Source organism: Rousettus aegyptiacus, unplaced genomic scaffold (assembly GCF_014176215.1).
Source record: "Rousettus aegyptiacus isolate mRouAeg1 unplaced genomic scaffold, mRouAeg1.p scaffold_m13_p_3, whole genome shotgun sequence".
Classification (NCBI taxonomy): domain Eukaryota; kingdom Metazoa; phylum Chordata; class Mammalia; order Chiroptera; family Pteropodidae; genus Rousettus; species Rousettus aegyptiacus.
The window spans coordinates 26,783,103-26,855,191 of record NW_023416306.1 but is presented as its reverse complement, the minus strand read 5'-3'; the positions used below and the strand labels follow the sequence as shown (position 1 = coordinate 26,855,191).

Sequence of the window (72,089 nt, the reverse complement as noted above, 5' to 3'; positions counted from 1 at the left end):
ATAAATTAGGGTTTTTTGTTTGTTTTGTTTTTTGGGTTTTGGGGGGGTGTTTTGGGTATTGAGTTAAGTTCCTTATATGTTGTGGATATTAACCCCTTAACAGATATGTGATTTGCAAATATTTTTTCCTATTCTGTAGGTTGCCTTTTCATTTTGTTGATTGTTTCCTATGCTGTGCAGATGCTTTTCAGTTTGATGTTGTCACTCTTATTTATATTTGCTCTTGTTGCCTGAGTTTCAGGTTTCCTAACCAAAAAAATCATTACCAAGACCAATGTGTCAAGACTTGTTCTGATCATATAGTTTCTATTAAAATCTTAGCATGCCAGAATCAGAAGGGATCTTAGAGATCACAGCCAACCCTCTCATACTACAGAGAAGGAAATCAAGGCCCAGAAAGGGGAAGGGAGTGATTCACAAGACCCAATGAGTTAGAGGCAGAGTGTAGTCTAATGCTGAGGTCTTCTGAATCATTGCATGAGGATCTTTCCATGAAGTCACTCGAGGATGCTTAATAAGGTAAATAATGGAATGTCTGTTACAAATTTCCTTCTGAATGTCCTTGGAAGCAGATGATGGGAAATTTCAACCTACTGCTGCAAGTGAAATTGCTAAATGAATTTTATTCTTGCATGCCAAAAATATCTCTGCAAAGATGTGACTTCGTCCTGCTTTAAACATGGGCTACTTGAATTCGGCCATCAAGGACATGCTCTCATCTCCCAATGACCTTTTCTGTCTCTGAATTCCTGTGGTCTGAAGGTTGTCTTGAATCAACTGCTTGACTGTGTTTTTGTCATCTTGTACCTCTGGGTGTCCCCATTTGACTGTTAGGCTGAGCTGCTCAACACTGGCCCCCGTCAACCTGTTTCCCACTTTCACCATAAGGCTGTGTGGCTTAATTGCCCCTCCAGACACACCTGTCTCAGTGCCCTGCAACCTGATCCATCTGGAATACAGCAGTGGTTCCCTTGCCCTTTGGTTCCCAATTAGTTTAGACTGCCTGGCTAGAGATGAGAGGGTGGGAGGAGAATGAAGGTGAGGTACTCATTGGCCAGGTTCCCTGTCTATGGGATCTCCAAGGTCTGGCTGCATCCCTTCATCGAAAATCTCTACTCCCATAGAGCAGCTCCCTTCCTAGAACTCTCTCTCCAAGTATTAGTAGCTCCTTTTCCCTGCACCTGTTCAGGTCTGGGCTGGTAACAGCACGAGCCCTTTGGGGTTATGCATTCTCTCTTGTGGTTTCTCCATACACTGCTGTCCCTTTAAAAATAATCCTTTTATTAAACTCTCTTCGAATTACCTCAGTTGCGTATGCCATCTGATTGATGAACCACCTGATTCCAACCGGGGGTCTCCCCTCATCCTTAGGACATATTCTATACCAAGAGAGACAATATTCAGAGCCTACGTTCAGAGGTCAGTTTATGAGAAGGATCCTTGACCCTGGGCTCCTAAGCCTTAATAGCAAATTCTCACCTTATTACTGAGAATACATCTTCAATACCTTAAGGTGGAACTCCTCACATGGAGATGGCAAGGAACTGGGAGTCACGACCTTGAACAAGGAGCCTGCAGTGCTGGGCTGGCTGTCTGGGCTGGAGTCAGGTATCTCTTAGAGCAGAGGGGCAAGAATGGGCTGGTAACCCTGAAAGAGAGCCCGCTCTGGCAGCATCAGAAGCCAGAGTGCTCCTGTGCTTTCTCAGGCTGACGAGAACCTGGGGAAGGGATTTGTGTCCATGCTTAGGCCAGGGCACTAGGCAGGAGCAGCCCTTGCCGGGGCTCAGTGTGACGATGGCAGCAGGAGTCTGCTAATTGGGCTGAAAGAGCCACGAGGGAAAATGAAGCACATTACTCTCCTCACATACTAACCGTCCCACCCTCACAATATCGCACTAACTTGAAGCCCTAGTCCCACAGTCCAGCCATCCCATGGGCCCCTGAAGCTCCGAGCCCCTGTTCTGACAATCACAAGCCATTCAGCGGTAGCCAGTGTCGCCTTTATTCCTATCCCTCCTTGTGCTAGACACAAAATATGTTAGACTGGGAATAATTTACAGTCACTTACAACCTGCTTCCTTCAGACTGCCACTTGAACACAAAGCTGTGTGGGGTAGCAGTTTCACGGAAGAAATAGACAGTTGCAAAGATACCCAAAGTGATAATATTATCTCACATTTTTTACAGTTGTTTCACAGTTTGTCAGACATTTTCTCATGCATTACATATCAATCGATTCTCACAATAAGCCTATTATATATGTGTGTGTCTGTCTTTCTTCCATCTTCCATCTTCTATCTATCTATCATCTATCTATCTATCTATCTATCTATCTATCTATCTATCTATCATCTATCATTGTCATCTAAAATGTATCCGAGAGCTTCAGACTTCAAGAAATAAAACAACTTACCTAAGGTCATATAACTAGACAGAATGAATTCTTCTTTATATTTATTATGATCTCATTGTGCAATATATTAGTCGTGATTATTTCTGTCTTCCACTTGAGTCTGTGAGCTCATTAAGCATAGAGTCCATGGCTTATTATATTTTTGTCATACATTCTAATATGTGTGTATATGTGTTCATACACTGCATCCTTAATGTATAATGAATAATAAAACAGCCATGTGTCCACCACTTAGGGAAAAAAATGTTACCATAACTGTTGAAGCCCCCGTGACTCTTCCCTGTATCTTTCTCTCAATCCCCTAACTGCTACTCTGAATTTTGTCTTTATCACATGAATATATCCTTAAAAATACATTATTTATTTGTGCATGTGATTTAACTGGTCACATGGCCTATTTATCCTCACTCCCCACCAACACACATACACCTTTCCCAGACATAGAATCTGTCCTACACACAGTAGGTACTTGGGCTAGCCTGGCCCTAGCACGACCTAAAAGCATCTGTCTGCTCACTACAGTCTGCAAGGGGTTGAAGAAGTCTGATCAGAGGCTGCAGTTGTGGTATGGATAACAAAACCACAGAACAAAACATCTCAGGACACTCAGGAGTGTGTAATGCATGCCCACACTGCCACTCCAGGGGAGTTCTTTGTAGCCACGAATCCCACCTATTCAGGGGGCAAGTCCTAGTGGACTGCTTCCTACTTGAAGCTGGAGTCTCCCACGTTGGACTTCTAAATCTCTTCTCTCGAGGCCTTTCTTCTGAGTCACAAGTGGCAAGCACCACCCCTATATACTTAACGACCCTGTACCCTTCATTAACCCAATTTCCACTTCCTTCCACTCTTGCCTCTTAAATTTCTAGAGAATTTATGATGCATTTTAACAACCATTTAAACAATGCCAGTAGTTTCTGCAAACCTTATGAGTGACATTTTTTCAAACTCTGGGCCATGAGCCACTAGTGAGTTGTGAAGTCGATCTAGAGTATTCAGACTAGGATTTTGGGTCAAGAAGCCAGGAATACAAAACATCAGAGTGTGTTCCCAGTAGCAAGGGGTAAATAAAATGTTGCCATTATTTTGTGAAAGCTTTGTCCCAGCTGCCTCTGTGTGTGTGTGTGTGTGTGTGTGTGTGTGTGTGTGTGTTGGGTAACAATGTAAAATGCATTTCCTACTATGGACCATGTTTGCAAGAACTTTGTAGGGGACATTAGTTGCTTACTTACCTACAATCTATTCTCTCCATCCCCTACAATGGGGTAGATTTGTGGTTTGGGTGGGCTCTAGGATTATCCATGACTGACCTCAACCAATTATCATAATTTTAACCTGTAAATGGTTCAAGAATGGACAGTAATCCTAGGCCTAGACCAATTGGGACATGTCACTCCTTGGCCACATTGGGGGGGACATATGACCCCATTAATCCAGGAATCCGTCTCTTAGCGAATCCAAGCAAATCCTCTGATGGGACTGGAAACCTTACAAATGGATGCTTTGAAGAGCTCTGCTCTGGTCTGAGAAACAAAAATGCTATTCACTGTCCACCCCACCCACCACTCCGGACCAGAATTTGCTGGGGAAGGAGAAGGAAAGACCAAAAAAACAAACAAATAAGGAACAGGATAATTTCCAAGTTACATCATCAATAACCTACTTATAAAAGGCATGGTTCTGCTGCTCTAAAGAGAGCTTTGTGGGTGACCGCAGGTCCCTCTCAAACTCTAGGTTCTCAAGGAGTAGTTTACATATTGGAAGAACCTAGGCACTTAGGAGGCTGAATTCCTGGGGAAAAAGGGAGATTTGGGGGTCATCAGCATGTCCATAGCAGGAGAAGCCAGGGGAGTGTTTGAGGTTGTCCGGAAGAGATATGAACTGAGTCAAAGTGAGACGATCTGGGACAGGCCCTGGGGATGGACAGGCGAAAGGGTGGAAAGAGAGGAGACTGCCGCCACTGCACTTGTGCTGTCACATCGCTGTGAACACACAACAGGGGTGGTTGGCCCTCCTGCCCCCTTGGTGCCCTGCCAAGACCTGGTGCACATTCGCCCACCAGATTCCCAGGACTTTTGGGATAGAGATCTGGGTAGTGAGAGCAGTGGAGGGAGAAAGCTAGCTGGATGTACATTAGAATGGACGAGGTGCCTCTCAGAAGAAAGGAAGAGGACGTGTGGTACCGCCCACTTTCTGAGAGATTTGAATGTAATCCTTCTGGCATCATTAAAATCTTCCTTTTCAATAAAAACTTACGTGACTTCTTTTGTTGTTTTGTTTTGTTTTGATGGGGAGGTCAGATTCTTGTCTGTTTTGATGAAACATTATGATGAGGGGGCTAGGAGATGGTCCAGCTATATTGGGGTTACGATACTACAAGAGGTAATTAATTGTATGGAGCCATCCCCGTCACTAAACTGTGAGCTCCTAGAAGGGAAAGGAGCAGGGCTGAGAGGCAGTGACCCGTGATTGAGGGAAGAAAGAAGAACAGTTTAGTGAAAAGATCTCATGCTGTATGTAGTCTTGTCCCTCTAGGGCACCTGCCCTTCCCCATTTGACCCTGCCCCTGGGGGCAAGGAGAGAGAAAGCCATGTACCCAGGAACCCCGACTATACATCAGCATTTCTTTGGAACTGAGGGGAAGCAACCCGCCTCAGAAATAATATGAAGCCATACATAAATGGAATTCTCAAATGCAGTGTGGAGCAAAACCTTCCAGAAGCCAAGACACAGATTCTATAAGCTTGGTGAACTTTTGGCATTTTCTTCTTTAATTTCCCTTAGCTTCAGAGTTACATTCTTTCGGAAAGTACCTAATTGTTTCAACTATCTTACTGAATATGAAAAAGGGAGTTTGGGTTACATTCTGGGGCCTAAAAAAGGAGTTTCAAATGGTCCCCTGGGGGGCTGTGTATGTTGACTCAGAAGGCAGGGTTGCAGATGCAGGCATGGTCTGTTCCCACCTGAGCAGTGCTCACCCAAGGCTCAGGCTCTCTGAAATCTCTCGTAAAAACGTGTCCTGGGCTTTTGAGTCACGTGAGATACTCCCCAGAACCTGGTCCTGTGGTCTTGTGCCTGCTCAGCTCAGCAATAGAGTCATGAAGGCACCACAGTTCTTCCAGAAATACTCTTTTACCTGCTCTTTTTCCCAGAACTCCAAAGATGACTGGGGCTCTGAGCCTCTCTGCTCTTTCCTGGAAACACCATGTGCCCCAGTTCTGATGGGCTCATATGTGGGAAACAGGACTTGCCCTGAGTATTATTAGTTCAGAGACCCTCCCTCTGGCTCATGTTCAGTCCAGTAAGTTTGGTCCAGTTGATCATTGGTGCTGACTGAGGACACAGGGAGCCTTGACCCTCTTGGTGGTCAAAGTTCAGAGAGTGTGTGGAGTGGTCAGGAGGGCCTTGATCCTAGGTGAAGGAGGTTGGTTTTGAGCTGGAGTCCTGAGATTTAGGATGCTGAGTGGCTGAGGCCTGGAGGCCAGTTGGTGGGAGGAGGATGGAACTCCTTCCCCTTGGGAGCACTCACTGTTCAACCATTGGGGCCACATGGGTCTGGGGGGAAGGGAGTTGCCAAACACAGCCCCTTATCCATCCTGCCCTCTACCACAGGAGAAGGTAGGTGATCAAGGTTTAGCCAATCACAGTGCCCCCCGCCCCAGCCCCTGGCCTCTGTGATTGGTACAAGGCAGCGGTTCTCCACATAAGGCAGTACTGCACACTCCCTGTGTTGGAAACTGGGGTGCAGTTTCATTGTTATTGTTATGATGATTGGGAAACACTTCTGGCATTTAGTGGCCAGGGGTCCCAAACATCAGCAATGCTCTAGACAATGCCCCATGACATAGAATCATCCTATGTAAAAAGCCAGTAGCTTCTCTATTGAGAAACCCTGACCAAAAGGATGGGCATCTGACCCCAGCTGGGCCAATTGGAGGCTAACCCCGGGATTTTGTTGAAGAACGTCTGGCAGGAGAATTCCTTGGCCATCCCTACTATTCCCTAATGCAAGGAGATGTCTGAAGGAGAAAACTAGGACTACACAGAGAAAAGCCTGAGCAGTGAGGGAAGGAGAGACACATAAGAGAGCTCACCCTTGACCTTTTCTCTTATGACAACCAATCTTTTTTTTTTTTTTTTTTTTTTTTTTGCTTAAGCTCTTTTGAGCTGGATTCCTTTCTCTTGTAACCCAAAGAATCCCAACTACCCTGAGGCTTCAGGAGGCAATGCCTCTCTTCCCTAGCCACTGACATAGGAGATCAGATTTTAGAAAGTAGATTTTACTCTCTCTCTTATCTTTCCAAACAGCATTCCATATTTGCTACAAATCAGGAAACAGGTTCAAAGAACGGCCACAGAGCAAATCAGTGACAGAGACCAGACTAGAAGTCAGGTCTCCTCTCTTGGAGCTCAGAAAGAACAGCCTATTCTTATTTAGTAAGATAAATGTAAGTACTGGGGTGAGGGGTGCAATTATGCTCTTGATATGATTTTTGGCATTTAGGGGAATTCTGAGATACACTAAGAGGAAGTTCAGGTCCTCTGGGAACTTTCAAGCTGGTCGGGCCCACCATGCCTGCTTAGATCCTGTTGGCTTGGCTTAAAAAGTAGGATATTCAGATGAAACTGGGAACACAGACGCCCAAGCTAAAGGGCAGATAACTTCAAGCCTTGGCAGGCTCTTCCTTCTTCTTCCTAGTTTTTCCAGTTTAGCTCAAGAAATGGCTCTCTAGGACCTGCTGTTTCTTCCACAAAAGACCATCAGGAGACAGTCGGCATCTCTCTGAGACCCAGAGGATTTTTAGAGGCTTCTTGTATCCAGGACATTATAATTAGATGAAAATGGGAATCCTTTGCCTTTCCCTATAGGTAGAAAGTGTATGAAAGGCTGGTGCCTGCCAGACATAGATGAGCAGAGGCTGCGCAGGGGCTGGGGTAGGGGCTGCTTGCTTTAAGTGCTATCCTTGATTTTGAGCTATTGGGAGGCCTGGTCCTCTGGAGCGGCCACTATCCCCAAATCCCCACACCTTCCCATTCTCCACCTCCATGCCTGTTACATAGACAAAAGTCATTGTCCGTTTTTTTCTTGCAGTAGAATACAGTCTTAATTTTTATGGGTGTCAAAGGGAACTCAAAAGCTTTTGGCAATTTAGTAGGAGAGAAATTCAGCTTCTGGTGTTATCTTCTCTTCTCCAACTGTGAGAATATGCTCACAGGCTGTCTCTCCTCTCTCTTTCAAGCTGATTTTTCCAAATGCTTGGTTTGCTTTAGGAAAAATTTTAAAGTGTTTTTGAATATTTTGTTTTGTTTTGTTTTTACTTGAACTTTTGTTATGAATGTCCAACTTTCAACATACTAGGGACACAAGATTTATCCTCTTGTTTCTGCTTTAGAGAAATTTCTTCAGGTTTCTTAATTTGTGATCAATATTGTAAATGTCCCATGGATACTGGACAATCTTGGTAGTTATCCTTGCTTGTTTTTTGACTGCTTGATCTGCCCAATAGAGTTGTATTACACTCTCCCCAATGCCGCTGCTGTGTTTCTGTTGAATTCTCTCATCAAATGTATATGCTGTTGTTTTGGATGTACAGTTTTAAATGTGCATGTGAATTTGTGTGTGTGTGTGTGTGTGTGTGTGTGCGCGTGCATGCATGCACAAGCATGCAAAATTAAACTTGTGCAGGTCTCCTACAAAGAAGCCACATGGGCATACATTCTGTGTCTTTTGGCCTTTTTCTTCCTTTGTACTTTTCCAGAATGTGCGATTAAAGGGAAATTTGAGCCAAGGGGATGGGGTAGTGGCAACCTATTGAAAACCTTCAATTTGTCTTGACCACAAGAGACTCTTCCTGGATGACCAATGTTTCAAAAAACTACACACTCCCCTAGATACACTTGATAGGGCCGACCAACAGGGAACAGAGGTATAGGACCATAATGAGGCAATGAGACTGACTAGTTAGGCCACAATCAAAGAAAGAGTGACAGATGATGACATGCAGGCAGTCAGCTCCGGAGATTCTAACAAGGAACAAAATGTTTCGACAAAGGGAAGGCAGTAAAGGGTATTTCAAAAGCAGAGACAGCCACATTAGGAAATCGGTCTGCACGGATCAAACACCTATTCCCTGGACTCAGTATGGGACAGAGATTCTAGGCTTGGAAGGGAGAATAATAAAAAGGGTGCTGGGCCAGATAAAGAAATTGTTGTCATTACAGGGACTAGTGCCATAGCCTAGATATGGGAACAAAGCAGAAACCTAGTTGTCAACCCACTGGAGGGTGAGTCCTAGAGAGCAAGGCTGGCAAGGCCTAAAGTCAACTGTCTGAGGGCAGGACTGGCACAAACAGAGCTATAGTCTGTAGCTGTGGAGCTACTCCGGGTGAGAGTAGCCAGCTCAAGCTTGCTGGTCCTGAGCCCTAAATCACAGGGGCCAGGAAGTGAGCATTACCTTTCAGTTCTGGATGATGTGAGCAAGATGGTAAAGGCCACTGGGTGTGTCTTGTTGGGAAACAGGGAAAGGAGAAGGGAGAGCTTAATGCATTTCTATCTGTCTTTGCAATCAAGTGGTCAAAATTAAGCAAAGATAACTACCAAGATTAAACACACACACACACACACACACACACACACACACACACAAATTTGCACACACGAAAAAGAGGCCATTTCTGTTTTCCAGCAGGTGTGGGACATACATAAAATTAATAAAAAATTAATACATGAAGTCTCCAAAGCAGAGAAAGTATTTACCCACAGGATAAATTCTTTATCCATAGTGTGTTTCACATTAGACATTCATAAAAAAATAAATAAATAAAAGTCTAAGCAAAAACAAAACAATACAAAACACAAAACAAAACATTTTCTTAAAGCAACCCAAGCATTTGGGGAAACCAGCTTGACAGAGGCAAGTTGGGATAGACAGACTGTGAGCATATTTTTAATGTTTGAGAAGCAAAAGAGACAATGCCAGAAGTTGAATTTCTCTTGTACTGTATTGGCAAAATAGCTTTTGTTTGAATCCCTTTTGATACCTATAACAGTTATAATTGTATTATGCTGTAACAGGTAATTTGATACTGATTTTTAAAATGTCTGTGTAATAGAAGAGGTTAGGTAGTAGGACTTTCATCCCTGATAATTATTGGATTAATCCTCCCGGGGAGGGGGGGGGGGGAGGGAGCCTAAAAATCCTAGTGAAATATATGTTCCTAAATGCATTTATAAACTGGCAAAGAAGTAAGAGAAGTTTGAAGCCCAAATTCATGTTACTTGTGTGTTGCAAACAATAAAAAAAATAAACAGAAAAAGAAAAACTCAAGCCAATAATCTAAGTTAGAGTAATCTGAGACTGGTGGCGGTACAGGTTGCAAGAACAATGGCAAATCCTCAGTAGAGAATTCTACCTTTATCTCAAACCTTAAAGAATTTCCATAAATAAAATATCAAAAAAAAATTTCATAGCTTCCAATATAAAGTAACTATACTTACACAGAAGCACTGTCCATGAGAAACGACAGATAGCAGGAATGGAGCCATAGGAATTCAGACGCTGAAATTTTTCTATTTTTCTATACAAACACAACTATAAAATAACTATGATTGTTATCTCATTTATTAAAAAAATTAATAAATACATGTTGGAAACAAGGAAACATAAAGGAAAACTAAGCAGGTGTAGAAAAAGTCCAAACAAAACGTCCACAAATGAAAAATAAAATAATTTAAATTAAAACATAGTGGAAACAACAAACAATTAGAAAATAAAATTTAAAAATCAATTCCATTTACAATAATATAAAAATTTGCCCAGAATAAATTTAACAAATGTTATGAAAGACTTCTACCAATGAAAACTAAAAAGCATTGCTGAGAGAAATTAAAGACCTGAATAGATGAAGAAATATACCATGTTCATGGATTAGAATAATCAATATTATAAAGTTTTTCCCAAAATTAACTTATAAAGTCAATGTAATTCCAATAAAAATTCTAGCAGATATTCTTGTAGACATTGACAAACTACCAGTAAAATTTACTTGAAACTGTTAAGGTTTTAGAATAGGCAAAACAACCTTAAAGAAGAACAAAGTTAGAAATAAACTAACGAATATATAGAAATACTAGAAATAACTTACAAATATACAGTCAATGATTTTTGACAAGGGTACCAATGTAGTTTAATGAAGAAAGGAAAGTTAAACACATCATGCTGGATCAACTGAATGTCGGTGTGAAAAAAATCAAAACTCGATTCATATCTTACAACAGTTAATTCAAGATGGCTTTAAGAATTAAACGTAAAAGTTAAAACTATAGAGCAATTAGAAGAACATGTAGAAGAATATCTTTGTGATTGAGGGTAGGCAAATATTTTCTCTACAGAACACAAAAGAGAACAAACTGTTTTTTTAAAAAAGTAAAGCTACTGCTCTTTAAAAAGAACATTACTAAAACAACAGTTGGAACAAAGTATTTACCATATACACATCTGAGAAGGACTCATATCCAGATTATACAGATAACTCCTATAAATGATTAATAAAAGACAAGAACAAAAGACGTGGACACTCCCAAAAGATGATATGGAAGTGAGTGACAAACACAGATGCTCAACATTTTTTCTGAGTTGAGGAGATAAAGATCAGTGTTCCGGGGACCTGCAGCTGCTAGAATTTGCAAGGCAGAGTTCTGGAGAGGAAGGCGCTATGCAGTTTTAGAAATCTGCATAAGGGTCCCATAGAATACAAATCTATGCACATGTAGAGTGAAATCTCACAAGACTGACGTAGTCTTCGGAGGAAAGAAAACTTACTGAGAAACTATCAAATAAATAATACTCAGAACTCTGAATAGGCCAGGAATCTTTTGAGTTCTCTACAGCCAAAGTAGAGAGAACTTGATGAATGCATACAGCATTTAATAGAGATGCCAGAAAAGTCACACCTTACAAGTGAAGCAAAATTAGAATAATGGCTACTTTGGACTTGTCCTAAAGAAGTTTAAAAATAAGTCTCAAAAGGATCTAACTAATCTGAAATATGTAACTCACTGCCAGAAAAAAGTGTAAGACTCTTTAAAAGAATACAACAAATCAAGGATTCCATAGTCTAAAATTTACAATGTCTAGAATCCAAAAAAAAAAAAAAAAAAGTACTAGGCATAAGAAGAAGCAGGAAAATGTGAGTCCAAAATATCAGTAAATGGAAACAGACCCAGAAATGACTAAGATGATGGAATTATCTGACAAGTACATTGAAATGGCTATTATAAATATGCTTCATGTATTAGGGATGTAAAGAAAAATGTGGACATAATGAGAACAGAGATAGAAAAGTTTTAAAGAACCAAATGAAACTTCCAGAGATAAAAAAAAAAAAAAAAAAAAAAAACTAAACAAATAAAAGCAGCCAGATATGGAGCAACAGTTACCCTCATTCATTTCTGGTGGGAATGCAAATGATACGGCCACTTTGGAAGATAGTTTGGTAGTTTTTTACAAAACTAAACATATTCTTATCAGATGATCCAGCAAATGTGCTCCTTGGTACTTACGCAAATGAGTTGAAAACTTATGTCCATACAAAAACCTGCACATGAATATTTATAGCAGTTTTATTCATAATTGCCAAAACTTGAAAGAAACCAAGATGTCCTTTAGTCAGTGAATGGGTAGATAAACCATAGTAAATCTATACAATGGAATATTACTCAATGTTAAAAAGAAGCAAACTATCAAGTAATAAAAAGACATAAACTATCAAGTAATAAAAAGACATAGAGGAAACTTAAATACATATTTCTAAGTGAAAGAAGCCAATCTTAGAATATGATTCTGACTATATGACATCTGGCAAAATCAAAACTATGGAGACAGTAAAAAACCAGTGGTTGTCAAGGATTAGGGAATGGGAGAGATAAGTAGGCTGAGCACAGAGATTTTTAAGGCAGTGATACTACTCTGTATAATACCATAGTGGTAGATATCTGTAATTATACATTTATAATTACATACTTTGTCAAAAGTCATAGAATGTACAACACCAAGAGTGAATTCTAAAGTAATCTATGGACTTTGGATGACAATGATGTGCCAATATAGGTTCACCAAGTGTAACAAATGTATTATTCTGGTGGGGTATTGATATAAGAGAAGCTGTGTGTGGCTGGAGCAGGGAGCATGTAGGAAATCTCTGTACTTTCTGCTCAATTTTTAATTATTATATATAATTTTTATTTATATATAAATATTTTATTTCTAAAAAAAATAAAGTCTATTAAAAAAGCAGAGAGAAAAGACTGATTACCTACAAGGGAAAAATAGACTAATATCTGATTTCACATAAACAACAATGGAAGCTAGAGACAGTGGAATGACATCTTCAATATTTGAGAGAAAACAACTATTGATCCAGAATTCAATCCAGTGAAAATGCTGTCCCAAAATAAGGATTAAACATAAAAATTCAGATTGTTTTCCACTAGTTGACTCTCATTAAAGGGATTTGAAAGGATATATACTTTACAGGCAGAATAAAATCGATTTGAGATGGAAAAATCTAGAGGTAAAAAGAAGTGAAGATTAGAAAAAGTGGTAAAAATTGTTTGCAAAAATGGCCGCACTTACTAACTCTCTTGGTCTACATGCCTCTTTGCAATGTGATTTTGTCAAGAGATGCAGTTTATTTCCACACTCTTTGAATTTGGCCTTGGCCCAATTTATGCCCAAACCAATGGGATGTGGCAGAAATGATGTTGTGTCAGTTGTAAACTTCCATTTATTATCTTGGCCCCCTAAACCGTCATGTTAACAAGCTCAGGCTAGCCTACTGGAGGATGAACAACCACAGAGAGTAGCCTCTCTGGACCATTATAGATATGTTCAGCTCCCAGCTGACCTACCACCTGACTGCAGACTCATATGTGAACTCAGCTGAGATCAGCTTAAATTTCCTTAGACCAGAAAAACTGCCCAGTCTACCTACAATCTCATGAGAAATAATACATGGATATTATTCTAAGCCACTAAGGTTTCAGGTGATTTATTATTCAGTTAGGAGCGCCAAGAGCTAGCAATGGATAATAATGATATAAATCAATAATATCTTGTGGGTTAAAAAATAAGATAGAAGTAAAATATAAAGCAATAGATAGCATATGACTAGAACTTAATTTTCTAAAGTTAAAATTTTTTTCTTTTTCTCATATAAAAACTCTAGGTATAAGCATTTTAGAGCTACTACAGCTGCTCAAGGAATTTATCAAGGACCCAGATTTCCTCCATTTTTCTCTCTATTCTACTTATGGCTATCATCTTATGTTCACAAGATGACTGTTGCATCTCCAAGTACTACAATCGTGTTCCAGGCAGCAAAAAGGGAAGATGATGAGTTCATCTCTTCTTTTGGGGGAAAACAGCATCTTTCCCACAAGCTCTACTTCATTGATTTCCACTGATATTTCACTAGGTAGAACTCTGTGGCCATATCTAGGTGCCAAGAGCCTGGGGAATTGAGGTTTTTAGCCAGGTTAACTGGTTTCCCTAAGGAAATGAGAATTCTGTTATAAAGTGAATGTAGGAATTTATGTAGGTTAGGTAACTAGCAGTCTCTGTTCTCTGTTTGGGGGGAAACATTGTATTTAAGAGAATAATCCAAATGAAAAGGAAACAATGTACTTGGCATAAAGATTGAGAGGTAACATTGTATGGGAAGCAAGGCACCAGCAAGAGAGTTTTCTCGTCCTGGCTCTGCAGCTGACAGACTGAAGACTGATCCTGTTTTTTCCCTTTAAATCAAGACGTTGGAGCCAACACCTGTAAGCCTGTTTGAGAGCCTGTAGAGACTGTGATAGGAATGGACGTTCATGATCCTTCATGTGCAATAGCTCATTTGGACCTTACAACAAATATATGAGTCAATGTCATTATTTCACTTCACATCCTGGTATGTGAAATCTCAGAGAGATCAAGTAGTGTGCACAGATCCTAGATCTTGTGAATGGCAGAGCCAGAATTCCAACTCAGGTGTACAGGCTTCCAAAGGCAGAAGCTTCTTTCCATTGACCACGCTTTCTCGAAAGGCGAAACTAGTATATGTATTTTTACTTATTGAATATTAAGGTCACACTTTCTAAACCATGACTATCAAAGTATGGCCTGGTAACACCTGCAGAAGGATCACTAGCAGTGTTTATTACACATGCAGACCCCTGAACTTCCTCAGATGGACTGAAGCAGACTCTCCAGGGCTGAGACCCAGGAATCTGCATTTTTAAAAGCTCTTCTGATAATTCGAAGACATTTCGAAGTTTGAAAATCATGCTTTTAAACTGATAATTTATCGTTCCATTCTAATGCAGCTTATTTATAGATCGTGGCTTATGGAAACTTCCTTCTAATATTAGGAAAATAAAATTTAGAAATAGTGTGTTTCTCTTTCTTGTTCCTCAGTTTCTTAATGAACATGCTCAATTCCATGGAAAATTTTAAGAAACTGGCAGTGGAAGATATTCTAATACTGATTAATTAAGGCTCTGTAAGACAAAGGTACAGATTATCATGAACGCGAATGTTGATTGGAATCATACAAAACCAGAAGGGAATGAGCAAAGGAAAACACATTAAATAAATATTTACTATGTTCCAGACAGTGTTCCAGACACATTATGCACATTAGGTCATTTAAGTGGCCCAAGACATGTGATTCAATCCCTTTTATTTATAAATGGGGTAAGTACTATTATAATTTCCTTTTAAGAGATGAAGAACCATCTATGGCCATACCACCATGAACAAGCCCGATCCCATCTGATCTTGGAAGCTAAGTAGGGTCAGGCCTGTTTAGTACTTGGATGGGAGACCACCTAGGAAGACCAGGTGCTGTAGGCATTAAAAAAATTAAAAAATAAATAAATAAAGGGATTGTAAGCTGGACAAGGTCCCTGCAACCTGTGAGGTCAACAAAGGGTTGCCTTACCTAAAAAAAAAAAAAAAGATGAAGAACCTAATGATGAGAGAAGAAAGGTCGTTTGTCTGAGGTAAATCACTTAGTCATTCATTCATAAATTCACTGATACAGAAAATCTCTTATGTAAAACTTTGAGAATAGAGCAGCAAAAAAGCAATCTAGAGACTTTCAGGTGTCACAGATGCTGACATACCCATCAAGTCTCCATTGAAGAAATTGGAAATAAGAGAGCAGATTGGGACTGGAGCCTGCCAGAGCAGTTGCTCCAGGTTTGGTCTATCAGCTACAGGAAACAAGAGGAGAGCTTGTTTCTGGTGCTCTCCATAAGCTCCAGAGAGCAGGCAGTCCTTGGTTTTAGCAATAGATGCATCCCTGGTTAGCTGGTTCAGTGTACACCAGGCCCTTACCTGTCTAAAGGAAAGGAGCAGGTGCGAGGTCTGGAGGGAGGGTTTAGAAGTAGAACTTAAAAGGGGAGAACCCCCAAATCTTATATTCTCTCACTAACCTTGTAAGATAGATATTATTTCTATTTTAAAGACAAAGAAAGAAATAGAGGCTCAGAGAGGTTAACTGACTTGCTCAAGTAAGTGTCCCAGCCAGGAGGTGAATCGCACAGGTCTCAGATCCCAGCTCCAACACCCCATCCGGCGCCTCTATAGCTAAGGGGGCAAGTCTTTACAGGCAAGTAAAAGTAATTTACGAACCGATACAAGATGCTGGTTCTGATTCTTCCTACCAAGGTTTAATTTCAAGTTAGAATCGCACAGAAAATGAAATTTTCTCCTTAAAACGGCTTGTGGAAAAATATTCTCGGTTCTACGTAACAGTCTCCTAGGACGTGTTTGTGTCTGAAGAGAGGGCTCGTCTGACAGGAAGAATTACAAATCTGGAGCTCATTTTGGCGTCCCAGAGGGAAGGTGGGTGGAGCGTCTCACAGTAAATTAGAAATTCAGAACGAAAACGTAACCGAGTTTATTTGGGTTTCTGGTGACACCTCAGAATTATTGTTCAGGCGTGTCAGAGGTAGCTCAAAGTAATGACTGCTGTCCCTCCGCCCAGGGAGTGCGGCATGCTAAGAAAGAGAATCCTCCTATTTAGGGGGTAGAGGTGGGGGCCTTCGCTTTTCCACCTGGATCAGGACAGGAAGAGGTGAGAGAGAAGGAGTGTGGTTTGGAGTCCCGTTCTGGATCTGCTCTGAGTTCTGGAGGGAGGCTGGAGGCTATTTAGGGATGTGTCTGAGCTCAGGATATGAAGTCTGAGGCTGGGATTTGAGGCCAGGATTTGGGAACTTTCCAGGCCTGGAATTTGGGGGCGGGGAGGGGGGTACCTAGGTTGGAGGTAGATGCTGACAGTGGGAGGAAACAGAAGACTTGTGTATAAACAGCACCGAGGAAGGATCATGGGGGAGGGGGGGCGAAGATGTTGAAAGTTGAGAAGCGGATCTGGCGAGGGGAAGTTGAAGCCTGACAATACTGCGGATGTGGGTGAATTTGTTGGGGACTGATGGTGCATGGCTGTGACTGAGGGTTGGAGTGGGGTTGAGGCCAGCATCAGATCTTCGGTGCCTAGAGGAGGCTAGAAGAAAAGAGCGTCGAGCGCCCAGAGCCTTTTCTGAATGCAGCTCACACCCAGACACACCCCCTCATTCAGCCTTGGCCCTCTGGTTCTGGAGGCTCGGCAGGGCCGGGTTTAGTTTGGATCCTGCCCCCACTCGGTCTCCAGCGAGCGCGGCGCGACTCTGGCTCCTGCAGGGGTCTGGCGGCACCGCCCCCGGGGCGTCTGAAGGCGGGGCCAGAGGCTGGGCGCCCGCGGCTCCGGATTGGCTGCCCAGCGGGCCCGCGGGCGGGGCTCCGGGCTGGGCCCCGTTCAGCCGCTCGCAGACGGCCGGGAGGCGGGGCCGGCGGGAGCCCGGCAGCCAATGGACGCGCGGCCCCGAGCAGTTACAAAGGGCCGGAGCGAGGCCGCCGCCGCGGCGGCGGAGGTGGGGCGAGGCGAGGCTTGCAGAGGCGAGGCGGCGGCCGGGCCGGGCCGGGCCACAGGCGGGGGGGCGGCGGGACCATGGAGGCGGCGGCCGCTGCTTCGCGCCCCCGGCTGTTCCTCCTCGTGCTAGCGGCGGCGGCGGCGATGCTGGTCCCGGGGGCGACGGGTGAGCGGGGGCGCGGCGGGGCTGGTGGGCGGCTGCGGTGCGCGCGGGCCGAGCCCGGCCGCTGGCTCACTCCTTCTCTTTCTCAAACATGGCGCGGGGCCGGGGGCGCAGGTGGCGGCTCCCGGGCCGGGCTTTCCTGGCCTGGCCGCCGCCACGCGAGCCGCGGGCGGGGAGGGGAGGCGGGGCAGGGGCGTGTGTCCGAGCGTGGCTGGACGCGCCGGGTAGCCGATGGCCGTCTCGAGCTTCGGCTCCCCGGGGCCAGGGGCGTCGGGTGAAGCCGTCCGAGGTCGGGGGCTGCCCCCGGGGAGCGAGTGAGCACGGGCCGCGGGGTGTGAGGGTGGCTGGCACTGGCCGCCTCGCCCCGCGCCGGGCTGTAATTGGCATTGTCTCCGGCACCCCACCCCAAGTGGGTTGGTGCGCGAGACTCTCCGGGCCCCGGGCGGGGTTGAGATCCGGGGAAGCTTCCCGCGCCGGGTGTGAGCTCTGAGCCTCCAGGGCTTCCCCGAGTGACGGGAGGGGGAGAAGTGTGGTTAAGACCCCGGGGTCAGCAGGGTCGACCCCGCGGAGAAGGGCTGCTTTTCTAGCCAGCAGTGACTTTGGAAGAGGAGCTGCGAAGCTTTGTGTGAGAAGCAGGAGGTACGAAGATGAGCGGAATGTTTCTTTCGTGCGTCTGGGAAGAGTTGAAATGAATCCAGTAACCAGAAGGCTACAGATTGTTTTTGTAGTAAAAACTTGAACTTTTGCTCACTCTGCGGGGTTTGGAATGTTTGAATGGGAATAGCTGTGTAAATTGATCAAACGCTTTTATTTCCTCGAAGGAACATCGCTAGTGATGTTCCTTTTCTTGAGAAACTGTAGTTTGAATCAGTTGTCTGTGTAGCTGGTTTTCAGGGGAGAATGTTTGCTCGGTTTTCCAAAATATTAAATCAGGATGGGGTACGTGGTCATCACCTACCCCCGTAGAAGGAGGAGTGAACAAAATTGTTAGCATCCAAACTAAATAAAACACCAGAAACTAAACGGTAGAGCCTTAGTGTTAGCAACTTAAATACAGTGAAAAAAATTTCTCCTTCTGAAAAACACCAGTCGTTTTCAAAAACAAAAGCTAGACTGAGGGTGCCAATTATTACTAATAACTACTGTCTACTAAGAGCTTACTATGATGTAGAATCATAAAGTACACAAAAGTACATTATCTAATCCTCATAACTGAACCCTTAGGGCTAGTGGCATTTGCCCTGTTTTATAGATGAGGAAACTGAGGCGCAGAGAAGTTTTGTACTCAATTACTAAGAGCTGGAGTTAGGATTTGCAACCAGGGCTTAGTGTTTCCGAAACCTATACACCTTAATATATATGTCTATTTGGCATAGCCCATTTTTTTCTTTTTCAGTTCTCTAATGAGTAATTAATCTTTATTATTCACTTCTGGATTTTGCTCTCACAATTTGAAAATCCAGTTGGCTTTCTGGTTCTTAGTACATTCCTGGAGTCCCCTCACTCTAGGCCTACATGAGGGGGAACAATGGATTTTTGATGTTGGTCTAAGGATAGGGGCAAGATAAATGTGTGGACAGGTAGGAGAATCAATATTATTATGCTTCAAACATGTTACATTTCCACACCACTATTAACTTGAATAACAATGAATTCTTTTCCACCTAGCCTAACATACAGAGTTTTCCTGGATTTAAGAACAGTATTGGAGTAATTGATGTACAGAACATTGCTCAGTCAGTGCCGCGGAGGAGCTTACAGACTACACTGCATGCACACAATACAAAGCTGATTCAGGCACTAACACTCTTAAGTCTAGACTATCTCAACTGGTCTGCCTGCCCTTGTTGGTTATGTTGATGTTTCATTCCATCCTTTCAGACATACTGGAGAAGCTCACTGCTTTTTAAATTTTATAATTTGGCTTCCTTTTTAAGAGCTTGCAGTTCCTTATTGTCTGGGTATCAGTTTTACATTTCTCCACTCAGCTTCTGCTCTTTCCCACATAGATTTCTCTAAGGAAATTGATTCCCTGGCCCTAGTACATAGTTTAGTACCTCTATATTTGCCTATATATCCTATGTGAGAATGCTGTTTGCTTCCTTTCTGGCATTTCATAACTTTTTTCTTTGAAAACATGCTTGAAACCCAGCTCTGTGTTAGTGCCTCTTGAATGTCTCTTCCTTTCTTTGTGCGCATCCATTCGTTTAGTCCTGCCTGTGTTATCCTTCAAATCTAGTTGCTTTCCAGTGTTTTTCTCCTTTTGGCTTTTCTATAGGCTACTGCCAAACTAATCTTTCTCAGCCATCCCTACAAAGGGTTTACAAGATTTTCCATTTGTATTCAGCACTTAGAGCACCACTGAGGCTTATGATGAAGGCCATCTCTGAGTATCCAACACTTCTCACTATTGCAGACCTCAATTCAAGTGATTTCTGATTTCCCACTGACTCCTGACTTTTCAGCAATTTCCCTCCATACTCAATTTTGCCCCTTTTGGGAGTGTGAGGAGAGAAGTTCTCAGTCCTCACTTCCTGTACTGGTTTGGTTCTTGAAGTCTTTCTTTCCCTGAACTGTATAACACTGCCAGTTTGTGTCGTCTGTTTCTGCTGTCTTCTGCACTGTTTAACTATACTCTCGAACATGTTATAGGTACCCATGGCTTTTTGTTTTTTTTACACTCTCAGAATCTAGCACTGTGTCTTATATTCAGTTCCATGTTAATGCTTGTTGATTAAATGAATTCCATTTGACCGAGCATTCATGTAGAATTTATACTGTTGTATGTAAGTACAGTTTATACAATATTAATCGATAATTCTGTATATATATTCAGGACAAGCCTTATGATGTGAAAGAAGCAGTTGGTTATTAGGTTTGGTTATTTGTCCCAACTTCACCTCTAGTTATGCAGATAATGGGGATGATACCTACTTTTCCTAATTCATGAGATCATGAAGATTAACTAAGAAAGTTGTAGCGAAGTTTGAGGTTGCTGCTTGATATTAGTAGTAATAGGTAGAGCTGATGTTCAACCAGCAATTCCCACTGGGCCATGTGTGTTTTGATAGGTCAGACATCATTTCTTATGGTTGGTACCATTAATGGTGCCAGTTGTTAAATATTCTTAATGTCACCCCTGTAGAGAAACATCAGTATTCAAACAGGAAAATTATTAACGTAGGCTGAAATGATTGGGAGAGGCTTCCTGGACACTTTAGGACTTAAACCGACTTTGAAGGGTGGCTAGAATTCAAGTGGGCAGAGAAGGTGATTTTATGAATATTAAGCTCTCTCTTTGTAAGCTGTGTCCCTACCTGTCCCAGGGCCTACAACAGGGTAGGAATCAAAGCTTTTATTGACTGGCTGATAAGTTACTCTTTAGAATTAAGTTCTTTCTGTATACTGTGGTTTGGATGTATTGACCACTATTATTTTTTTTCCCACAGTTCTGAAAGTTCCATAATATGTGACCAGAAACAAATCAGAAAGGTAATCTAAATGGGATAAGTGAGGGAGAATATTATGGAGTGCCCACTAAGACTAGGCATTTTAATGGTGAAAGTCCTAAGTCACTTCAGTTTACAGATGGAAAAGCACGACTAAAAGATGTGAATTTTTCAGGGTCTGGCAGAACTGAGACAGGAACTTTGATTTTCTGATTCCAAATCTTGTGCCCTGTATGGCTCTTTAAAATGCGAAGGACTTGGAATGGGGGAGGACAGGGTTAATGGAGTGACTTACCTAAGTGAAATTATCTTAAATTTTACGGGGCTTTTAAAAAGGGACTTCTGTAAGTGGGAGGGAGTGAAAATGAAGTTTATAAAGTCCCCTACAGAACATCAGTATCTTTTTTATGTTGCTGTTCAAAGGACCTGGTATAGTGCTAATTGATTAAAAAACCAGACTGAACATAGTTTGAAAGAAGGCTAACAATTTTGGGTTTAATTGAAAAGGAGTGTAATTGAAAGGCCCTGCAGTACTTGGTTAGGTTTAGAATTTTAGATGATCAACTTTATTATTGAAATTAAATGGGGAACTGACATGCTCTAAATAATCAAGAGGGAGATAAATCTTGTTCCTGTGGGGAGGCCCTCTTTTTGAAAGGTCCTTCTAGGCCTAATTGAAACAGTTATCTGAACTCCATATCATTCTCATCGAACCATTGTGTTTCATCAGATACATTCATGTCTAGTGAAGTGGATTTTGTAAATGCCATTGTCTTATGGATGTCCTTTTTGATTTGAGAGAGAACATGACTCTTCAAACCACAGAACCCCCTGTACATGCTGACAAACTGCATACTCTTTGCTGTTCTTTCTTACCCGTGACTTAAATAATGCAAGTTCTCAGAACAGATGGACTGTGGTTTGATATCATGTGATTGCGTCACATCTTTGCTTCCTGCTTCTGGAATTGAGGGCAGATGCTGGTGTGTTTCTCAGGGATTTTTATGCTTTGACCCACAGTACTGGCTTTAGAAAAGTTTTGGAATCTTCTGAAAATTTGTGGTCTATCTTGACCCAGCCTAACTCCAATACTTAATATTTAATGCCTTTCTTTACTAAATTTTCTCAATATCAAATTGAGCAGTCTTCATAAACATTTAAGACTTTGCTGCTACTCTGAATTAAATCCAGTACAGTTTTAGCTCAGATAATGCAGGTAGGTTTCTTATGGTTACCACATTCTTAAGTATGAACGTATGATTGGTTGACTTGCAGGGTTTTTTTGCTTTAGACGAACACTTTCTCAAACATTGATGGAGTAAGTCTGATTTTATGGGTACAGTTTCATAGATCAGATCTGGCATTTTGTAAAACTACATTCCAGAATGTATACTCTTTACAGCATAATATGCTGTTTTCATATACAGTAAATATCTTGTTATGGCTACTTCATCAGAAAGGTTTTTTTTTTTTTCTTCTTTTTAAACCATGAGAATTTGCTTCAGCTTGTCTTAATTACAGTTTGCCTCTTTGCAACTGCAGGTTACTCAGATGCTTGCAATTTTTTTTTTTGACATTATATTTTTAGGTAATTTAAATGCAGTGAGTCTAATGATAGTTAATTACTCGTTATTTGTATTGATTTATATAGATTCATAGCAGTCTCCTTGCTTTTCAAAGTAACATAAACACAGACTTGAAAATAACTGAAAATTTGAATTAGAAAAAGAAAAAAGCTGTCACTATCCATCATTAACATTTTGGCTTATATCATCCCTCATGCATTTTTTTAAAATTTATTTATTATTATTTATGCCTACAGCACCTTGTCTTTTTAGGTGTTCTCCCTTCCAAGTACTAACCAGGCCCCACCCTGCTTAGCGTCCAATATCAGACATTGGATTTGTTCTGGGTGGCATGGCCATAGTCCATGGACTGTGGCTCTACAAGGGTGTGAACCCAGGACCTTCTGTGTGTAAAGCAGACGTGCTAATTGCTACACTATGGAACTATGTCCCCCAGTGCGTTTTTTATTAGTTTTAATAAAATCATTCTTTAATCATTATGTCTCAGTAGTTTATCAAAGTTAATAAAAATATTTTAAGTTGGTAAAGAGTTTCAGCTTCTGGAAGAAATAGTTCATTTAACCTTTAGCAAATATTTAATAGTGATCAGCACATGGGAAGTATAGAAAAAGAGGGAGACTTGCTTTCAAGAAATATGATGCTGGGGAAATATAATGACTATAGATTCAATAATAGCAAGCACAGAGACTACTTTATAGAGGCGATGGGACTTGATCTCTGTGCCTTGCAGGACGGATAGCGTTAAGCATAGATGAGAAGTGGAGGGAAAGCACTTCTAGTCAGGGGAGGGTATGTGAAGAAGGAGTATGCTAAATATCACGGATTCAGGGGGAAGAATGGAAATTCAGAACGTAAAGGGTGGGTTCAGAGAATTATGGGCTTTGAGAATTAGGGGGATGGTTTTAATGTGGAAAAAAGAATGTTAACTGTACCACAGAAGAAATAGAGCAGGGTGGCTACCTAGGAGATTTTAGAGTTGGTATAATGGCATTGGGAATGGCTTTTTGACATTTCAAAAAAAATCAGAGTAGCTGGTATTAAGACCTTTGCATGGCCACTTTCTTGCCTGAGTGCTCGTCCCCCACATATCTGCATGATCTTTTTCTTCCCCTACCTCTTCCTCGTCTTTGCTCAAATGTCACCTTTTTCTCAATGAGGTTTACCCTGGCCCTGCTCTTAAAAATTGCCACGATCTTACTCTCCTTTTTCTTTTTTGTAACAATATCTTCTGAAATTACATATTTGCCATGTTTATTGTCTCTTTCCTACTAGAATCTAAGCTGCTTAAAAGTGGGTATTTTTGTTTTATTCACCAGCGTATCTCAAGTGCATAGAAAGTACCTGGTGTATCACAGGAACTCAGTACATATTTGTTGAATGGCAGTAGTTCTTAGCTATAAAAAGTGGATGGAGTACAAAAATTAAGAAGGACTCCATGCAATAAAATATATATGTAGTAATGTATGTATGTATGTATGTATGTATGCATATGACTCCAGGGTTGTTACCCCTGGATAATGCCTTTAACTAGTAAGGAATTTTGCAAGAGAAAGGTTGAGGGGAGATGAAGTCTAGTTTGAGCATTTTGAGTTTGAGGTGGTAGGATAGCCAAGTGAAATTATTCAGTAGGCAGCAAAGATATAAGACTGAAACCTATTTGGAAATAGGAGAGAACTTTAGGCAAATAAATGATTATCACCATTTGCCTTCCACCTCATTCTCTCATTTGGATTCCAGTGCCCTGCCACTGTAAGTGGAGCAGTAGTTATTTTGATTCCGAACTCCTAGCTTAGATTTGGAACCTTGCTCAGTTCACTGTGATAGTCTTCCCTCCTGGGTTGCAAGTCCATGTTTTGTGCCCCGCCTGCTTCCCCCCCATGCTCCTCCAACACCATAGAAGTATATATGAATTATTTGTGCTTTTCTGGTTGTACTGAAATTAGCCTTCAGGCTGTGCCGCTTTCTTTGCAGTTATATGATTGGCCTCTTGGGAATCTGCTCTGGTTCCTGGCTGAGGTAGAAGAGGGGAAGTTTCTTGTTTGGTGCCTGCATTTTACACCACTGGCTTCAGGTCATGGTTGTGATTTTATAGGTGTCATCTTTACTGTCTCTTGGAGCTCCCTGATGGCTGTCACTTTAAATGCTTTTCATACTATTTTCTCCACAAACCAAACACTGGTGCAATTATGTCTCAAGACCATCTTTATTTTTCTCTTTGGATTGACCTAACTTGTTTGTTTCCTTTCTGTTTTGAAGACATTCAAATCATGTGACTTGGTTGCCAGAAATTTAATAACATCTTTGTTTATGGGAGTAGATTTAAGAACCCCCACATATTTGCCTGGAATTAGATGCTAATCAGTGTATCTCTCTGGGATTCACTTTTCAAAGGAGGATAACATCTAACTTAAATGATAGTTATGAAGATAGTGTATCATAGTGTCTGTAAAGTACCTAGCACACACATAGCCCGATATCAATAGATGGTCAATAAATGAGAATTATTATATATTTAAGTGAAAGAATGTCTTTTGGAAGAGGAAATACATATCTGTAATGAAGAACTGCGATGAATTGGTTGACTGAGAGGCAGATTTCACTCCATATGAGGATTTTCTATCAATGGAAACATAAAATGGAGCATTATAAGGTCCTGTGTTCCTTGTTGCTGGAAGTATTCAGGCAGAGGCTGAATAACCTGTCTGAGAAGTGGAAGAAGGAAATTCTTGTGTCAGGTGGGAGGTTGGAATTGATTAATTCCAAGTTCTGTCTACTCTCGAATTCTGTACTTTTAGGTGTAATACAAGCTGCTTTGTTCACTGTTTTTAGCTAGCACACAGGTTTTATACTTATCTAACATTTATGGCTTCGAGAAGAGCACTATTTTGTAACTTGTATAGGAAAAATTTATTCATTGATTGGCTTGTGTACTCTGGCCATTTTTGGAAAAGAATTTAGGACACTTGAAGTAAAAATAAGCAGTAAGACCAAAACTGATGATCAGAATCATAAGAACCAATAAATGAAAGAGAAAAAGAAAGAAAACAATTATCTATAACTTTGAGGAAAGCTTTAGTATTTGTGCATGATACTTACCTCTGAGTTTTCTAGCAGTGAGGGCAATAAGGGCACCTGATAGTTTGCATAGGTCTCATTGCCAGTTATTGAGAATTCATGAGGACTCTGCCACTGTCCTTAATAATATGGAGCCCCAAACACGAAGATTGCGATGAGGGGAGAATCTCCAGTGGTAAGAGGTTCCTGGACCTGGCAGTCCTGACTCTTGTTTTTTCAGGCTGGAATCTTTAATGCGTTTTGAGGGTTCAGTTTAGTACTGCTGCTACCATATTTCTTCTCCATTAAAGGCTCTGATCCAAGTAGGAACATACTAGTCTTACCCCACTGCCAACAGAACAGCTGATGCAAGGCTGGAACGTTTAAATCAAGCTTTGCTTAAAGCTAGAGGATAATGAGTAGAGAGCAACATGAAACTGTTCAACCTGGCTTTACAAAAACGTTTTCTTCATCTGCTGATCTTTTGGCCTGTCTCCATTTGTCAGACATCATCTGGGTACTGCAACCAAAGGTGAACAGAGCCAGACATTTAGTCCAGAGGGTCTTTGCTTGGGTTTCTTGTTTGAAAAACTGCCTCCTTTGTGGGTGAGGGGTATTAGAAATGAGGACTTCCTTTAGGAGAGACCACACTTATCAGAGAGCATGGCCCTACATAAGTGAGTTGCATGGTAACTCCCAATATTTATATAAAAGATACCCACATATGTTACCATAAAGGACATTCTTTGGTTAGAGATACACTGATTTCACTGGGAAAAACAAGTTTCTCCCTGCTCTTGAGCATAATCTATTATAGAATTCTTTGTATAAGGACAACTGGGAAATAAAGTGAAGAATTTGATTTTATTATTCTCCATGACTTGAGTGGATTCACTTTCTTATTCTGTAGTTACTGAGCTACTTTAGGCCTATTCCAGTGTTTCCTAGTCTAACCAACAGGGCTGACCCTCTTTATTTTTGTTCACTCGCTTCAGGGTAACTGTTCCATCTAGATTTCTAGGTGTGAACCTCACTGATTACATAATAGTGTATATTTATAGCTCTAGGACACCTTGTGCAAGCATCCTGTTACATTTCTACAATATAAGATCTTTAAATATACATTGAAATACAAATAGTTCTCACGGATGAAAGCGAAAACAAATGGCTTTTCCTAGTAGAAATGAGGACTAATACACCTACTTGGAAGCACTGAACATGGAGGAGATAGTTAAACCTGAAGGAGGAACATAAGGATAGAAGAGCAGTAACTGTAGCTTTTCATTTATACAAACACAATATATGTATGGAGCTCTTTTTTCCTCGATGTATTCATTTCCAAATGGAACCATAATGTGCTCTAATTGAGTCTCTTTGTTTAGCACATGGCTGTTGATTTGAGCACTTTATGCAGTTGAAAAACTGACATTATAATTTTGTTATTCAGTGTGCAACAGATTTAAATAAAAACACCAAGATTGTGTATTGTAGATTTCTTTCAACAATAATTATATGTAATTATTTTACCAAAATAAACAAGTTGAAGTAGTTTTAGCTATTTTATCTCATTCCACATTTCGAAAAAAAATTACAAACCAGGGGCCAGAGTTTGCTCATGTTTCTCAATGAGGAAAGATAATTTCTGATTGCTAGTTCCATCTAATTCCACCAAAGCAATGTGAAATTGATGCTAGTGAAGAGTTCTGAAGATGTAGAAGCAAGGTGCAACTGGAGAGGGGCTACATGCTACTAAAAACAGTTGATAGTTTTCATAAATGTATTTCAAAAATTTTAAGAGACCTATGAAGATTAAATGAGCTCATGCACATAAAACTTGTGGCAAGCTTCCTGGCATATAGAAAACATGAAGTAAATGATAATTGTTATTAAGAAAATTGTTTTTCATAGCATCATAGAATTTTTAGGCTAGAAAGGACCATATAACTAAGGGGGACATGAATATCATTTTGTCTGACTTTATATAAAAATGAGGTAACGGGCTCGGATGTTACATGATATTTTAGGATAGTAGGGTTATTTTCAGGATAATTCAGCTAATGACTGAAAAGGAATCTGGCTTCTTCCTCACTTAGAACTTCATTAGTATCCCTTTTCTGATTCAAGCCTTTTTTAGGGAGAATGATTTTCTTTTTAATCACCTAAATTTATGGAAGATCTCTTTACCGTCAAATCAGACCCCTAACAGATAGACACATAGATAGGTAAATAATGATAAAGTAAATATAGCAAAATAGTAACAATTATAGAATTTAGGTGATGGGCATATAGGTATTCACAGTTCTATCAGTTTTTCCAAATGCTTAAATATTCATAAAATGTTGGAGGAGGAAACTGAAAAAAATCTATAATATCTTCTCACCCCAGATGTGTTTCAGTTACTGATCTCTCTAAACACAAACCAGCAGTACTTACTACAGACAAAGGAAATAAAACCACCGAAGGTCCAGAACCCTTGGAAATGCACATTCTAGGCCCTTTCCTGACATTTTCCAGGGATTGAGAACCACAGGGTTGTCTTGACTTTTCTTTTTCTTTCTTTTCTCTCCCCTTTTATCTTCTTAAATTCCAAATGATAGTTGTGCATTGCAGATTTGAAATTCCCTAACCCACCAGCAAACAAGCTAATTAGCACAATTAGCATTGTAGATCACTTTGCTGTGAGCCAATGCTCTATTTTTTTTCATTGTTTTGCTTTTTATTTTCCCATGGTAAATTTTACTTTTGTTCTCTTCTTATATTTAATGTATTTAATAAGCTTAAGTCTTTCTGTTCTCACAGTCTTTCTCCCCAAGATCACACTTTATTTTTTCCACCCTACCCTTAAAGAAAGAAAAAAAAAAAAAGGCCACATATTCTTTTAGCTAGGGCCTTTCCACTCTTTCTCATCTATCCTTTAAGTTTCATCATATCCAGCCCCCCCTTGCCTTGTGATGGAAGGAGATAAATTGAGTTTTAGGAGACAGGCAGAAACCTCAGGGGATACTCTTTAAGGCCCACCAGACTCAGAATTAGCTGTGCATTGTAAACAGATGGTGTGCCCTAAGGAAATAGCTGCCCTCAGCGATTGGGTGCTTGTATCTAATTTAGCTTGTAGATCCTGGGACTAGGAAAAAAGTCTCATGGAGCAAACGGGTATAATCATTTATGAACTATTCTAAACTATAGCTAGGGCCTAGTAGTTATTGACTTGTGTACAGATGTCACAATTCCATTCTGAATATACTTATGCTGCATAATTCTATATGGGTTAATTCTATGCTGTATCTTCAGTTCTTCGAAACATAAGTAATATCGAGCCTTGGCAGACCCTTATCTTTTAATAACCAACCCCTTACTAGAGGCCTTCTTCAGTAGCCGTGATGCCAGCATCAATGCTACCAGCAATTCAAATCTATATTCCTAATGTTAAATCTCTAGACATCTATATTTTAAGGTCTGAAAATTTTATTAGGTTGTTTACAATGCATCCCAAGCCTCAGTTTCTATATACATAGTTTAGTCTTAAAGGGTAAGTGTTCCTTGAAAGGAGTTCAGACAACGCTAGATACTTGATTTCTCATGCTCCCAAGGGAGGCCATGGATTCAATGGTTAGAAATTTTGTAAAATATTTTAAAATACTATGAAAATATATTATAAAATGTTATAAAAGCCCCTCTATTTTTGGCTGGGCTTTTCTGTCCTTGCTTGGTTTAATTCAGCTATGATCTTCTAGATGGCTGCAACTACAATTGAACTGCTCGTTTTGACACTTTGTTTGACAAGGAAAATGAACATTTCAGACTAGGAGAGGCAATAATATTAAAGCTTGTATAACAATATGCGTGTTTCATCAAGTCTCTGAGATTTGTAACTATCTGTCTTCCATCTTATGGCTAAATGTAGTCAGTCATTTTTTTTTCGTTCCGAAAAGAGGTGAGAGTGCATAAAGCTAAATACCAGGTGACTCAACCAAGAGTAGAAAGTGTGACTGCAGGAAATAGGAAGTGTTGAGTGTCAGGGAGCTGCTACCTTTGTGTGTTTGTGTGCACATGTGTGTAAGTGTAACAGTCTTGTAGATCTATTTGACACCTTAAACTCTGTTCATACATAACTTTGATAAAAATAAAATCTAAGTTAAAAATGGTAAATACATGACAGTTGTAAGTTCATGAATGCTTGGTAAATATGAAAGGTTGAATTCCCTGTTGACAGATTCTTACATTGGGTTAATACACACAGGCCTGCAAATCTAGCTTTAAAAAAAAATTTTTTTTTTAAGAGACACTTAAATTAACATCAAAAAGTTGAAAATAGTGGAATAGAAAAAGGCAAATCTGACAAAAACAAAAAGATAGCTGTGATAAGATTAATACCTGACAAAATAAAATTTAAGCTACAAAAGCATGAAAGGGAAGAAAGAGGTGTATTTTATATTGATAAAAGAGGTATGATTTCTCAAGACGTGCCATGAATCTTTATGCAACTAATAAGTGTCAAAATATATAAAGCCAAATTGTTAAAAATACAAAAAGAAATTGATAAATTCACTATTTATAGATTAAGAAAGCAATATTTGGATAACATAATAAAAATTTAATGTATTTCAATTTTGCAATCATGAACAGTATTTTTTAAAAATTACTTCTGGAGTTTTCCAGGAAATCGATAATATAGAGATCTAGAAAGAACATCTGATTTAAAGATTAACAACTAAAGAAGAAGAGGAGGAGGAGGAAGAGGAAGAAGCCACCAAAATACTATATCTACTTGGAAATAATATTATTTTTCTAAATAATTCCTGGGTTGAAGAAGTTACAATTATAATTACATGTCATTTAGAAATGAACAAGAGCCCTACATATCAAAAACTAATGGAGTTTTGCTAAAGCAAAACTCCAAAGGAAGATTTGAAAGCTGGAGGATTGCGAATGAAACTAGAGGAGGAATAAGTAAGTAAACACAAAGAAAATAAGGATTTAGGAAAAATCTTTTCATCCATAAAACCCCAAATTGGTTATATGTAAACATATTATTAAAGTAGACAAATATTTGGTAAATCTAAAAAAGAAAAGACATGAATGGAAAAATGGCAGAAGAGAATGGTGTCTTTATTAATTTTAATGTATTTTAATGTAGTCCAACTTTTTTTTTTTTTTAAGGTTAGTGCTTTTCGAATCTCATTTGATTAATGTTTGAAATGTTTTTCTCTCTTTTCATCCAAAAGCCCCCTTTTACCTTTCCATTGAAATATGTAGTCAATCTGGAGTTGATTTTTGGTCATGGTATGAGATGGGGTTTTTGGGGTGTTTTTTTTTTTCGTTTTTAAATAATAGTATGTTTGCTTAGTTGATCCGGCACTATTTGTTGGTATTACCTTCCTTATCCCGGTGCCCTGCAGTGTCACCTTTATCATAAGTAGAGGTACGCGTGAGGATCTCTGTTCCATTGGTCTATTCGCCAATACTACACTGTCTTTAATTATTACTATTTTATGGTGGGTCTTAATATCTAGTAGCATAGGTCTCCCAAAAGCATTGTCTCCCAAGATTGCTTTGGCTGTTCTTAGGACGTTTTGCCATGTAAGTTTTAGAATCTGCTTCTTAATTTACACACACACACACGCACACACACACACACCCCAGTAGGATTTTTTGTTTGATTTAATTGAAACTACAGATAACTGCAGAATTTTGACATCTTTACAGTACTGAATCTTCTAGTGTGGAGGCTGACATGTTCCTCCATTTATAAATAAGTAAATTTTATTTTATATCCTTTAGAATGTCTATTAAATAAGTAAGGCTTTGAAATTTTCTCTGTGGAGGTCTTACATGCCTTCGTTGAATTTAGTCCTAGGTCTTTGATTTTTTTTTTTACGTTTCTATAAATTATGTACTTTTAAATTGTTGTTTTCTGTTTGTTGTTGGTTTAAGAAAAGCTGATAACTTTTTTGTATAGTGACTTTTTTTGTTTTATGAGTAGGTGTTTAATTTTATCAAATATTTTGTTTACATCAAGATGATTATATGATTTATTTGCATTTTCCTAAACTACCTTTCTTATTCCTAACTCTATGTACAGTGTCTTTGTATGTCATCTCCCTGGAATGACCTTCCTTAACCCTTATTTGAGTGTTAATCTTTGAGAGAAATCTCCCTTTTCTGTGCTCTCTCTGCACTTCGCGTACATTACCCTTTATCAGTGGCATGTTTGTTTTTTGCATTACGTCGTGAATTTCTCCAGACTAGGAATCTGGTCCTAATCATCTCTGTCCTCTTAAAGGTGTATTCTTTCTTCCCACACAGGGGACATACACTGTTCTGGTTAAAGGTGTTCAGGCCTCGCTCTCTGCTTCTAAAATTAACTGCTTGGCGCTGTCAGCTCATTTCTTCAACTATGGCTCCAGTAGTTCTTTTGCTGTTTGCTGGCCCAGATGTAACTGTCCTCTGTCCTTAATTCAAAGGCAGCTGGTGGGTGGTGACCACTTCTTTACCACAGTTCTGTTTCATTTCTCTAGCCCAGAATGATCTTCCACTTTCATTTAGGTACATCACTAGACCTCAGTGTCTCTGCAACCAAGTCGTATCTCCTATAGACACTCTTGCTTTCCCAAAGAGAAAGGGCTGAGTCTTGTCTTATTTGAGGAAGGTCACCATAGGTTATTTAGTAATCCTTTTTTTTTCTTTCTTTCTGGCTTTTAGAAAAAAATATAGATTATGTTTGTGTGATTCTTAGGGCCTTTCTTTTTCTTCGTCTATAAAATTAAGGATTTAGGATCAGGTAACTATTAGGTTCCTTCCAGCATGAACATTTTATGGGTAATGAGCTATGATTCTTTATTAGTTAGGGGTATTACATATAAATGTGTACACTGGATGTGCTCCAACACTTTGTTAATTTGCATTGGAACTGAAAATATACTTCTCTTTAGGTACTTCTCTTGCTACTGCAGTGAAGTTCTTGATCTAACCCTGTTCAAACAGTTATATTGCCGAAAAACTCTTGTAAGGGTATCTATGGATGGAGAGAGAGAAATAGCTACCATGAATGTTCACTGCTTTATATGCACAGTTTACATTATATTCTGTATCAGTGTTGCCTCTTAGAGCTGTATAAAGGTTTGCTCTGATTCTCTGTCCAGCTCTAGAACAGGGATTGGCACATAGTAGGTACCAAATAAATGCTTATTGAATGAGTGCATGAGTGACTATTTGAGTGTTTTATTAAGTGTCAGGCACCATGCTAAGTATTCTATATATATTACCTCATTTAACCCTCAAGCATTCTGCGATTGCTATTATTATAAATTTAAGAAACAGACTCAAACATGTTAAGCAACTTCCTCAGGATTACGTAAAGGCCGACTGGCAGAGAGAGAGGATTCAAACGTAAGTCTTTTTTGTCTCTGAATTCCATGAGATTAACTACCATATTCTCGTAATATCCATTAGTCAGAATAAAAATCTGTTGAGAAACTGTGTAAAAGTTTGTTTAGATTGGGGAGAATTAAGAAATTCAGTCATTGTTTTAATATCAGAAATAATAGTTTCTCCATTTATTTTCAAAGGCGATGGTAAGTCAGAGTGTACACATCTGTTCTGTTTATTAGCATATCCCCTCAACTCATTAAAGTGGAACAAAAACAAGATCACTTGATAGGAATGGAATTGTAATCACATTGTATATAGCCGAAATAGTATGACCATTTTCCTGTGCCTAAGCAGGTCTAAAGTATCAGCTTCCATGGCTATGTAGTATTTCATTTATGATTGTATCATGATTTATTTTGTCATTGCACTATTACCATCTACACAGGTTGTTTCCAACATAAAATACTGTAATTAACATCTGTGTGCTTTTTTTTTTTTCTCTCCTCTTCTCTTGTTAACTAAGACAAAACTCTAAGAAGTAGGATTAATGGAGTAAAAGATACAGACTTTTTAAAGGCTCATATCTTGGCAAATTATTTTCCACAAAGAACTTTAAAGTTTTGAAATTTGCATGAAGTGGCCGTATTTCTAAGGGTAGATATCCTGAGTTGGAGTTTTGAAGACAGTATAGGGAAAAGAGATGGAGCATAAAGAGACATTTTATTTTTTTTAAAATAACTTTGAATAGATATAATACACTGATATCTTTCAAAATTCACAGGCTACAAATGGATGCATAGACTTCTCCTACACCTATCCTCTGGGTACCCAATTCCCTTCCTTGGAAACCAGTGTTACCTGCTTCTTCTGTATCCTTCCAGGAGATACTTTGTACTATGTACAAGCCAATATGTGTATGCATTTTCCTTCTCTCCCCACCCCACCCCACCTCCCTCCCTCCCTTTCTTCCTTTTTTAGCACAAATGTTACTGTTATCAAATACATGTTCTGCACTATGTAGATTTTGACTTAATACATCTCAGGAAGGCCATTCTACATTTGTACATAGAAAATATCATCATGTTTTTTGGTAGCTATATAGTCTTCCATTTTATACTATCATGTTGTTATATCAGTTTTATTGATTACATATATAGGAAAGATTAGAAACAATCTTGTATAAACTATTAGAAAATTAATAGCCATGTGCATAAGCTACTTTATAGATATCCAAGTATAGGCTACATTCCATTCCTTCTGAGGTAGAGGGTAATGTTCATTTGTAATTTTGAAAGTGTAGGGTTGCCCCTCCATTTATCTGGAGAGAAGTGATTCTAAACAATGGGATATTTTACATCAGATAGGCTTGAGGAAGGTACCTAAGTGGGAATTTTGGAAAGTTGAAAGGAGAGTGTTGAGAGACAGAAAAAGAACTTTAAAAATGAAGGTAGTAAAGGATAAAAGAAACTGTTTGCTCGGTTATTTTATTGAGGACCCTGGTGGTAGCAACCACCCATATGCTAAAGAACTATTTCTTGGATCTTTAATCAAGAAACACAAAGTGGATCTGTGTGCCAGGACCTAGAGTTGCAGAAATGCATGAAGCACTAACCCAGTTCCTGAGCTGAGGAAGTTCACAGCTTAATGAAGAAAATGGATAATTAGAAAATGAGGTGCTGTGCTATAATTGTTTGTACTTCGAAGATGTTAATTTAAGTTGAATTTCTCAGAAATGAAAACGTGGATGTTTAGTGTTTGGTGTAACTTATAACAGAATATTACTATTTAAAAGAGTGTAGGGTTTTTTTTTTTTTTTAAATTTCAATTCTTTTCCATTTATTGAAAATCTTCCTAAAATGTACTCAAATTATAGTTTGAAGACAAAATAAGGCTTGAAATTATATCATGCTTAATTTTCTTTTTATCTTCCCATTTTTTTAAAATTAAGTTTATTAGGGTAACATTGGTTAATACAGTTATATAATTTTCAGGTGTACATTATACTTCAACATCTGTATATTCTATTGTGTGTTTACCACCCAAAGCCCAGTTTCCTTCAGCTACCATATATTTGATCTCCTTTATCCACTTTACCCTCCCCCGATCCCCCTATATTTGACCCTTTTTACCTCATCTACCTCCCTGTTCCTTCCCCACCCCCTGCCCTCTAGTAGGCACTAGTCTATAGTCCATGTCCATGAGTCTCTGTGTTTGTCCTGTTCCTTTGTTGCTTTTAGATTTACATCCCACATATTAAGTGATAACATGTGATTTTCAGCTTTTTCTGTCTGACTTATTTCGCTTAGCATGATTATCTCGAGTTCCATCCATGTTGTCGCAAATGGCAGTATTTCATCTCTTCTTATGGCTGAATAATATTCCATTGTATATATGTACCAGCTTCTTTAGCCAGTCATCTATCATGGGACACTTCGGTTGCTTCCATGTCCTGGCCACTGTGACTAATGCTGCTATGAACATTGGTGTGCAAATATCTTTATGGCTATGATTTTTAAGTCTTTAGGGTAAATACCCAGTACAGGGATTGCTGGATCATATGGCAGATCAATTCTTAGATTTTTGAGGAAGCACCATACTGTTTTCCATAGTGGCTGTACCAATTTGCAGTCCCACCAGTAGTGTATAAGGGTTCCTTTTCCTTCGCATCCTCTCCAGCATTTGTTATTACTTGCCCTGTTGAGTCTAGCCATTCTAATGGGTTTGAGATGGTATCTTATTGTGGTTTTGATTTGCACTTCTCTAATAGCTAGCGATATTGAGCATCTTTTCATATGTTTGTTAACCATTTGTATATCCTCTGGGGAAAAGTGTCTGTTCAGATCCTCTGCCCATTTTTTTGATTGGATTGTTTGTTGTAGGAGTGTAGGGTTTTAGACCGATCTTTTATTTAGTGCAAGAGATCCCTACTTTATGGACTCTGACTTTGTCATTAAGCTTCTGCTTAAATATCTGTAATGACAAAATCATAATCTTCTGAGACAGCCAGTTCCATTGTGGGGAGCGTCTGTAGTTAGGAAATGATTTGTTATGAAACAAAATTAAAACATCCTGACCTTATGATTTGATTTAGTATAGGGGTAAGATAAGTTGACCCAGTTGTAGCATCTATAAAAATGGGGTAATTGTCTCCACAGTTAAGGTACCTTTCAGATCAGACTTTATCGATTTAGTTCTTTGGATCTTTGACTCATATTTACATGACAGATTGATAGTCAAGTAACACTTACTGATTACTTATTATATTGGACATTTGTGAGATTTTGTGCCCAGTTCTCTCTCTCTTTCTCCCATCACCATGACTACAATTAACAGTAAATGCTGTTGACTCTTATTAAATCTGTTGTCAAACAGATTCCCCAAATCTGCTAAGCAAATCTTTATCCTAGGCTTGTGTGGTTTATTTGATTTTGAACCTAAATGAAGGTCTGTGTATTAATTACCCCTATTGAATCTCATCTTACCATTAGACAGCCTATTCTTGGTGTGCTTTTCTCTGATAGCAGTTACATTATATCAGCTAATTCAATGAAGCTGAGAAAACTAGAAAATGGAAATATTGTAGAAAAACAAGTGAATGAGACCTGAGGAATGCCCCCATTCTTCCAAGATGGAGGTAGATGTTAAATTATAAATGATGCTTTTTAAAATACTTTAAAGGTGGCAGAAGTAAGTGAAATTTATCTGAAGAAATGTCTGGATAAATCATAGTATTTTGACAAGCTCCCTTTGACGTTGCGGCTTTGGGGTGATAACCCAAGGAGGCGGAATTAAGAACCAGTGAGTCCTCTGAGGAACAAAACCAGGGCTGGAAGGAGTTGGTAGTCAGGGTGTTAGCCTTGTTCAAAGGTATGCAGCATGTTTTTTAAAAAAGAAGAGAACCTATATAGTATGCTTTTCCCAGAGGTAGATAAAGTATGAAAGAGAGGACGGGCCTCCTTGAGATGGGGCATAGCATTGGGAGTGGAGGGATTGAGGAAAGCAGATTTCTCAGAACTGGAGTGAAGTAATAGTCTAGATGGTAAGGGTTGACATTAGTACCTGAAAAGATTTATTATTACTCCTAACTTTTGCCTTCACCTTTGTCAACAGTGGTGAGATCTGTCTTCAACTATGACTAAACAGACTGAATAAACGGCATTATGCATGTTAGGCTCAAAATCTGCCCGATGGTGCATATTTGTAATATTTGGAATTACTCTCACTGTGTAATAAAGTATAATTGTGCTATAGGCAAGGTAAAAATAAGAAGGGTCATCACCAGCAAAGTCAGAGTGGTGAAAAGATTGGAATTTCATCTCTGGTAAAAGAGATCTTCATTCTATTCCTTTTTAAGTGCCACGCTATCTCATTGAGAAGGAACCTAGGAGTTCTTTCAGGGACTTTTTTTTTTTTTTTTTAATGACAGGTATCACCAGTAAAGGAATAATGCTGTGTTGGTTTTGAAAATGTTGACTTTGCACTAGAAGGCAAGCCAAGCAGAATGTTTCCTGAAAGGCAATTAAAATATGAGTCTGTAGCACAAGTGCAAGGCCAGGAAGTTGAGATGTAGCTCTGAGATGTAGCAAAGGAACTGAACGGCGCAAGTGAATTAAGGAAGTATAGTGTCATGTAAACTAATAAGGAAAGGTGTGTCTCATACGCTAAAAAATTTTAGAAAAGAACATTGAATTCAACATAATTTCAGTCAGATGTTTCAGTCAAGTTCTTGATGGAGGGGAAGATGGGTGACAGAAGACCAACTAACAGAGTTGAAAAAGGAGAGCATTGAAGTGTATGCATAAAAAGAGGGATGGGTTGTATAAACATTGTCACTCTAGGCCTGGGAAGACAAGGTTTCTGGTACTAAATTTTATTTAATCAAAAGACTTGTAGAAATGTCTGTTCCATATACTGTTCACAGGCTGTCTACCTTTCCATTTCTCTAGCCAGGTGGGTATATAAGCTTGTGACTCAACCTTTCATAACCCTGGCATTAGGTAGAAGTAATAGTGTTTTGATTTGTGACCTCCAGGCACACTGGAATGAGGCAACGATGGAAATTTCCTTTATAGTTGGGACCAAGAGCCAGAATCTCAACTTGGGACTTTGCACTCTAATACTATAATACAGTGAAGATGATAACCCCAAAGGTCTTGCTGTCTCTCTTTACTCTTGTCACTTCTTTGACAGCTAGTTTGGTTTCTGACAGTCCTTGATATCACACCAACATCTTCAAACTTTGAAAATTTTGTGATTTGTTTCACAATCTTTGGAAATTTCTACTAGTAATTGTATTTCCTAGCATGAGACTGACAGTTTTCTGTGAACACAGTAGCTTTTCATTGCGGTGCTGAATCATAATGAAATCTTTGCAAAGACATTTTAATAGAGATCAAGCGTAAGTTAAATTTTAGTTGCAGGAGAGATACCAATGCAGATAATTAAAGTGATGATGAAATGAATAATAACTTCCTTGCATAGCCAAGTTTGCATGTGCATAGGTTTCAACAATGTCATGTGTTAACCTTTCTGTCCTGAAGCTGGAATTTTCTCTTAACCTTGATTGTGAAGTATATGCAGATTTCAGATGTTGTAGTGTGGGGAAATGTGCACCTCAGAAGTGAGAAAACTGTAGCTAATGATAGAGATTGGGGCACAGAAGCAAAAGGCGGCCAAGGTAGGAGAAAGATAGTACTAAACAGAGTTGGTTCTTATCTTTGCTATTAAGCAGAAAAGTATAGGCATGTACACCTATACTGTTGAACCACCTGGGAGTCTTGAAAGGCTCCAGCTAGTTAACATATGGATACCAGTCTAGAGAAGAGCCACATAGGTTTTATTTGTGTTTATTTAAATCTGATGGTCTTATTAACACTTAAGATGTTAGCTACCAAGGATGAAATCCTGCTACTGAGCAAAAAACTCCTGTGGGGATAGCTTTCTTGTCTTCATCTATCTAGCAGATTTACGTATTCTGACCTGAATGGACTGTGAAGCTTTTCTTGTTATCTCTTCTCCCTCAGTAGAGGTGAAACGCTTTGATCAGCTTTCTCAGGACTCGATCTTAATGATCTGTGTAGTGCCTTACTCTTCCATTCTAGTGAATTGCATAAGTCCAGATACCTTGTCTTATACAGTCCTACACCCCATAGTCCTGATGGTACCTGGCATATAGAGATGCTTGATGAAAAATTGCAGAATTAAATGAAAGTGTCAGATTAATGGGTGTGCATTAAAGTGCTGCAGAGTAGGGAAAGATGCTTGGGCTCTGGGGTGGGAAGAAGACATCATTGTACACCTTTTTTAGATAGAAATTTTGCCCTGTACATGCATTAAAACAACAACTCTTATTATTATTATTATTATTATTAATAATAATAATAATAAAATGATTTTTTTAAAAAATGGGAAGTAAAGCTCATGAATTCATTGAGAATTTTAAAATTCCTGTTTTATTTTTTCCCTACACTATATTTCTATACCATATACATTTAATAGCACTCTTGCATTCAATCAAGGTGCTGTTTTAGAATGCTGATATAGAATTTTAAAATTCCCTCAAATCCTTACTTGGTTAAGCTTTGCATTATATGGCATTTATATTTGTCTAGAGACCTGTTCTTATTGAAACACTTGTTAAGAGAAGCCCTTTAGGACTGACTTTCTGAAACTTGCCATATTATAATGACCCTTTGAAAGGATGTATTTGTCAAAATGTTACTTAAATTTTAGAAGCATGAAACTAGAACCTTTGTGTTTTGGGCTCATTTATAACTGTAAACCAAGTCTGCAAATTAACTACCATGACAACTACAAAACCAACAAAATTCAAATTAATACAGTTATTCATTCTGACAGATGATGTTTAGGAAGAAATAGCCTTAGATCTGATTTCATTTTACATCTGTTTTTGTATTTTAACGTCAGTGGTACTAAAAGCTGCAAGTGCCCATTCTCTCATGTGTAAGGTGGTATCAATGACTTCAAGGCTTTGTAAGTTTAGGATAATCAGACCTCATACCTAAGCAAAACACTTGCCAGCAAACATTCCTCAAATACCAATTTAATGAGATGTCTGCTGTCATGTTCACTTGAGATAAGGTTAACATTATGACATTATTGAAATCGTTATTAAATGGTTCTCTAAACCAATTAATGCTGGAGTAGGAATGGGAAAATGTCATTGCATACTTACATCCACATTTGCTGCTAATGAACTTTTGCAAATTATACTACAAAGATAAGACTCATGTAATATTCGTAGTGTGTGTGTGTGTGTGTAGTAATGGCTGTTAGCTGTTGGCTTTTGAATATGTCATGCCTGTGTTACCATAGGCTCCGATGAGTCAAGTTCCCTGTATTTTTTCGTTCTTCCATTTATAATTACTTTGAAACCTTTGCTCGTACAGTGTGCTATGAGGATATTTGGCCTGAGGCTATTTTAACACAGTTAAAGAAGCAGCAGTGAAACCCTATTTACAGTACTTGTTTAGGCGTTGGTTGCTCATGATCCAGAATATTTTAAAATATAAAATATTTTAAATGAAAATATTTTTTAAAATTTCTACACAATTCTTAGACTACCCTCCTTCTCCTGACATTTGTGACCTGCTTTTAGCAAATATTTTTTCTGATCACTATCTCAGGCTAGGATTCTAAGACGGGGGCGGGACACAAAAACCTTGTCCCTTCTTAATTTAATGAGAGACTTTAATAGAAAACTATAAATTGATTTGTGCTCTCCTAAAGCTAAGAGGCTGTGGGAACATATTGAAAGAAGCTGATCAGTTATCTTAAGAGTAGAGGTGATGTTTAGAGCAGGTCATGGAAAAGATTATTTGAATAGAGCTCTAAAGGATGAGTGTGGAGGCAATTAAACAGGGTAATAAAGACATGATTATCATAATGGTGAGATGTGTGTGTGGCCCTAGATGGCATTTGTAATGTAAGGGGTAAATTGGAACCCAAAAGTAAAAGTTTTGTTAGAGCAGATGTTTGACTATCACTTTATATACTCTAAGGAAGCTGTGAAAATCTTGGAACTGGGAAAGCAGTCATGGCAGTATTTTTTTTAATATAGCAATTACCACGTCATATTGTACTGCTCTCCTTCACTAGTCTTTGGAGTGCTCCAAGGGCCATGAGTTATTAATCTTTGTATACTAAGCTTTTGGGAGAGTAACTGATAAAGCTAATGCTTAGAAAACATTAATTGAATGACTAAAGAGGATTCAGGAGGGAATGACGACATTCTCTTATTGTAGTGGTTTTAATCTTTTGTGGATGACAGTCCCCTTTGTGGTTCTCTTGAAAGCTATAAACTTTCTTCTTGAAAATGCAAATACACACAACATTTGGCCTACAGTTTTATGGAATTCATGTCCCTCTGAAGTCAGTTCATGGGTTCCTGGTTCAGAATCTCTCCTTAGGAAATTGTACCCAGGGAACTGTTAATCACTAGCAAACCTCACCACGAATAACTACTGTCTCTTAACAGTCTTAAATATGTTAGATTATGATTGTGTCTCTTTCTTATACTTTTCTTGCGTTTTCTTTGTGATTGGGAGGCATTCATTCAACCAACCATGAAGAAAGAATAATTGTTTTTATAATGGTTAAAGTAAAACTTTTCTGGTCTGTGACGATAAGTAGACAAGTGTACCAAGAAGCAGCTGCTTGAGGAGGTACTGACATTCCTAGGTTTGGGTTTAGCAAGTGAGTTGGGGTCCCCAAGACCACTCAGTTTCAGACTGTGATTTGCTAGCAGGACTTGTAGAACTCAGAAAACCTGCTGTACTCGTAGGTTATGGTTTATTACAGTGGAAGGATTCATATTAAAATCATCAAAAGAAAAAGGCACATGAGGAAAGTCCAGGACAAACCAGGTGCTAGCTGCCAGGTGTCCTCTCTCTGTAGTAGCATAGTGCACACCATAGCTCAGCAATAATGTGACAGCACTTGCTAAGTGATACTGACTAGAAGCTCACTGAATGAAGTCTTGATGTCCAGGTTTTTTACTAGGGCTCAATCATATCAGCATTCTTATCAGAGAATATCCCAAGGGTTCAGAGTTCATCCCCTAGGAACTGGCCAAGGGTCAGTCCTGAAGACAAGCAGTTCTTGGAAATGTGTAGGATTTGAGCAACTCAGGCCTGCTGAGTTAACCCTTTCTTGTACAGCAGGTTGGCTATTCAGAGACTTAAGCTTTCTCCTGGCCTGTTTGTCTGCTTTTTTTCTAGATACATAATTTCTTTGATCTGATCATAGGTGGCCTTTCCACATACCTAGACCACCCCCCCCTTTTTTGCCAACCCGTAATTGGAAAGTTTGACTGGACTTAAAATAAATGTGCCTTGCAGTTTCATGAGATCATAATGAAATGCAAGTGCCTATTTTGTCATTCATTCAATGAGTATTTTTTGAATGTTGGCTGTGTAAACAGACTTAGTGCTAAATGTGGATTTACAAAAAATGATTAATATGAAGCTTAAGAGTTTCGTAGGGGAGAGAAAAACACAAATAGCAATTTTGGTAAACAGTGTGTACTTTGGGGAGCAGTTACTTTCTTGGAGAGCGTGGTGGAGGTATGTTTGTTGTGTGTATGGAAAGGTGTTGGTGATAATTAGAGTAAGACTTCCCTAAAGGGGTCATTCCGTGAGTTGAACCATAAAGATCAAATAGATACAAGTGGGCATGGAGGTGGTGTTTCTCCAGTCATTTCTGTAGCCACCTTGCCTGTGTGGTTGGAGCGTATATATATTGCTGATGCAGTCTCCTTGGCTTACTGAGAAGGTAGCCTAATCCTAACTAGATAAATGTCTTTCTCGGGGTTTGTACAGGAGAAAAGAGTGGCTCAATACAAATCTATTTCTTTTACTTTATTACCATAAATACATCCAAATGACATTTCTAACCTACAGCGGAAAGTAGTAGTATTTTCACACATTGTTCCCCAATGAGGGAGTATGTAAATGCATAGTTCTGGGCTAATAAGTATAACCATTAAAAATTTAAATGTACTTTGTTTCAAATGGGAGGGCAAATGCTTGCCTTACCTAGATGAAAGTGGACATAACGTTACTTGAAAGCAAAAAAGTTTTAGCAAAACACCTGAGTCTAAATTTTATATTGCCTTTTACATATATGTGTGCTTCTCAACAGGATTTGGAACTTCTCAGAGTAACAAGAAGTTTTGTTGGTTACAGTGTAAAAAATTATTATAATAGATTCAGGAATGTATTATGGTGAATATGAGATAATTTCTAATTGTTAACCTTGAGAACTTTTTCTAATAAAATCTTGTTCTCTTTTTCCAGCATTACAGTGTTTCTGTCAGCTTTGCACAAAAGACAATTTTACTTGCGTCACAGATGGGCTCTGCTTTGTCTCCGTCACAGAGACCACAGATAATAAAATTATGCACAATAGCATGTGTATAGCTGAAATTGACCTAATTCCTCGAGACAGGCCATTTATATGTGCACCGTCTTCAAAAATTGGGTCTTTCACTACACCATACTGCTGCAAGCAGGACCACTGCAATAAAATAGGGGACACGACTGTTGGTAAGTTGTTATGTATTTTTTTTTTTTCGATACTGCAAGAAAAGCTCTTAGACTATGATTTTAGAACTTGAAGGGATCTTAGATATCGTCTACCCCAGCTTGTACAGTTTAGAGGCAAGAAGGAACTTGTCCATAGCTGTAGATAAGACTCCTGGGTGTTTTGCTGTTTGAGAAGATGATTCCATGATAGCTGAGGTCTATTATGCCTGAAAGGGTAGCTGCTTAAAAGTGAATTCTGACAAAGCCCATTGCAGCAGTATGTCCTCAGAGTGTGTTACTATGTTGTCATCAGCGTGAATTTTTTCTTCCTTGTATAATGCTGCAGTCTTTTAAAGCAATCAGTAATGGGTGGGAATTGAGAGTGGCACCAAACAGTCCCAAAGCCTTCATTTTGTAATTTCGCCATACCTTATAATCTTTGTTTGAATTATTATATAATTTCTAGATTTTTGATCTTTTATCATATTTTACATTTTAAAATGTCCTGAAAGAGCCAGGAATTTCAAGGATAATCTTAAGATTAGAATAATTTTAAGGTTCTAGTTTTAAGATGTCAGTCTGAGCACACGTACCTAACTCTTCTATCACTTTTCTCAAATTCCAAATTCCTGCTGTAATAATCAAAGGAAACAAAAATGGGGGAGCCCGTGTTAATGCTAGCATAATTAATGGAAGAGTGCTGCCCCCATGCCTTCCCGTTGTGAGGAACTTCTGCACTTTATAATGCAGATGGCCTCAGACTACTGAAGAGTTGACTAACCCTATGAAAAGAAGTAAGTGAAAGAACTTCTTACAGATCCCACCCATCCCTTAGCTGAAGAGCTGGGGTAAGGCCACGGGGGCAAACTCTCAGTTCTCCTTAAGGAAGCACGGGTTTCAGTACTCAGAGGGGCAGACCACAGTGCTCACTTTCCACTCAGAGTTGGTCCAGGCATCATGCTAATTATGTAGGAAGCACTGTTGTAGCTTAGAGGAAAAGGGCCAGTCCTACCAGAGAGGCAGGCCTCCGCCTAGTGCAGGTGATAACAGCAAAGTAAAACCGAACCTGCAGTATGATAGGGCAGCTCCCTGGGATCAGACTCTGTCACTGTTAATTTTCCTGACTTTTATGTAGGCATTTGCAATTTTAATAAGACAATATGATAATTCCAGAATTTTCCATTTCCATTGTTTGGGCTGGAAATATCTGAATGGAAACTCACAAAACCTTTGAAGAACTCACTTCATGTTTAATGCTAAACATACATAAATCTTTCATTCTTAGGTCCTTGATACATAAACATTAAAAAAAAAAATGACCAAATGAAAAGATTTAGTGATTTAAAAGAAGCAAATGGAACTGGATAAATCAGAGTAGATGGCATCTTTTGAAATAGACTTACCATGTGAAGGACTTTCAGACAGTCCAAGGTCTATTTTCAGTTGTTAACTGTGAAATGAGAACATTTCACAGTTGGTAAAGATTGCTTTCAGATAAAAAGCTCCATTGATGAATTATTTTTTTAAATGCATATTGAAAGTGAACAGCAGACTGGATTCTGTAATTTTATAGTCAAGTGTGAGACAAGCTTAAGGCAAGATAAGGTTGAGAAATTGTTACAATTCAGAGAAAAAGACAGTTGGTGAGCAAATTAAGCTATATAGAGGACAGATATAGGTGATCCAGTATGCTTAGTATAAAAATTCCAGAAAAAGACATGAAGAGCAGACAAAAGAGAGAAGAATACTATGCAAAATTAATGAAAGAAATACCCAAAACATATAATGAAAAATATGCCACTTTTAAGAATGTACAAAAAACAATTGTATATTTATTCAGCACAAGTGAACACTGATTCACTATAAAAGGGTGGGGGGGGGGAGTTCACTTTCTGCTTTTTTAAATACAAGAAAAGCAAAGGAACATCCAAAATTCTTTTAAGCCAAGATTTTTCATATGTAAAGGCAGCAGGCATTTTTAGGTAAGTATTCAGTATATAAGGATACACATACTCTTCCTGAAAGAAATTATTAGAATTAAGAGTCTATGTAAGAAATCAATCCAAATAAAGATCTCAAGAATGGGGAAGATATGATATGAAAGAAATAAGTGGTGATGAGCAGTAAACTAGCAAGGCTCAGGATGAATGTCAAAATAATTGTAATTAGTGTGTTTTTGAAACAGTGAAAAATGTTAATTATTAAAAGAGATTATTAGAAAATAAATGATCCTGAATTAAAATTCAGAGTGGTTAAAATAAACTACAAAGTATACACATGCAAACTCTATTAAAAAAACAAAGGATATATTTTGCCTGAGCAAAATTGGTGGAGAGAGAGAGAGACACACACACACACACACACATACTAAAATGTGAGCTGTTTGGGGATGGAGAGGCTATATAGATTTTATTTTTACTTTTGCTCATCTGTATTTATAGGTTTTTTTTTCCCCCTCCTCCCTGCTCTGACCATATACTGGCCTTGGGATAAGAACACAAGCAAAAACTACTTGAAAAAAAAGGGAAGAAGACTTAACTAAGATGTTAATGGGAATTGTTCCAGATTATTGATTCTTTTATTAGTGACCTGAGAGTGATAAACGAGGAGGTTCTAGAATGTTGGTGGTAGCTGGCCTTGTTATTTAGACAATGACTAAAGCATACAGGAAGAAAAAGTGGATGTTGACCCAGCTGGTGATCATAAAAGGAGGGCCAATGGGAGAAGTCTGAATGATTCACTTGTTCTGAGTTTGAACCCTATGAGCTGCTGTAATGAGGCTCTATGACTAATAGTGGTAGTAGCCGACTGCAGGAAATGTGGAGGATTAGGAAATTGTGGATGCCACCTACAGTGTTTCTGTTGTTGTTGATGTTTATTTCACTTGAGGCCCTTTTTCAGGAAAGCCATCACCTGGCCTTGGTCCTGTTGAACTGGCAGCTGTCATTGCTGGACCAGTCTGCTTTGTCTGCATCTCACTCATGTTGATAGTATATATCTGCCATAACCGCACTGTCATTCACCATCGTGTGCCAAATGAAGAAGATCCTTCATTAGATCGCCCTTTTATTTCAGAGGGTACTACATTAAAAGATTTAATTTATGATATGACAACATCAGGTTCTGGATCAGGTAATGTAATTATTTTTCCTTTTTCTTAAAAAATCTTTTCAATTAACCGTAGTTGGCTAAGCTACTTGACTTAGTTTGTTAAAACTTGGGATATTGTGAATGCTGTTCCAGCTTTGAGCCTAATAAAGGTCCTTAAGTTTGGTCTATGTCTAACTGTAGCTGGTTTAGTATAGACAGATTAGAAAGAACTTTTACTGTTGAAATAAGTCAGTACGTCAGCTTCAGGGTGGTATAAATTTCAAAGCATTCTCACCTCATGACTCTGTGAGATAGTAAGTTTAAGGATAATTATTCTTATATAGGTGAGGATGAAGTTCAAAGGTATTTAAATGATCTGTAGCTACCCGTTCTATTCAGGATTGTTTAACAGCTTTATTTTTATATTTGAAAACATTCACAACAGAAAATATGTTTGGAATTGTGTATGTTATTTGCTTTTTTAACATAGGAAATTGTTGTCTTTTGCCTAAGCCTAGTTTTCTTATTAAAATAATGAATTTTTTTTTTCATTTTTTTTTCACTTTAGAAACACATCTAACCACTTTGTTATTTAATATAGCTTTATGGATCCATGAGCCCTGTGATATTTGCTTTTCTTAGTTCTGTTTGTTGATTTTTGTGAGATCAGAAATAGGTGGCTAATTGCCAGAATTATCCCCTAAAGTAGATTTGGCATAGCAATGCTTTATGTTTAAACCGAACAGCGTTTATTATTTTTTTTACTACTTCTTGCTTTGGAAGGATACTACAAGAGGAAGAGTCCCATGTCCTCTACAATATTATAATTTCATGATCAGCTAGGAATCAAGAGGTCTAGATTCCTGTGCAAGCTTAAAGTGGTTTGTTAGTACTTTTAAATGAGATTATCTGTCTAGCCTTTGTAAAATATAAATTAAGTTCAAATGAGGGCTACTAAATAAAGATTTGAAAATATATGTAATGAAAATTTTACTAATTTTATAATCCAATAACTAAAGGAACATTAAAGCAGAAATTATCTCTGGGGGGAAGAATATGACTATTAAGCACAAAGTCACATGTGATAATACAGAAAGTTTACATAATGACCAGCGACTGTTTATTTTAAGGAAATAAATATATATTGATGTATATGCATATCTGTTCATTGGTTTAAGTATGAAAAAATTGATTTCATGACCTGAAGTCTTCTGTGGAATTTGGTCAAATAGATTCAGTAAACGAGTTCTGTCTGTGACTGCTAGGACACATGTAGGCAATCTTTACAGACCCCTGAGGCCATTTGTGAGGAGGGAAGAAACGAGATTGGATTGAGATGGAGCAGCCTTAGTACTGAAGATGTGACAGTTTTTAGGCAGGAGGAGTGGAGAGAGATTGTTTTAGGGCTTCCCTGGGATTTCCCATTGATTCTGAGTTAGTCCAAAGATTTTTTAAAGAAGGCCTGCTTCATTCTAAAAGTTATCCTGGACCAAAAAATTATGATAAGCAAGGACCAGATAGTCACAGAAAATTAAGGTAACTACACATCATTTGGAATTAATCCCTTGGATGTGTTCTCTTATCGCCAAATTTATATCTAGGAAAATCAGAGCAGCTCGTACCACTTGGCACAGTGATATGTATCAGGCCTCAGTGAGAACAAGTGTACATAATGCATCAAAAGAAATTGCTGTCTGGATGGCAGTTGATTACCAAATAAGAATACATTTATTTACTTTTTAAGATATAGATGAAGTAAAGAGCGGAATTATTATTTTTTCCATTTGATCTTATTTCCAGATCCATGAGGGATTATGGCTCTATTGTCTGAAAGCTCCTTTTCCTCCTTTTATGCCTTACCCTGCAAAAACTCATCCGTATTGTTTGCTAGCTATGGTTTTGACCAGTTAGCTGATGTCTCATGCCTGAGTTATTTCATCTTTAAAATAAAAGTAATGAACCCTCTCCCTGTGCATATCATTGGATTATTGTGAGGTTCAAATGAAACAAGGTGTTTGTGTGAAAGCACATGGTAAATTGTAAAGTTATGTCAAAATGGCAGGTGTTCCTCATATTGAAAAGATATTTGGAAAAAAAAATCTGACATACAGTATCAGTTTGCTACATTGTACAGAAAAGCTTAGTTTAAGGCCTCATTTCCCTGTTATGGTCATTGTGTGCTGAATGGGCTCCAAATTTATCCAGACAGAAGCTTTCTTCTATTGAATAATAACAGGACTCATGTCTGTGAGTAAATAGAATGTCTATACATAATTTCCTTTTGAGTTCTTTCACTCATTGAGGAAAAGATAAAATAACATTTCATATTGTGAATTCACATGCTTAGTACTTACTCAGTACTATGACCATAATTGAGGGAAGGCCCTAACACTATCTCTCAAAGACTACTTTTAACTTGGGAACTGTGGGGAAGACATTGGGGAGAGCTGAGTTCTGACTGCTCTAACCTTAAAGCTAACCTAATCCCTGTTGCATTAACTTGAATCACAGGTTGTGCATGGTCCCATATTTAAGCTGTCATTAGATCGTAAAGTATGTGTGAACATGCATGTGTGTGCCAGATTTTGAAAGAGAGTGAGTCTCTTAGGCTAGTGTTCCTTATGTCTTATTCATGCTTATGATCTCTTGTAATATATGCGTGCTATTCAGGACTTATTTCTATTTCCTGATTTGAAGCTGTTTCCTTATCGAAATTTCTCACAAGCAGTTCTAAAGGTAAAAAAGAGTAAAACAGTATGTAGAGATCTAAATTAGGCCTGTTTTTGTCTTTAGAAGAATATTATTACCTTTTTTTTTAATGCTTAGGTATTCATGTAGGTTATAGTAACCAAATATAGATAATGTGATGAATCTAGATTTGGTTTTTAATTTTAGGTTTGCATTTAGAATCCAGTGGTGATGGGAAAGACAAAAACTTTCCTTGTCCCATTAGCCTTTCTTGATCCTACCATTTACGTGAGTCCCGAATGTGTCAGGCATTTTCAGACTTGCCATTTGCCATTCCCCTTTTTTATTTCTTGCCTTTCTAACTTCCAGAATAGCCTCCTGAAATTAACTCTTAAGTATACTTTAAATCTTTAAGTGCCTGGTGTGGCCCCATTCAAAGGCTTTAAGAAAATTTAGTAAATTAGTATTTATAGTAAACAACATAATCAGCAGTTGTTTTTTTATAATACAAAAGAGCTCCTTGATTTAAAGATTTTTCACAGATCTGTTTAACAGTATCCTTATAAACAAAAAAAAATTATTTAGAATAAGACTACTGTTTTTCAGGAGGTGGGGAGGATAGACAGAGCAAGGGGAGGAAAGGAACCATTTGAGAAACTTAAAGATGAAAAGAAAAGCTTCTCATCACTTTAGATTTATAAGCATTTGACATCAGGGAACCAAAGAGAGCAGATGATTTTATTTACTATCATTGGGTTTAATTAATCTAGCAGGTAACTCTCAATATAAATTATAAATGACACAAATTTATGTGTAATAGATGGTATAAATAAAATACTAGTGTAGAATATGATATACATAGGTATTTTAATTGTTAGTGTCAGCATTAATTTAGAATGACAGTTCTTTGGTCCTTGGTGGGGGGTACATGGTTTTAAGTGAATTGGAATTGTCCCAAATATAGTGTCACTTAAATTTTGTAGGTAGTAAATCGTTTCCTCTAAATGAATTGTATGGCAATATTTATTTTAAAATACATATTTTAGGGTAAGGCAAGTTTAATTGGTGAAAAAATGCCAGTGTCCCATTACCAAGGTAAGTTACTTGACACTTAAAGATACTAGTGCTGCCTAGGCAGCCAGTTTCTAGCAAGTAAATCACTTGCCTTGAAATGAATTCTGTGATCACTTTTACTGATTTATTAAAAATTAGGCGAGAATTTACTTTTGTGTGTCTTGTGTTCACATACTTTTCTCCTCCTACCAATCAAACCATTACCATATTCACCTTTTTAAAATAAGATTTTGAGTTATTTCTCCCCATTTCATGACTCCTTTTCAGAAATCTTTAATAGTTCCTCTTTTACCCCCAGCTCTCATCGGCTGTGTTGAGCCTGGCACTTAGTACTCTTCATGCTCTGGTGACAACTCACCTTCTCTTCTACTGCTTTACCATGTACATCTCCTTTCTGTGTGTGTAAGCTGGTTCCCTAAACATGTCTGATTCATCTCCTTCTACCTTTGCTTCCATATTCCTCCTGCCTGAACACTTTAGCTCTTTCTCTCCTCCTTTAGTTTTATTCCTCTGGAAAGGACAGTCTAAATTCAATTTACCTTACAAAAATTACCTTGAACTTTCAGACAAGGGTTTCTGCATTCTTTAATTGTATTTACAATTTTCTCTTTATCATGGATTATTGTTTTTACAAATGTAGTCTTTATCTCCTCACTGAGATTGCTAAATTCTTTAATAGGAGAGCTTAAGAGAGTGACGCCTTAAAAGAGTATCCCAGAAAGGGGTCACCCTTTAAAGCCTCTGTGGTGGTATTAGAAACCCATACTGTTGTTGACTGTACTGAGATCTATTATTTTTTATCTTTAGGTTTACCATTGCTTGTTCAGAGAACAATTGCTAGAACTATTGTGTTACAAGAAAGTATTGGCAAAGGTCGATTTGGAGAAGTTTGGCGAGGAAAATGGAGAGGAGAAGAAGTTGCTGTTAAAATATTCTCCTCTAGAGAAGAACGCTCATGGTTCCGTGAGGCAGAGATTTATCAAACTGTAATGTTACGTCATGAAAACATCTTGGGATTTATAGCAGCGGACAATAAAGGTCAGTAATGTTTGCTTCTCCTTTGAGTATAACAAAATCTATTTAAGCCTTTTTACAGTTATGACTACTAAACATTGTGAAATTTGATGAGAAAAACAAATGTTTGGCATGCCAATTAGATCCACTAAGTCAAATAGAATATGTTAGAGCTTTAGAACTGGGAACTTAAAGATTTTCTTGACTCTTGACAGCTTGTTCCAAAATCTCATATTGTTTTTGCAAAATGTAAAGAACTATAAAAAAAAAAGTGATGTGCTTTGCTATTTTGCTTCTAGGCAGTTAGTTATTGGGTACAGTCATAATACAGAAAAAATTGTAAACTCTGCTTAAAATTTTGAGGTAGGATAGGGCCCAGGTATCTGTTTCCTTTTAATCTCTTCCTGACCATTAGGGCATTCTGATGTATATATTCTGATAAAAATGACCTTATTTATAGGGAAAATGAAAATAACTTAGTGTAGTTGATGTTTTAAATTGCCTGAGGATAAGTAGATTAATCTTTTAAGTAAACTCAGTAAAGACCTGGTTTCTCCAAAACCACCTTACCATTGGTAACTTCATGGACACTCTTGCTTAAGGCCCAGGAGGTACTTAAGGCCTGGGGTTAAAGCAGATGCTGAGGAAGCAAGTAAGCCATGTCAGCAGATTCCCAGTGCGTGGTGACTGCAAGCAGTTGACTTCAGACTGTACTTCATCTACTTTCTCAGCTTCAGTTACTACTACCTCAGTGCCCACACTTCCTGCTTTTATAGCTTCTGTCAGAGAGTTGTGTTACATCTCAACTCTCATCATCCCAACCCTGAATCAAATGTATTTTCCTGATTTCCTGTTTTTAAAAAAATGCTCTCATTATATATTTTTTGGATTGTCCAGAACCATAGTCTCATCTTTTCCTTTTCTTCCTTCCTATTTTTGCTTCAAAATGTTAACAGCGTTTAATCTCATTGGTGATTATGGGTGATTTTGTGATTTTTCTTTTTACTTCTCTATTTTTATATTTATTTACAACAAGCATTTATTGTTTATTTCTCTAACATTTATTTGGAGAAAATTTCCAATATATAGGAAAGTAAAAAATAGTATGGTGAACCTATATCACCCACCTTCAGTAATTATTAGCTCACTGCCAGTCATATTAGATCTCTGATTTCACCTATACTGTCCCTAACTAAATTATTTGAAGTCAATCTCAGATAACATATCTTTTCATCAATACCCTTTCAGTTTACATCTTTAGATTATTAAGATTCTTTTTTATAAAACATAGCCACAGAATCTTTGTACTTTTTTAAAATGTCATAAAATATCTAGTTGCTTTCAGATTTCTGTAGTTGTCTTTTTTTTTTTTTTTTAACAATTATTTATTCACTTTATGATTCAAGTCCACAGATTGCATTTGGTTGATATTTATCCTAAGTCCCTTAAAATCTGTAGGCTCCCCTTTTTTTTTTCTTTCTTTTTTTTTTTTTGTCTTCTTGCAGTTTATTGAAGAAACTGGGTTGTTTTGTCCTGTAGGGCTTATCACATTCTGTATTTTGCTAACAGAATTCCCATAGTGTCTCTGAACTTGCTCCTTGTATTAATTTGAAAACTGGTAGTCAGAATTAGAGATTGAATCTGATTAAGTTTTATTGGCTTCCTGAAAATATTGTATACTTTCTGTATATTATATCTTTTCTATCATATATCAGGAGGCACGTATAATGTTTGATTATCTCTTTTGTGACTTAGGGGCAGCAATTATAAACAGCTACTACCAATTTAATATCACTTAGTTTAAAACAAAACAAATAAAAGCAGTGATCATAGTCAGACAGAGTCCTTGGTTTTCATTTTCTTCTGTTTTTGACACTATTTAAATTCTTCCCCAATTCTTAAAATTTTATTATGTTCTGTGACAATAGACTTTATTTATTTTGTAATAGTTGTCTTTGTTTTCTGAAACTCTTCTTACTGGCTTCTATGAAGGGTCTAATTCTACAAATGGTAAATGCTCCCTTAAAGAACTTACCCATATTTGTGGCTTCAAACTTCAAATTTGCATTTCGAGGCCCAAACCTCACTCAGGCCCAGCATGTTTTAGGCATGTTCCAACTCGCAAACACGCTGGTATAAAATTCTCCTGCTGCTGTGCCCTGAGCTTTCTCTTCACATTTGCTTAAGCTGGTGCTGTCATCTGGTGGTCACCATGGGAACTAGCTGACCTTGCTGGCTCTCTCCTATCCCCTCCTTTCTTCTCTGGCGGATTAATGGACTTTGCCCAGAACTAGCCCCTCCACCCCAATTCACTTTTCTTTTATCTTCATCCTCTTGAGTTAATTACACCCAGGCAGTCCTTTCTATGTGCACAGCCTCTTATATATCCTTCTTCCTTCTGCCTTTATTAGTTACCTCAAAAAAATCTCCCTTTCTTCTATTTTCCTGTGTTCCTATTTATTTCTTGTATTTGTGATCCTTTCAGAATTTAGTCATGGCTAATAAAAATGCAGATAAAGCTAGCAATGCATCTGTATCAAGAAAAAGAAAAAGTGGAAGTTTAAACAGAAACAGTTTATAAAGTTTATGAAGAACAGGTTTATAAAGAACTAGTGTCATGAATCTCTAAATCCTTTCAAAAGTACCCAGAAATCTCCTCCAGAATCTTCTGAAAACATCTTCTTAATCTCTTCTAATCAGAGTTGGCTTTCCTTCAAATAACAGAATTCATTTTATGTCAGTTGGATTTTTTCTTTTTACAACCAATTTGGAAGGAAACAGCACATTTTAAGTTCTAATGTGTCATGCATTGTACTAAATGCTTTAAAACTATTCTCTTTTTTAAATCTTTGTAATGGTTTTGCAAAGTAAATTTTCTTGTATGAAAAAAAGAATAGAGGCTCATTCGTTGTCTGAGATCACGCAGTCAGTAGCCAGGCCCTGGATTCCAACCTACTCAGACTAACGGTGCGTATCTTATTGAATTATGCTGCTTTCTCGTATTACTGTAGTGCTTTTTTTTTTAATCATGATTTCGTGAAATATGTGGGTTTTTAATATATTTCCAGCTACTTCTAGGTTAAATAGGCCTTTGTGGACCAGCCTAGCCAGAACATTTACCTTGATTCCCATGGGAAAACACATTTCAAATTCATGTGTCAACTTACAAATGAACTTGTGGAACACACATTCCTAGTTGTCGATGTTGAAAATCACCTTGTGTAAAACTGGGTTCAGTCCTAACTTTCTCTTCTCGTGACATTTCAGTTCCTGTCTCAGCTTCCCCATGTGTCAGTGTTATGACTATTTTTGTTTTTCTAAGATGAAAACCTTGGAATTATAATCATCTTGTCTGACTTCTTTGTGAACTATATACAGAGTCTGTTTTTAAAGCTTACTTTTTTTAAATTTAAGCTCACTTTGAGTTTTGTCCCATACTAGTCCATGCCCACTGTGGCCACACTAGGCTCCAGGTACTTCTCATCTTCCTGCCTCTCTCCTTCCAGAAACAACCATTGAGCACTTAACCTAGCATTTTTTCTAGGCACTAAAGAGTTCCCAGCTCTGCTGCTATCTGTGTAGACTCAAGATTACCATCTTTGAACTCTGATTCCTTATCTCTTAAATGGGATTAGTTATCTTACCCTTATCTGAAGATCTAAAGGACATGAATGTAAAAGTATAAGACAAACTGAAAATACAAGAAAATATATACAAACTTAAGGTACCATCATATTATAGTTGTGGAATTCAAGATCGAGAGTAAACTGATAAATTTTGAACAAATAAATTATAAACATTTGACAGCCCATCTGAAACATCGCTTTTGTACTTTGCAGACAATGGTACGTGGACTCAGCTCTGGTTGGTGTCAGATTATCATGAGCACGGATCCCTTTTTGATTATTTGAATAGATACACAGTAACTGTGGAAGGAATGATAAAACTTGCTCTGTCCACAGCAAGTGGACTTGCCCATCTTCACATGGAGATTGTTGGTACCCAAGGTAACTTGAAGGAATCCAGTTATTTAAGCTTTAAGTTCCCATGAATCTAATGTGTGTTTGGAAATTTTTTTCAAGAAGCCAGCCTAGTTGGAGTTATCTTTTCCATTGAAAAATCTCATATGAAGTTAGGAATCTGGGAATTTGTTTAGAGAGTCTCTAGTAATTGTATCAACACTGATATTTTTGTGAGTTTTTAAAAGTAACATTCAGTCTCACTTCTGATTTTTGAGGATCTTGGTTTTAGAATTTAATTCTAAGAGGATGTACTTTTACATGTAGTATCAAATAAAATATGAAAAAGCTTTGTAAACACCATGCTCTGTAAATGCTCTCTGGCCATCTAATGAAATTATATTTGACTTTGAGATAAGGAGACTGCATGAAATTGTTTTACAGTTGAAAAATTAAACACTAAGTTTTAGTTATAAAATTTTTATGCTGTCATTTTTGTGCCGTATGGGATATCAGATGCCAAAATATCTCTGTGCTTTAGCAAGTGTTATTCACTTGCTACCTGATTCACTTGAGGTTGTTAAGTAATGGCTCAGGTATTATGGGTGATGTGGGCTAAATGCTTTGATACTGGGATAAGAGAAGAGATTTGAATCTGAAGGTAAGAATTATAATTGATATTATTGTTTAAGCAATCAAGTTTAATTTTTTTTTCCTTAGGAAAACCAGCCATTGCTCACAGAGATTTGAAATCAAAGAATATCTTGGTAAAGAAGAATGGAACTTGCTGTATTGCAGACTTGGGACTGGCAGTAAGACACGATTCAGCCACAGATACAATTGATATTGCTCCAAACCACAGAGTGGGAACAAAAAGGTACCCTTATAAATAAATAATATTTAATACATTCCAAAAGCAATTTTTTTTCTTTCTCACTTGTATGTACATATCTTTTCTGAAACTCAGACTTGTACTTTATTAGATTGCCCACAGGTAGAAGATCTCATGATCGTGCCTGCTCTGAAGCCAAGGTTACCTGACTTAAAAAGATACCAGCTGATGAAAGGTGGCCTTTCCAGAAAATATTAGCATTAGTTACATTAATTATTATAGCAATAGTAGCTAATGTTTATAGGGTACCTAATATGTGCCAGTCATTTTAATGGGTTTTTATATAGTTTAATGCCCTCCTCAGATACTGTAGCTAGCCCACTATATTCATGTTTTCAATTCCTGAAAACATGCCTCCTTTCTCAGAACTTTTACATGTGCTGTATCCTAGAGTGTACTTTCCCCTGTGGTTTTCTCTTAACTTGTACTCACCCTTTCTTTCTCATAGGAAGCCTCTTTGGACTATTAGGTGTTCTTGCCAAGAGCTCTCATAGCACACTGAATTTGGACCATTGAGGCACTTACCTACATTATGTTGTAACTGTCCATTATTTGTGTATATATTCTATTGGATTACAGGCTGGTTAAAAGCAGCTTGTATTCTCAGCATCATCACAGTGCCTAATGCTTAGTAGATCCTCAGTAAATATTTGTTGAATCCACAAGCCCTTAAAAGAATCTAACTAGGTAGGTGTCATTACCCTCAATTCACAGATGAGGAACCACCTCATCACAGAGGTTAAGTGATGTGGCCAAGCTCATATAAGCTGAAGAGCTGAGACTGGAACCTGTGAACACAGGCCTTGCTTTGTATATCACAGCATGTTGCCACAACGTATCTTCAAACTACCACCTTGGCCTTGGATAGAGCCTAGCTTTATTCTGTCTGAGCTGTCTTTACAATTTCTGGATTCAGCAAGGACTTTCAGAACTCTAAACTCCAGGTTTCAGGACAGTGGTTACTGCAGAACTTTGAGGATCCTGTTCTATAACCTCAGTGTGGTTTTTGGAACTTCACAGAACCCTACAATGTGGCATCAATAGGAGGACTGGCATTCTTTCTTTAATCTATTATTTTCTTCTCTAGAATATGTCTGTCCTTCTTTTCATCCTATATTAGTGAGAAAACTTCTAGATTAAAATAGACGGTCCCTGCAAAATATATGACAAAGTAGGAGGTAGTATAAGTTATGTATATATAATATGTAAAATATATAAAAAATATTTTTTGAGTCTAATATGACCTCGGTTACATAATATTTTATGTTTATGAATAGAGAAGTCCAAAAGGATACTCATCAAAATATTTAGCACTTTGGAAGTAGTGCTGAATATTACTAGAGAGTAATAAGTAGTGGAATGTTATTTTGTACTGTATAAACTTTGGGAAAATTTATATAAGAAATCTGAGTCATTTTAAAAAACAGCAGAACCATGCAGAAAGGGGGGAAGTCTTAAAGTTAATATTGATTTTTTAAAAAATCTCAATAGTAAAAGATAATTTATGAACCAGTTCAAAAGTAACATGGCCACCATTCCATAAAATAAAATGCTGACTTCTTTTTTAGGTACATGGCCCCTGAAGTTCTAGATGATTCCATAAATATGAAACACTTTGAATCCTTCAAACGTGCTGACATCTATGCAATGGGCTTAGTATTCTGGGAAATAGCTCGACGATGTTCCATTGGTGGTAAATTGCTCCCCCTCCCTCCCTCTAGTGTGTCACGAACAGGAGTTGTTTTAGAATTGCCTTCTTTTTTGTTACACATCAGCAGTCTGAACTTATGTTCACCAGGTGATCACTGAGAGTGCCGAAGAAAATAAAAGAAATAAAACCTGTAGTGCGGGAGAAATGATATTACATGCTTTATCCTAGTGTAGTCTTTTTCTGTTTCCACTTGAATCTTAGGAAGCACCAGAAACCAATCCCTTATTTTGGAATATAGTTATTTAGAATGAACAACTGCTTCAGAAGCCACCTGGGAATCTATATCTACCATGTTCCTGGGTCAAATTGATCCCTCCACCCTGCCCCAAGATTGTGGTTATTTTCACCAACCTGATAACTAGAAATTAGGTATAAAGGGTACAGTACTATTACACTGCCGTTACATTACTTTTTAAAGTAAATTTGTTTTAACTTTTAAATTTAGTTTTAGAGCACTTTTGATGTTTATTTGAGAAAGTCTTTTACCCTTAGGGGCCCACTCTTGGCTAGGACTAGGGCCTCAGGTTCTTCAGGCAGTGAGGAGCAGAGTATGTCTGCATTATAGCAAAGAGGACAGATTATTGACAGATACAGGTAGAAGAAAGGACTTGCACCTCAAGCTTATCTTGTAGGATTTGCATCTCAGTAATAAAGGGTATATATATTCCCACACTACGTGAGAGGCTTGGTACTCAGAATAAAGATTCATTTCTTGCACATTAGGGTTCTAGGAGAAAATATCAGTCTGGTCATCACAGCTCATAGTTCATCATCATTAAAATAGCCTTTCCTGATCCCATGGTGATACTTAGTTTCAAGGAAAGGGGTCAGTAGAAACTCAGGGAGTTGGATGATATAGAGCCAGCTGTGAGTCCTGTCCCACTTACTTATTTAGTAATGGAACACTGTAATAGGATGCTTAGGTGTTCCTTTACTGTTTAGTCAAGAGTGGTCTGGCATTATCTGAGTAAATTCTTTAAAATAGATTTTCTTTTTTTTTAATCAATATAGGAATTCATGAAGATTACCAACTGCCTTATTATGATCTTGTACCTTCTGATCCATCAGTTGAAGAAATGAGAAAAGTTGTTTGTGAACAGAAGTTACGGCCAAATATTCCAAACAGATGGCAGAGCTGTGAAGTGAGTATTTCTTTTGGATACTACGCAGTTTTCTAAACTGCTTCTGCTTAGTAGGTAGAAATTTGCTACATTTCTTTAAGGAAAACAGACACAAGAACTTTTTCTTTTTCATGGCAGTTAAAGCAGTGAGTAAACACAGAATAATTTGGTTTTCATGTTCATTTTTAAGCACATTGAAAGGGCCATGGAGCATATGCAGTGGCCGTCAAGGTATTAGAACAGTGTTTAGATCTGCCAGTACCTAGAGTGCCTGCATTTTAAATGAATGATTCGCTTAAATCAGGGCAACCCAGGATTCTCATGGGCATTAGGAGACCTGTGTTCCAGACCAGCTGGCTGCCATTTCAGAGTGGCAACGGGCAGATCACTTCAGTTCTCTAGACCTTAGCGTGCCTTTTTTGTAAAATTAGGAACTTGGATAAGGTGATTATGAAGACGGTTCAGGTGATTTTATATTTCACTCATCTGATTGCCTGTATGACTGCTCACCAGGAATTTGGGCAAAATGTTTTCCCGCAGTGTCTGAGTTTAATTGCTAGCTCTTACTAATTATAATATTGGTGAGGCAGAGCATTTCCCTCCAGATTTGGAGTTTTGTACCATAAAAGGAATAAAAAACTGTTCACTTAAGTAGTTATTTTCCATCATAAAATAATGGAGGACTCAGTAGAACTGTTGACATCAAGAGAGCTCCTTAGCTGCCTCCAACAAACTCATGTACCCAGGCCCAGATAAAATACATCACAAGTGCTCAAAGAAATGAAATTGGGCTAGATTTGTCTTTTAAAAATCAGATCTTGATACTGCAAAGTACAGACTTAAAGTATTCATGCACTCATCCGATAATTAGAGCAGATTATTCTTGAACAGATGGCTTTTTAAGCATGAAGAAAAGTTAGCAATTAACATTAAGAGCACACATGCAAGTTGCAGTTACTATCACATCATGCTGAAATAATGCCATCACTGTCATTTTTTTCCATTTAGTTTTCTATGTACTTATCACTAATTCAATTTTTTATTTTTCTAGGGTTTTATAACTCTCCTCTCAGTAGTTGAAACACATCAAGTTTCTATAAAACTGATAGAAAGAATTGTCCTCCATCACTTTCTGACCTTTTCCAGTCTGGACTGGTTACTCTCCAGGCTAACCATACAGCTTTTATCTTGGGATATCCCTCACCTTTCATCCTGGGATTCCCTTTGCTGCTTTTGTGGTGAATCTTCCTTCCTGCATTTCCTGTCTGCCTGTTTCTTGTTTTGCTTATTTCTCGCCTTTTTCAGGTCTCTGCTCAGATATTACTTTGTCCATGAGCTGTTACCCCTCCATCTATTTAAAATAGCATCCTCCTTCCCTAGTATATTTTATCTCCTTCTCTAAATGATGTTTCTCCTTAGCACTTGGCACTGACAGTCCACATATTTTACTTATTTATTAATTACATGCTTTAGCCCTCTAGAATGTAAGCTTTATACGGACGGGGATTTTGTCTGTTCACTGCTATATCCCTAACACTTAGAATGGTATCTGGTAGATGGTAGGCACTTGATAAATATTTGTCAAATGAATATATAGATGTGCTGGGCACTTAGTCCTTTTTATCTGGAAACAAATGTTTACTTCTAGAAAATGATCCTGAAGTATTTCTTTGATTTCTTTTATCTCTGTTCTTTTTTTTTTTTTTTTTTTTAATTCTGATGATGAATGTTAGACCTCCTTCTAATTTTGTATTTTCTCCTTCCTGTTATCTCTTTGTCTTCTTTCTCTAATTTCTGGTGGGTTTATCAGCTTTTTTTTTTTTTTTTAAATCAAATTTGTATTCTGGTTCTGTAAAGTTTTTCCAAAGTCAAACAAGAAAAAAAGTTATCAATGATAAATTCGGTATCAGTATTTTCTTTACCTGAGTATATTAATGATAGATTATTGATATTTTTTCTCTCTGTACAGGTTCTGTTTTCTCCAAGTTGCTTTTTTATGTTTATGTCAGCTTCTGCATTTCATATTGCTTTCCCCAAATCTATAATCAAATTTATACTATCTTCATGTTTAAAAACAGGGCACTAAAAGCTTATAGGAAGCTTTGTGCACACGAATGGAGCTTTTTGACTGTGATATTGAGGGTGATCTAACTGGGTTGCTTCCTTGGAGAACCACCGATGTCAGTCCCTTCATGTCTGTCCTCCTGGGCTGCTCACATTCACCCTAAAGAAGATTCCGCATCTCATGCCTGGAGGAGTCTGTACAGTAGTTGCTCGTGTTTTGGGGAGCAGGCCTACAGTCAGCATTTAGCATGTTTTCGGTATAGAGCTTTGTTCTGATGTTCCCCAAGTCAGAAATTTGTTTTACTTTCTCAGATACAAAACTCTAGTCTTCTCCTAGGGTGGAGGAGGGGCAGGTATCTGGGGTTTAAGCTCTTTTGGCTCATTCTTCTATTTTCCGTCTGAACTTCATTCCAGAGGTACTTGATACAGTTAATTCCTCAGTTTAAGGGGCTGTTTAACTGTGAGTCGAGTTCCTCCTATGCCTTGCACAGCTCTGGTTTAGGATTCTGCTTTTTCAGGTCAGCCGAGTGAGCCACCCTGTGTCTATCTGCTTTCCAACTGCCAGCACCAATACCCCATTGATGGGAATTTAGGTCATTTCTGTTCAACTGCTATTAGAAATAGTGCTCAAAACAAAACACTTGTGCATATGTCATTTAGAAAGAAAACTTACAGGTAAAGATTCTTATTCAGATCAATGGGAAACCATGCATTAATTATTTTTCTTGTATTTTCTTGTAGGCCTTGAGAGTAATGGCTAAAATTATGAGAGAATGTTGGTATGCCAATGGAGCAGCTAGGCTTACAGCTTTGCGGATTAAGAAAACATTGTCACAACTCAGTCAACAGGAAGGCATCAAAATGTAATTCTACAGCTTTGCCTGAACGCCACTTTTTCTTCAGCTCCGCTCCTGGGTTTTAATTTGGGAGGTCAATTGTTCTACCTCACTGAGAGGGAACAGAAGGATATTGCTTCCTTTTGCAACAGTGTAATAAGGTCAATTAAAACCTTCCCAGGATTTTTTTGGACCCAGGAAACAGCCATGTGGGTCCTTTCTGTGCACTATGAACGCTTCTTTCCCAGGACAGTTACAAAATGTGTAGTCTACCTTTATTTTTTATTAATACAAAACTTGCTTTTTTTTTGGAAGATGATTGCTCTTCTTAACTTTAGGTAACTCTGCTGTGCTGAAGATCATCATTAAGGCTAAAGGAGCTGGATTGATGAGTTCTATAAACATTTCTTATTTTTAAAGAAAGTGATTTATTCCTGGTTAGTACATTCTCAGAGGATTCTGAACCACTAAAGAGTTTCCTTGTTTCAGACTTTGAATGTACTGTTCTATAATTTTCAGGATCTTAAAACTAACACTTATAAAACTCTTGAGTCTAAAAATGACCTCATATGGTAGTGAGGAACATAATTTATGCAATCGTATTTTGTATACTATTATTGTTCTTTCACATATTCAGAACATTACATGCCTTCAAAATGGGATTGTACTATACCAGTAAGTGCCACTTCTGTGTCTTTCTAATGGAAATTAGTAGAATTGCTTAAAGTCTGTGTACGTTAAAACTTATAGTGTTTCAGTTCAAAGAGTTTATCTGGGTAACCCAGACTTTTTCAGTTTCATTTTTTGGAAGAGTTTTTTTGCTATGTCATTTGGTATTCCATTTTGAAAATACCTTTCTCCTACCAGAATGTGCTTAAACCACTAACGAATTGAAGTGGCATTAATTGGTCAATTGTTTTCATGGTCATGTTTGAATAGTCTCACATCAAGTTTTTACATTTTAGTTGTGTTGTCTAAAGATACTTTTAAAAAACATCAAGTGGCACTCTAGATGCTTATAGTACTTTAATAACTTAAAATTCGTAGCATACAAATTTTTCCCTTTGAAAAGGGAAAATTTGTGTAGCTACTTGTGAAATTTGTGTGGCATTCTGTAAGCTATTTTATTCTTTATCTGATCAAAGACAGTGTTATTTTTTTAAGAAATGAATTACATTTAAAGTTAGAATATGATTAATGTTAAATAATAGGCCTTTTTCTAGGAAAGTAAGGGTAGTTCATTTGAGTGGATAACAGGAATACAAGAGAGTCATATTCGTTACGTTAGGAGTCATTGTTTGGTGGGTTTTCTGTCTTTGTAACTAAAGTTAGAGTTAGTGTGGTTTTGAAGTCTCACTACACTTTGAGGAAGGCAGCTTTTAACTCAGTCTTTCCTTCCGTGTGCAGATATTTTAACTGCTTAATTCACATGGTTATGTAATGGATTCACTGTACTGTCGATTTTGGGAGAGTGGTAGCTAAAGCATATTCTGAATATAGGTTCTCTATTTACAGATGTTTTTGGTCAAATGTTTTAAGTAAACTTGTCATGGTCTTCTCATATTAAGTTGAAACTGGCTTATAACAACTAGTTTTTACTTCTAGTGCTAAAAGTCTTTGTAGGGCTTTTACAATTTTCAAGTTCTCTTTATCACTGTGATCTGATTCTGAGAGGTAGGGATACTATCCTAGCTGTGAGGCAAGACACTGACTTTATAGTGCTATCGATTTCCCAATGAAAATATCAGAATAACCTCTACAGTATTTTGGTCAATAAGAGATAGTGGCCATTTACACTGAGCTGCATTCTGATAATGTCTTATCTCATATACATAGAGTAAATTTGAAAGACTATTTGATTTTAAAGCCAAAGTAATTTTAGAACGAATGACATATTACATAGGAATTTAGTGTCAATTTCATGTGTTTAAAAACATCACGGGGAAAATGTGCTCAGAGGTTAATATTTTGATTCCAAATTTGAGTTTTTTTCTATAGTTACCATGATTTCATCCAAGCAAATGAATGAGTTTGAGAGGTCTGTTTTTATAATTGGATTTCCTGTTTAATAATAGCTCTACGATCAGGTACTTTATTATTATTATTATTATTATTAATTTTTTTTTTTTTTTTTTGCCATTTCTAAGCCTACTAGATCTGCTTTATGAAATCCAGGGGACCAATGCATTTTATCACTAAAACTGACTTTATATAATTTTAAGGACATGCCAAAAGTTCTTGTCTGATTTAGAGTTGTGATATATGATTTCTCACTTTCATATAAGGTAGTCAACTTTTACTGAAGATACTCTTTATTAAATCAAAGATTGAGGTACAGTTATACTGTTCTTGCCTAAGTAGATAAAAATGTGCTTTTGATGAATCAGGGAATTTTTTAAAAGTTGGAATTTAGTTCAAATTGAATTTGCATGTTACTGCAGCTAATTCCTTTTTAGGCTAAACCCCAATTGGCTAATATTGAACATGCAAGTAATTTAAAGGATGAAATAGACCAACTGCGGATAAATTTGACTGGAGTAGTAATTTTGTCATTAGAAACACAAGCCTCTGTTTATACTGCCTGTCTTTACATTCTCACCTAAGATTCAACTTGGCTAAAATATATCTTTAAGCAAATTACCTATCCACAACCATTTTGTCAATGCCCAGGAGGTATGGGGACAGGGAGGTATGACCTAGTGGGGCGCAGACATCCCTGGTCCTTCCTTTAATAGCTTCAGCTGTTTCTCCCAGCCTGCCTTCCTGCTGGTCCCTGACTCAGAGACCATGGCCTTACCACCTCCCTTCTTCTTTCCCCTCCCCCAGCAGCCTTTTGACTGCATGGCTGCTTTTGCTATCTAGAGCAAAATGGTCAATGGAAGCTTTGGTACATACTCTCCTTTCCTTGAGTCACTGGATATCACTGAGAGGGTTCTCCAAGTTTGGAGATTGGGTAGACGATGGCCCTGCTGGCTGCCCTACTTTGACTTCAGCCTTGACCAAGGAGTGGCAGCTATGGCAATGGGAGTCGTGCCAAAAGTGGCATAGCCATTATGTTCCCTGTAGGACAGGGTAAGGCCCAAAGAGCTAAGCCTGTGATTCTGCTGTAATGATAGTGCTCAAGAAGTGCCTTGAGTCGGTGTACAGTGCCATGGCCATCAAGATTTTCAAATTTCAGTACTAATTACAAGATTTAAGTGGTTACTTGGCCATTTTGGAGCTTGTGCCTGAGTTACTTTTTTTTTTTCCTTTACATCTGAGAACTGTCAGGTAGAATATTTTGTAAAATGTGGCAAAGTGATAATTAATATGCATAGGAAAATCAGTATCCCGTTAGACATGTCATATCAAGAGTTTACTTTTATCCTTGCACTAAAAGAGTGATTGTAGATCAGCTATTTTCTTTTGTTCCTTGACTGTGGCAGTGTTCTGGCTCCAGAGGTGGGGATTCTAAATAGCGGTTCTGGTACAACTTGGCAGACCCTAAAGAATAGCTCTGGACCTATACGGTAGTTCTGGTGTCTGTTTTGGGGTGCGAGAACACATGTGGGCCCTCTCTCTAGGAATGCTGGACTTCGAGGACATTTTGAGGATTGTCAGTACATTTAAACTTTTCAATCCCATTATGCAATCCTATTGTAATTGTAAACTTTAAAAAATATGGTTAATAACATTCAACCTGTTTCTTAAAGCTTAAGAAGAACTTCAGTGAACTTGTTTTTATTTTTTTAGCAAGATTTATGAAGTGAATATCATGAACCATGTTTTGATATCCCTTTTTCACATTGTGCCAATGGAATGGGGTGTTTGATATTTCTTTAAATGTCAAGGAGATGCTTCAAAATGTCAATTGCTTTAAACTTAAATTACCTCTCAAGAGACCAAGGTACATTTACCTCATTGTAAATATATGTTTAATATTTGTCAGAGCATTCTCCAGGTTTGCAGTTTTATTTCTATAAAGTATGAGTATTACGTTGCTAAATTACTCAAATGGTACTGTATTGTTTATATTTGTACCCCAAATAACATCACCTATACTTTCTGTTTTCTGTATTTTATTGTATTTGTGCAGAATTCTTTCGGATTTATCAGTGTAATCGCTGCCCTTTCAGATGTGTACAGAAAATGTCCATATAAATTTTTGTTTAAGTCGAATGATTCTGAGAAAACTGTAAAGAGGAGAGGAAAACAAAAACTGCAGTTCCCCATGTTTTTAAAAACTGTATATTGTATTTGTAGTAATATTCTGAATGAATTGTAAATAGGAAGTAGAAGAGTGATACTTATGTCAAGTCCTAACACTACAGTAGAAAAATGAAAACAATGCAAATAAATTACTTTTTTCCCCAACTGCTAGTGGCATCATTTAAAATAAAGTGTGTATATTGGAGTGAGCCATGCTGTTATGAAATGTAGGTACTGTAGATAGAGACTAGAATCTTTGGATTGCTGCCCTGTACAAGTTAGAATATTAAGCACGTGCCTGCCCGCCCAAAGGTGCGCATGCGTGCACGGTGGCCGCCTTCCTGTCACCTGCTTGGGGGTTGTCGATCTGTCGGTGGACGGGGTTCCTGTGAACTGCTCTGCTTCTGGTTCAGCAAATTTGCTAAGTTTGTACTAAAACAGTGTTATTATTTTGCTTCTTAAAATTTTTCAGTGATTTTCAGAGGAAATTTAAAGTATTTTCATCTTTCCCAATTTAAGAATTCGCGAGAATAGGCTTATTTGTAGAAATTGGCTTTTTTTTTTTTTTTTTTTTTTTTAAGTATCTATATCCTAGCCATGAGATTTTGGCTGGTAAGAGAACCGAGGAAATATTGCTTAAAAAGATGTGGTCCCCAAACCTTTGACTGGCTCTGGGGGAGGTTTTGCAGATTGGAGTGCTCTCACATCAGAGACTAGTTACTTCAACTCAAAGAGTAGATTTAAAGGTTTGTTTTTTTTTTTTCCCTTCACAATAAAGGAGACATAACACCAAGATGCAGAACTTTTGTTGAAATTTGAAAAAAAGTGAAATTGTTTTCAAAACATAGATTTCAGAGAAACAGCAGGACTAGCTTGTACAGACCTCTCCTGCCTTTGGTGTTTCCTGATTTGGAAAAGGTTTTTACATATGTGACCTACTAGACATATCTTGAACTGTGTACTTTTTTGATTTCATAATTGAGGATTTACAAAACAGGCTATTCTGAGACTGAGTAGGGAAACTCGATGGTACAAAGTCTAGGCCTCAGTCATGCATGATTCAGCCATGCATGATTTTTAAGGATCAGGAAAGATAGAATTAAATAATATTAAATAATAATCATTGTGGAAATAAAGGAGTTTTTTTTTGCCTTAGATATAGAGAAATGGAAAAGGGATGATGGTAACTCTTTCCTGTCATGAAGATAGAATTTAAAAGAGGGCGGATTAGTAGCTTAAATATTTCAAAGAAGGGAAAACAATTGAGGGAAGGTAAGAAAATTAGTAGGTAAAAAGGAATATTGATGCAAATCGGTAATGTGCATATGTTGTGGTAGGCAGCTCTAAGACACTCAGGATCTTAATATTTTAATAGACTGTGTGCAGGGAGGTGCAGTTCTATGTTTAAAGGGAGATGTGGGTTGATAGACTGGTAATGTTAGATATATTAAAAGGGAAAACTATATGGGAAACATTATGAACATCAACACAAAAAATGAGAACGGCTGCTTTGCACTCCTGATACCCTCAAGAGGTATCAAGTGATCATTGGACTTCTAGCTGGAATAGATGTGGGTACTCAGTGAGTGATAAATTAAATGCATTTTTGAGACTTAGTTCCAGATGTAAGAAATGATTGTGTTTGTTACTACCTAGCATTTGAGTTTTTTCTAAGTGATTTTATTTGCATATCTCACCCAATTTTTGCAACTAGGACAGATGGTGACCAATTGAAGGTCTCCTGAGGAGGGTACACAGGACCGAGAGGAGCCTGGTAGGTAATCTTTCCTGAAGGCAAATTGGGCATGGATTTGATAGAGGGCTGAGGTCAGAGGGGGCAGGTATTGCATGGGAGGCTCAGGAGTAGCCTCTCCCTCTGGCCATTCTACCTTGTGAGCTTCTTTCACCCAGAAGGTGGAGCTCAGTGTGTCCCCTGGGAGTTCTAATTTCAGAGACTGTATAGCTTGGGAGGCCAGTGGTAGTCGCCAAGCTCCAGCTGCAGCCTTAGTGTTCACCTCAGTTTTGAGAATAGTGAGGCCTTTCTAGCATCTCTATCTTCTCATGGCAAGAAAAGAAAAGAAAAGCCTAGGAAGCTGAACACTCTAGATGTTCTCAATAGTTCTGACACCTGCTAGAGCAATTATAAGCAGTACTGGCAGAATATACTGGGTGACCTATAGGGGCACTTCTTTCTGGTTCCTGAATTAGGGAGGCACAGGGAGAGCACCTGGGTGCAACTGTAGCAGATTTTTCTGTGCCAACCTCCTATCTTCTGTTTCTCTCACAAAAGTGTAGGAAAGGTGACTTCTGCTTTTCCCTGAAGCTCATCTAGCAATCTCAGGCTGGACGACCTGGAGTTGTGACTCAGGTTTAGGGCCTGCAAATTCTGGACTAAGTTTCCACTCCCCAGTTGGCCTCAGGATGTCTGACATTCCTACATCTAATCTTAAAGCTTGCCTGTGATCTCTGACTCATGACCAACAAAGAGACTGGGTGCTCAAGGGCTGTTTCTATACCTTCAGGCAGCTCCAGGGCCTGGGTTGGGAGCAGTACACGCTTTAAACACAACTAGATTTCAGAAATGAAGGCAAAGAATAAGAATATAGTAAAATAGAAAATCTTCATGACCTTGGGTTAGGCAAAGATTTCAATGTGACACCAAAGCAAAATCCATTAAACTTCATTGAAATTTAAATTTTGGGGGCTTTAAAAATCACTGTTAAGAGAATGAAAAGATGAGCCAAACACAGAATTTATAAATCATATATCTGATAAGAGATGTATTCAGAATTCATAAAGAACACAATGAGATAAGTGATCCAATTAAAAGTGGTCAAAAGATTTGATAGATATTTTCTCAAGGAGGCATGAATGGCTAATAAACAGTTTCTTAAAGACTAGGAAATTAAAACTACAGTGAGAAATCACATCCAGTAGAATGACTATAATCAAAAAATAGATTCCCAAGTGTTGGCGAGGATGAGAAAAAACTAGAATCTCCATACGTTGTCGGGATGTAAAGTGATACAGTCCCTTTGGAAAACAGATGGGCAATTCTTAAAAAGTTAAATACAAATATACCATAGGATCTAGCAATTCCATTTCTAGGCATCTATACATAATAGGGTTGCCAGGTAAAATACAGTGTACCCAGTTAAATTTGGATTTCAGGTATTTTTTAATGAAGTATATCTCAAACATTGCATGAGACGTACTCAAAAAATTTTACCTGAAATTCAAATTTAACTGGGTGTCCTATATTTTAACTTGCTATATCTGGCAACCCTAATCAAAATGTCCACCAGCTAGTGAATTGATTTTTTAAAAAATATGTTTACCGAATGCTTTACTAAGCAGTAATAAAAAGGGATGGACTTAGAGATGTGTGTCGCAGCATGGATGAACCTCAAAACCATCATGCTAAGTGAAATAAGCATGACAAAAAGACTCCAAACAGGCACAAGGGAACTTTTGGGGATGCTGGGAATGTTCTAAAACGATTCTAGTGATGAGTGTACTACTACGAATTTACTAAAAATCAATTGTACACATCAATAGCTGAATTACATACTGTATAAATTATACCTCAATACATTTGTTCAAAGAACTACCATTCTCCCATGTCACACTTTATATGACAGTCATATTGAATCACTCTCACGTTTCCCAGTACGCCTCTTACCTCTCTCTGCTCAGACTAGGCAAGTGCCTGCCCTTCGCCCTCCTCTTCCTTGCTAGGTGAATCATCCCCAAGGATCCTCTCAAATGTCATTTCCTCCACTATTCACTCATCCTGCCTGATAGCGGGTCACTGATCTGCTGCAGTATTTGCAAGCCAATTGGCACAGCCTCTAATTGCATTTCATTTCCATTTTAACTGCCTTGAGGAGGTGGGGGTGGGGGGTGCATTTAGGACTCTTCCTCTTCACCTTGAAGGAAGCAGATGGTTTCACACCTTGTCCTTTCCAAGCACCTAATGTAAGAACTAACAAAATACAAAATAGGTTCTGTGATTATCTGTTTGCTGACCCTACTGGACTTCCAGCTTCTCAGGAAGTGTGGCTTCTCTGGGGTGCCCTATCGGAAGCACAGTATCATACCACTTCTTAGGGGACTGCTTGCTCTCTGTGTAGTTCTGTGAAGCCGCCACATATCCTATGCATGCTTCCCTCTAAGACCTTGTATAAATTTTGTGTCGAATGGTTTCAAGGCCTGCCTCTGTAGTTGGAAATGAATAGCCCGAGAAATGTCATTCATTTCTGTGAACCTCTTGCCTAGCCCAAGGTTTAGCTCCAAGAAGAGTTTGTTGAATGATCATCCATCCAGTTAAAGGAATCCTAAATGATTATGAGTTGATCTGACAAAATGCAACTGTGGGACAGGATATTTACTTTAAAGAAGCAAAATCTTTCACCCCGGGGCTCCCCCAATTGAGGGCCTGCCTGCTTTTTAGAAAAAGCCTTTGCAGCTCCCAGCTTCGCTGCAGGACCTTCTTAGAGAAGATTTTTTTCTTACTGTCCCACCAATCTCTGGCTGCCTTCTTGATACTCTTTTTACCTATTCCATCAACTACTTCCTTGTCCTTTTATTAGTTTGTATTTTTATCATACTTGATTTTTTTTTTTTTTTTTTTTTTTTTTTAACAATAGGCTCTCCTTAGAACCCAGCACCTTTTTGTAAGATGGAAGTCTGAGACTTTTGGATTGAAATGTCATATGAAAGAATATTTTTACATTCTCAATAAATATTTATTGAGTGTTGACTATATAACAAATCCTGTACATATTATTCACCTCATCCTATTTCTCGTACTATCCTACCAAATTAAAAAAAAAAAAATTCTTATTTACAGTGTTCCAGACCTCAGCCCAGCTTGCAAGCTTAGCGAACCAGATTTTTGGACGTCTTTCCAGTTCTCATATTTTGTGATTTTAATACGGTTTTGTTTCCCTGTATTTCTTATTTATTTATTTATTATATTTCAGACTTTTTATTTTTATCTTAATTTTTTAAAATTTTATTTTTTAAATTGAAGAAATGATTTAAATTACCACCACTCCCCTTCCCCCCATCTACCTCCTCCCTCCCTCCTTCCCCTCCCCCTCTGGTAACCACTAACCCTGTTCCTTCTTTAAACCAATAAGTGAACGAAGTCTCCTTTGATCTTACTGGGATGTTGTTTTCTTTACCCTTTATTTTAAAAAAAAAAAAAAAAGAAAAGAGCGGTTCATTAGATTTCAGGGCCTGATTTTTTAAGGAATGTGGTCTAAGCATGGATAAGTGTGATGTGAAAATCCAGTGCTTGCCAAAAACACGTTGGGATTGGCAGCATGGCTCACCAGATACAGCTTGATTTCTCTTAGACTCTGGGGCCTCTGCTAAATTTGAGTCATTCCAAAATATTGATTGAATGCCTGCATGCCATGGCCATGTAATCTAACTTCTCAGAAGTGCAGACATTCTTTCTGTAACTTCCAGGATAGAGGGTTACACTGCCTCTCTCTTTGCCCATTTTCAGAGAACGAGGGTGCATTCGCTATTACACAAGACTGTATGTTTTTGGAAAGTAATACTTATTAAAAGATTCTTTCTGGTACACTATCGCTCCTTCTCATTGGTCCCGCACACCAAGCCTTTGCCCCACTACACCTGTGTGAGAAATGTGAGACCATGTCCCTTGGAGACGATCCTCCTGGTAGAAGATAAACCAGATTTCAGATCTGTGCAGGTCTCAAAAGGTAATGTTATTTATAAAACAAAACGAAAAGCCTTCCTAACTCAGCCTGTTCTCCAAAAAATCCTCAGTAGATGGCAGTGTTGATCTTTCACTGATTTTTGGTCTGGGTAGGGTAGGGGGTTGTTTTTTCTTTTGTTTTGTTTTTATCCGATTTAGAACAGCCGAGGTTTCTGTCTAGTT

General features: G+C 38.0%; 1 protein-coding gene and 1 pseudogene across 4 annotated transcripts; both read left to right on the top strand.

The window, feature by feature from the left end:
* The first annotated feature begins 15,190 nt into the window (after positions 1-15,190).
* On the top strand, positions 15,191-15,309 carry LOC118601174 (annotated as a pseudogene).
* Positions 15,310-17,383: 2,074 nt separating this feature from the next.
* Positions 17,384-66,337, top strand: TGFBR1 (transforming growth factor beta receptor 1). Of its 4 annotated transcripts, XM_036238750.1 has the most exons (10): positions 17,456-17,534; positions 20,981-21,023; positions 43,308-43,556; positions 46,425-46,667; positions 51,195-51,425; positions 55,241-55,408; positions 56,081-56,237; positions 57,821-57,945; positions 58,975-59,105; positions 61,890-66,337. In XM_036238750.1, exons 3-10 carry the CDS (start codon positions 43,409-43,411, stop codon positions 62,013-62,015), a joined length of 1,329 nt encoding a protein of 442 aa, XP_036094643.1. In that variant the 5' UTR covers positions 17,456-17,534; positions 20,981-21,023; positions 43,308-43,408; the 3' UTR covers positions 62,016-66,337. The 4 variants fall into 4 exon arrangements, with proteins under 4 accessions (XP_036094641.1, XP_036094643.1, XP_036094642.1 ...); XM_036238748.1 differs by lacking the exon at positions 20,981-21,023 and having other exon boundaries at positions 17,384-17,534; XM_036238749.1 differs by lacking the exon at positions 17,456-17,534 and having other exon boundaries at positions 17,910-21,023.
* The last annotated feature ends 5,752 nt before the right edge of the window (positions 66,338-72,089 follow it).

Excerpts from the sequence above, each read along its gene's own strand:
- TGFBR1 (XM_036238748.1), top strand. The coding sequence starts at position 17,447 with ATGGAGGCGGCGGCCGCTGCTTCGCGCCCCCGGCTGTTCCTCCTCGTG. Across the intron at positions 51,426-55,240 it reads TATAGCAGCGGACAATAAAG|ACAATGGTACGTGGACTCAG; the intron begins GTCAGTAATGTT and ends TGTACTTTGCAG. Across the intron at positions 56,238-57,820 it reads CACAGAGTGGGAACAAAAAG|GTACATGGCCCCTGAAGTTC; the intron begins GTACCCTTATAA and ends CTTCTTTTTTAG.